The 72,089-nt window shown below is 34.3% G+C and overlaps 2 protein-coding genes and 1 pseudogene across 5 annotated transcripts; 2 read left to right on the top strand and 1 right to left on the bottom strand.

Annotated features, from left to right (window-relative positions):
• The first annotated feature begins 3,998 nt into the window (after positions 1-3,998).
• Positions 3,999-9,431, top strand: LOC139871548 (probable methyltransferase PMT5). Of its 2 annotated transcripts, XR_011766671.1 has the most exons (10): positions 3,999-4,149; positions 4,415-5,167; positions 5,478-5,613; positions 5,850-6,090; positions 6,400-6,604; positions 6,991-7,153; positions 7,241-7,545; positions 8,161-8,293; positions 9,032-9,237; positions 9,346-9,431. XR_011766671.1 is itself a non-coding variant. In XM_071859255.1 (9 exons), exons 2-9 carry the CDS (start codon positions 4,656-4,658, stop codon positions 9,179-9,181), a joined length of 1,845 nt encoding a protein of 614 aa, XP_071715356.1. In that variant the 5' UTR covers positions 3,999-4,149; positions 4,415-4,655; the 3' UTR covers positions 9,182-9,332. The 2 variants fall into 2 exon arrangements, 1 of the variants encoding a protein (XP_071715356.1); XM_071859255.1 differs by lacking the exon at positions 9,346-9,431 and having other exon boundaries at positions 9,032-9,332.
• Positions 9,432-16,810: 7,379 nt separating this feature from the next.
• Positions 16,811-27,116, top strand: LOC139871685 (14-3-3-like protein GF14 iota; annotated as a pseudogene).
• A 1,502-nt stretch (positions 27,117-28,618) lies between these two features.
• On the bottom strand, positions 28,619-35,254 carry LOC139872111 (pentatricopeptide repeat-containing protein At1g26460, mitochondrial). 3 transcript variants are annotated; one of them, XR_011766873.1, is made up of 8 exons: positions 34,531-35,254; positions 33,230-33,461; positions 31,161-31,643; positions 30,869-31,075; positions 30,645-30,782; positions 30,118-30,350; positions 29,005-29,347; positions 28,619-28,916 (listed from the first exon to the last, which is right to left on the bottom strand). XR_011766873.1 is itself a non-coding variant. In XM_071859925.1 (7 exons), exons 1-6 carry the CDS (start codon positions 35,148-35,150, stop codon positions 30,165-30,167), a joined length of 1,866 nt encoding a protein of 621 aa, XP_071716026.1. In that variant the 5' UTR covers positions 35,151-35,254; the 3' UTR covers positions 28,949-29,347; positions 30,137-30,164. The 3 variants fall into 3 exon arrangements, 2 of the variants coding, with proteins under 2 accessions (XP_071716026.1, XP_071716025.1); XM_071859925.1 differs by lacking the exon at positions 28,619-28,916 and having other exon boundaries at positions 28,949-29,347; positions 30,137-30,350; XM_071859924.1 differs by lacking the exon at positions 28,619-28,916 and having other exon boundaries at positions 28,951-29,347.
• Positions 35,255-72,089: the final 36,835 nt, after the last annotated feature.

The raw sequence follows: 72,089 nt of genomic DNA on the forward strand, positions 1-72,089 counted from the left end.
GAAACGTATGGGATACAAATGAATTTTTATCCGAAAAGAAATGTGCAAATGAAGTTACAAGGAAAACTAGACTTGTAACTCAATATTTCCCACAAAGACCATAAATGAATTAGGAGGAAAACTTATCCTCCTGTAATGGATACAATTACTTATTAGATACTTAATCAACCTGGTAGTTATTTAAATGCATCTCATGAATGTTGTTACTACTTATCTGTATGGATCACTTAATAATGATATATATGAATATACCTAAAGAGTTAAGGTATCATAAGCATCTAATGTAAAACCCAAGGGAATATATTCCATTAAATCACAAAGATTTCTAAATGGGTTTATACAAACGGGACGTATGTGGTATAACCGATTAGATGACTACTTGATAAAAAAAAGGGTATAAATATAAACTTATTTTGCACGTATGTTTTATAAAAACAATTTTCGGATATGAGATCGTAGTTGTTTATGTCAATGTTCTTAACATCATATGAACAAATAAAGAGATCTATGAAATCATTCAACTTCTAAAGAATTATTTTGAAATGAAAGATCTTGAAAAAACCAAGTATTACCTTGGATTGCAAATTGAGCATATGCCTAATGGTTTACTTGTACATCAAACAACTTATACCGAAAAGATTTTAAAACATTTTTTTTAAAAGACAAACTCATTGTTGTTAGATCACTCAATATTGACACTGATCTATTTCATCCCTACGAAGATCATGAAAATCTTAACAGATCGGAAGTTCCATATTTTAGTGCAATTGAGGTTCTTATGTATCTTATAGATTGTACAAGACCTGACATTTCTCTTGCAGTTAATTTGTTGGCAAGATTCAGCTCAAATGACAATGGAGCGGGATCAAACACATATTTTGATAGCCTTGAGAAACTGCTGATTTAAAATTATTTTATTCTAACGTTTCAAAACAAGATTTGGTTGATTATGTATATACAGGTCATTCATCAAATCCTCATAAAGATAAATCTCAAACTCGATATGTATTCCTAAATGGAGGTACCACAAAATCATGGCGTTCTTAAAACAAACACTTGTTGCAACATCATCAAATCATGACGAAGTGATTGCATTATATGAAACTACTCGAAAATGTGTTTGGTTGAGATCAATGACACAAATCATTATTGATTCTTGTGGACTAGAACGCTATAAAAGACTAACAACTATCTTCACCAACAACTATATATGAAGATAATGCAGCTTGCATAATACAAATGAAAGAAGAGTATCAAAAGTGACTGAACAAAATATAAATACTGACGAGGCGCCAAAGCCATAGACGGTCTTAACGGTCATAAGTTTGATGGAAAAGAATGGTATATTGGTAAGGCTCAGAAAAGACTACAAGGGAATAGGAATTGAAACAAGGGTTTGAGCAAACCATGAAGGAGACTGTAGACAAATCACAGGGGCTAAACTTGTACATAAAAAATTTAGATGATAAAGTTTCAGATGAAAACCTCAGATTCTTCTCATATACTCAAGATCTCGTAAAAGACAACCAGATTAAAATGAGATACGTTCAATCAACAACTCTGATGATCTTTATACCAAAGCACTGCCAACTGCTATTTTCAGAACACACGTTCATAATATTGGCATGAGGCATGTTCAAAAGATGTAACAACTCAGGCGTTGCCTACTTGAGGGGGAGTCAACTCTATACTGCACTCTTTTTCCCTTAGCTAAAGTTTTATCCCAATGGGTTTTCTTTAGCAAGGTTTTTAATGAGGCAGTACTAGTTATTCTCTAATAAAATTGTCATCCAAGAGGGAGTGTTATAAAATATCTAGATTGTGTTATAAAATATCTAGATTGGATGTTAATTTTATTATTATTATATTTCTTGCATAGTAATATTTTATACTATAAATAGACATGTATGGTAACCATTTAAGGTGTACCATTTCTCTTGAAATATCAATATCAATATTTCTTCTCTCTTTTTCTCTCCTTGTTCTTATAACCATTAAAGGTAGTTATAAGCTTACTGAATTATAACAATAAGTAATATATAGTTAATTAAAAAAGCAATGTGAACATACATCACTAAACTACAAAAGTTAACACTAAAACTACAATAATAATAATAATAATAATAATAATAATAATAATAATAATAATAATAATAATAATAATAATAATAATAATAATAATAATAATAATAGTAGTAGTTAATAAATTAAGGAAGTAATAACTAATATAGTATATAGTAATAAGTAATAAGTAATATATAGTTAATTTAAAAAGCAATGTGAACATACATCACTAAACTACAAAAGTTAACACTAAAACTACAACTCACCCTTTCACCAATATATCTATAGATAAATAATAATAATAATAATAATAATAATAATAATAATAATAATAATAATAGTAGTTAATAAATTAAGGAAGTAATAACTAATATAGTATATAGTAATAAGTAATAAGTAATATATAGTTAATTAAAAAAGCAATGTGAACATACATAACTAAACTACAAAAGTTAACACTAAAACTACAACTCACCCTTTCACCAATATATCTATAGATAATAACAAACTTTAAAGATAGATTTATAAATATGTAAGAGTCATAATCAGGAGAGAAGCACTTTTTCGGGGGAAATAATTTTTTTTTTAAATTTTGGCGTTTTTAAAAAAAATTTTCCAGACATCAAAATTAGGTAAAAATATGAACATTTAAAAAAGACACTTTGTGACGAATATTATTATTTTGATGGTAAAACGCACGAAGAAAAAATAAAAACATTCAATGCATTGAATGTTTTGATTCTGAGTTTATTTGCATCGTTTTGTTTTCATCTTGTGTGAAGTGTTTTTTTCGAAATTTAGCCTGATTTAGAGTTTAGGGTTTAGTGTTTTGAGTTTAGTCCCTAAACCCAAAACCATAAACTCTAAACCGTTCGTGTTAAAATATTCAATCTAAACCCTAATTTCTAAACCTAAAACCCTAATTTTTAAACCCTAATAGCTAAAGCCTAATTTTTAACCCACCTGATTTCTAAACTTTAATTTCTAACCCCTTAAAAAACTCAGAATCAAAACATTCAATGCATTGAATGTTTTCATTTTTTTTTCTTCGAGCGTTTTACCGCCAAAATAATAACATTCATCGCAAAGTGTCTTTTTTAAATGTTCATATTTTCATATGATATTGATGTCTGAAATTTTTTTTTTCTTCCAAAAAAGCGAAAAAAAATTACTTCCATTCACTTCCTCCCAAAAAGTGCTTCCCTCTTGATTAAATCGCAATTACATAAAAAGTTATTAATTGACAACTCTAATATCGATTGTAACAAAATTATACTCGTATTATTTAAATTTTTTTTACCATTAACCTTAAGAACTATCTTTAAAAAGTATCTTTAATTACTTTAACTTATATATAACCAACTCATCAACTAGTATCACTTACTACCTCCGTCTCATTCCAATAGGCTATTATTCTATTTTGGGCTGTCCCATTTTAATAGTTCACTTCTATAAATAGAAAGAAAAGAAGATATTTTATTGGTGGATTTGGAGAGAGAAGATATTTCATTGGTGGAGAAATGAAGTTAGTGGGATTTCCTAAAACTGCGTGTTTTTTGTCTGTGGACTATTGGAATGAGACGGAGGTAGTATCATTTATGCTTGATAAAAGTTTTTGAATAATAATTATTAGGACTATCATTAAACAATCTATTTGTTATAGATTTATTAATTAATAGATTAATCATTAGAGAAAGATAAAGATCAAATGTTAATGATTAATGATTAATGATTAATGATATTAATGATATTAATTATATTAATGGTATAAATGATAAATGATTAAAGATTAAAGTTAAAGACTAAAGATAAAGATAATAAGAAAAATTATATTATATAATTAATTAGATAATTAAATTTACAAGAAAATATCTTTGATTGAAAAAGTGAAAACGATTAACCGAAATTACTGACTCTTTCTTCTCCGAGAGAAACTGATTTCTTTTTCTCTCTCTAAAATTTGTCAATGGTGAATCAGAACTAATATTCAGCTTTATCCTCCGAATCTACTCAACTATATACATACATACATACATTCATCTGTATCTATCTATATCATTATCATTATTCACCACAACGTCTCTGGTAATTTCTTCAAAACCCTAACTATTGCGCGCTACTTATCATCATTATTTTAATTTGTTTTCTGTTCGCATTTATTTACATATATACTACATTCGTTACATTTATTGCGTTCCGTTTACGCTATTTTCAGTTGCATTTATTGATTTCCGTTGTATCTCATTGGTTCAGATCCGTCCTGATTTCATTAAATTATGTGAATTTTGTCGTCACTTGTACAATTGTGTATATTTTAGGTTATAAATTCGTCCTCTGATTGTAATTGTAGGTTGATCTGATCATATATCTGCTGGCATTTGGTTATCGAACTCAATTGCGCAATCTGAGGCTGATTCGTTGTTCGATTTAGTTCTGCTGATTTTTTGGTTTTGACTACACCACAATTTGCAATTTGATTTTATGATAGTAGATGACTTCATTTGCATATGATATGTCAACCTTATGTAATTTTTGGAAATAATAATAAGGTGAAACTGTAGTTTTAGGTAGTGCCTGTGAAAGCTAAGGATATGAGAAGGCACTTGGTGAAAAAACTTTGTTTCATTTTTGGTCCTAAACTGCCAAGGATATGGTTAATCTTGTGTGGAGTTAGTGTTTTTGTTCTTATTGTTTTGTCGAATTCATCTTCAAGTTCTCTCGATTCTGTCACGGTGACTGCGAAACCGGACATTTATGCTAACTACCGAAGAATAAAAGAACAAGCAGTGAATGACTATTTGGAATTAACTAGTTTATCATTAGGAGTTAGTGACTTGAAGGAACTTAGGCTTTGTGGAAAAGAAAGGGAACACTATGTGCCATGCTACAACGTGTCTGCAAATCTGTTAACTAGTTTTAATAATGGTGAGGAGTTTGATAGGCATTGCGAAGTATCACAAGGCGATTTTTCATATTGTTTGGTTCGCCCTCCAAAAGACTATAAAACACCCTTGAGTTGGCCTGTTGGTAGAGATGTTATATGGAATGAGAATGTGAAGATAACGAAAGACCAATTCCTTTCTTCCGGGAGCATGACGAAAAGGTAAGGTTTTTAATGTAAAGTTACATGTATAGATGAATCTCAGATATCTTAACTTTTTTTCTTCATTAACATATATTCACTTTCCTAACATCAACACTGTTAGCAACCAATGAGTTGGGAACCCTAAAGATCTAAAAGACAACACTTATCATTTAACTTTTGAACATATGAGTTGGGAACCCTAAAAATCTAAAAAGCAACACCAACCCAAACACAAAAACATACACAAACCTCTTAACTAACCGACACTTTACAAAATTTGAGATTTAATCACTTTCCTTTTAACATTTTCCCCTAAATCTTGTTTTAGGTTAATGCTAATGGAAGAGAACCAAATTTCTTTTCACTCAGATGATGGATTGATGTTTGATGGCGTCAAAGATTACTCCCACCAAGTTGCAGAGATGATAGGACTTGGGAGTGATATCGAGTTCCATCAAGCTGGTGTAAGTCTGACACATATACTTTACAGCTTTCCCCTTTTTTATTTATTTATTTTTTATTTTTAAATTATTGATTACTTTATTGGTAGAGGCTGATCTTATGATGCCCACTAGATTTCATCCATTAGATCAGTATTTTATGCTTATAGATTTCTTCAGTGAATGTTGTCACCTCTTAAAGGGGAAAAGAATTAACTAACTTATAATTTGGGTCTAATACATGTAAATGCTGTCAACAGGTGCGCACGGTACTTGATATTGGTTGTGGGTTTGGTAGCTTTGGGGCTCATTTGCTATCACTGAAACTAATGACTGTCTGTATGGCTGCGTATGAACAAACTGGTAGCCAAGTGCAGATATCACTCGAAAGAGGTCTTCCAGCAATAATTGGCAACTTCAATTCCAGGCAGCTTCCATTTCCATCATTGTCATATGGCATGGTTCACTGTGCCGAGTGTGGTATTTTGTGGGATGATAAAGGTACTTATATTCAATGGTTTATTAAACTTATTCTACTGACAAATGTTATTTGTCTTGAAAAAATAGAGCCTTTGATGGTTATTATGGTGTCTTGTAGACATGAAAGGTGTCTTGTATTGTAATCATTCACTTATTTTGGTGGTTATTATGGCTCTTCCATCTTGATGTTATTGTTTCTTTTTCTAGATCTTCCGGATTGTCGTGATAATTAGTTGTTAGAGTATAAAAATCTATTTCCGAGTGTACAAATCTCTATAATTAGTGTAACATTTTAGTTTCTTTCTTCCTTATTTTTGTTTCATGATTCAGATGGGTTATTACTTATTGAAGCGGATCGGATACTTAAGCCTGGAGGATACTTTGTTTTACATGGAAGTTCATTGAGTACAAAGAAGGGAAGCATGGCTAGCCCAATTGAAGAATTCGCCCGTAAAATCTGTTGGACATTCATAGCTCAGCAAGAAGAAACTTTCATCTGGCAGAAAACCATTGATGCACAATGTTACTCATCTAGGTGAGGCTAGTAGTTGCACATATACCAGTAAAATTGATAAATTTAGCTAATATGAAAGTGGGTTGAATGGGTCAAAATTCTCCCAAACTGTACTCACACTGCATAAAACCTCCGAAATTGTTTCCGTTCAAATATTAGATTATTGGTGTAAAAATATAGATTTTAATCCTACTTATAGCATAAATAAATTCTCTATATAAAATTCAAGATAAAAAGATAAAGCAGCGTTTATGAGCTGGCCTGACGTGACACGTTTTGCACTTTTACCACCTACAGTGACACGTATCTACCTTTTTAATTACATTCTCATAGAACGTACATCCCACCTTTTATATATCATTATCTTCTGATATCTTTGTTGAATTCTATTCTGTTCTCAATTTTAGTGTGCAGGGCGCAATTTCCCCTTGTAGAGAAGAAAGGGATGATTTTCAGTCTTATTATCAACCACTTGCACATTGTGTGGGAGGGACTACCAGCAAACGATGGGTACCCATTCAGAACATGTCTTCCAGTTCTCAAATAACTCCAGCTGAGCTCGAAATTTATGGAAAGTATTATCCTTTTTGTTAATACATATCTGTTTTATAAGCATAATGTTGATAATGTTGATGTTTACATACATTTGTCTCTGCAGGAATCCAACAGGATGAGTTATACGAGGACTTTGTATCTTCGTTATCAGCATTAAGGAATTACTGGTCGTTGCTTACACCCTTGATTTTTTCGGATCATCCTAAAAGGCCAGGTGATGAAGATCCATTACCTCCATATAATATGGTAAGAAATGTGATGGACATGAATGCACGTTACGGTGGTTTCAATGCTGCGTTTCTGGAAGAAGGAAAAGCAGTTTGGGTGATGAATGTTGTGCCTATCAGAGCTCGAAATACACTCCCAGTAATACTCGATCAAGGTTTTGCTGGTGTTATGCATGATTGGTAAGGAGTTGACAAAACTGATATTTTGTGTTCATGTTTTGTGGAATTTATACTCGAGATAACTTAGTTACAATCCTCTGCTAATTTAACTGATGGAGTTTTTCTTCCAGACTATTTAGAGTAAAAAAGTTTTTTTACATTATTCATTACAATGTACGAGTATCACAAGTCAATCTTACTTGAGTGACCTTCTGGTAATAACTCAAAACTCGCAATGTTTTACACACTCCTATCTGGGATGGGGAGTGTCTCTGAGCTGAAGTTCTTCATAAAAAAAAATAAAAAAATATCTGCATAGTATAACTAGGTTGTGTCAGCTTGTGATTCTCTCTTTAGGTTTACAAATGGTGCTTCGATCATCACTGTTGTGTATTTTTCTGACCAATAATTGTCCGTTGGAAGTTTTTTCCGTGCCTCTGTTCATGGTGCTATGAAAGCATTATTATCATAGATGTGTACCTGTTTGGGGATATTATAAATAATACGATACCATGCAACTTCTAGATGGCTTTCCAACATTTAATGATCTAAATATATATCGTAAGATGTTTTCTAAGTATTGGAAACAATCTGTTTGTATCCACTTGCTTATATATGCACTGTATTTAACTGTAGGTGTGAACCGTTTCCCACTTATCCACGGACATATGATATGCTTCACGGGAATGGGCTCCTTTCGTACCTTATGACAGAACGATGCAGCATCACAAAATTACTTTTGGAGATGGACCGTATACTACGCCCCGAGGTACCGATACCCATTTAAGCTATCTACATTCAATGTTCTTATGTGTCTTATATGGTGTGTGAAGATGACAAAAGAGACAGATGTGGGTCTGCATTTTCTTTTTAAAGATTGTTAGATGGACCGACGAAATAAATAAAACATGTCAAGTAGGCAGGATATATTCTGCCAAAGAGGTAAAATAAAAATTCAGCTATAAGAGAACATGTCAGAACAGTGTCCTGAGTCCCTGATGTTATTTTTAAGCATTGAACTTTCTTTAAATAATTTTAGAAATATCAGAATCTCACTACTCGGGGAGTACTCGGTCAGGATTTTTTACGGTTACTCGACAATTCTGGTAGTGCTAGGATGTTGACCAAGTTTCACCTTGACCAATTTTGATCGAGTTTTGACCGATTACGATTTAGCTTTGGCTAATTTTTTGTTTAATTCGGAGTTTTACCCGATTTTCTAAGTAATCTTGAGTTTTGACCGAGTTTGATCAAGTTAGACTGAGTTTAACCAAGTTTGACCGAGTTTAATTACTCGGCTCGGAGCTCTCAAAAAACCAAGTACTCGGCGAGTATATCCGAGTTCTGCAACCTTTGATTATTAGAAATACTAATGGAAGATAATAATTCTTTCATAATCGACACTTTTGTTTAGTATTTATGGAAAATCTAAAAACAATTTGGACAAAACTTGTTGTGGGTTAACATAAACCTTTTGGCTCATCTAAAAAGTTACTTTTTCGTTCAGGGATGGGTGGTTCTTTCTGATGATGTGGGGTCCATAGAGAAGGCACGTATGATTGCTACACAAATACGATGGGAGGCAAGAGTCATTGATCTTGAAAATGGTAGTGACCAAAGAATACTTGTCTGCCAAAAGCCGTTTTTAAGAAAATGAGCCTGCAGTTATTCAAGGCCTAGTGTTCCTTGGACCGTCTGATGTTAAAAACTCTGGTAATAGTCTCCATCCATCACATAGTTCTTCTATACATATATGCATTAATTCACAATAATTCAATTTTATTATCTGTATGAACAAAATTAAAATATTATTCTTTGTAGACGGCTGTACCTTTTGTAGATAAACAAAAGAAGCTTGAGACCTTAACCAAAGCACTTGCAAGCTGTAGATGAGAGAGAGAGAGAGTTTTGCTGCCACGTTTTCTCAAGTGATTTTTTCATTATCTTATCTAAAACTTACTCAGATGATAAACTGTATTTATTCGTTGATATTAAATTACTGTCGTCTTCCCTTTTATGATCATTCTTGTAACCTGAATCACGTACATTTTGTATTGAACAGTATCACTTGAGAGAATAGTTAAACCGGACCGGTCACTTTGTTCCGTGTTATGACAATTTGCCTGACGCACCCACCCCAGCGGAAGCGAGGATATAATTTGTTTGAGACAAACTTGCGAAAAATAATAGAAAGCAAATAAAGTAACTGATAACACGACGATTTAACGTGGTTCGGCAAACCCTGCTTACGTTCACCCCAAGAGTCTTCTTTATTCTTATAATATAAAAGAACCCGGTACAAGAAAAAGTACACTATGAATTAACCCAAACCCAAGCCCCTTAGATTTTAGTATAAAATCTAAGTTTCCCGTACACTCTTTTACACTCCTTACAAGAATAAAATTCTCGACCTCGCAAAGAAACACACTCCGTTGATATTATCGATCAACTATATTTACTACATTTGTGATACTTTGATCCTCCCTTGGATCACTTGATCCCTTTCTCTGGATACATATAAATCTCTCCATGGACACCTATTTATAATCTTGCATACATGTGTGTTAAGTACATGTAAACTAGAAACATATAAATGGCTACTATCCATTTTTGACTTGTAAATACTTGCACATGTAAAAGCTCCATGTGAAACCAAATACCATTCTAACACACATGTATTTCATGCATTCCATATTCAACATAATGTGAGTCACCTATTGACTACCGTCCAACAATCTCCACCTTGACGAACATTTATCTTCTCCGTCACCGAAAATACTAACACCTAGTACTTTCACCATTGACCTACTTACCACCACTGCACACACCTTGAATCACCTTGGTCCTGAACCTCGATTCAAATAAAACCTGCCAATAACCATGTGCAGCTGACCCCGTCAACTTACCCGGTTGACTCCGGAGAGGAGTCTCGAATCACCTCTCCTACCACAGTAGGATTTTCCTTCTCACCATCGTCTACCTTAGTCAAACATGTCCCAACATGTTCCCAACCTGTTCCCGCGTGCACGCTTTCAAAACCTTCGAGACACGAGTATATTTTGTACTCACCACCAGACGATATAAACCCTCATACTTCTCTCGCTTCATCAAAACCTTCACACCACGTGTGATTTTCATAACTCCACCTACGACCAAATAACCGTATCCTTGAGAATCCAACACGCATAAGGAAATTAGATTCTTGCACATCCTTGGTGTGTACGCCACACCACCAAGAGCGTAAGCAACTCCGTGAAACAGTTTTATTTTCACCATGCAAACACCCTTAACATCACATGTTGAACCATCACCTAAAGTCAGCACCCCGCTTTCTTTAACATAAGCTTATCAAAATAAGCTTCCTTGGAACACACATGCATCGTACAACCAGAATCTAAAATCCATTCATCTTGAGCAGAAGTAGAACTTTTGGAGATTGTGAGAACATCTCCCAAATTAACCGGTTCACTGCAGCCGATGAACCCCCAGATTTACCTTCACCATTCTTCTAGAGTGGACAGTCCTTCCTTAATGACCCCACTCATGACATTTGAAGCACTGGATACCCTTCACGCCGTCTCCTGACCTAGACCTACTGTTATCACTAGATCTCTTCTTGGCAAACCTTCCCCTTCCATGACCAACCATAGCAAACCCATGCTTAAAAATGGTCACTGGATCTTCGTCTCTTATCCTGTGATAAGATTACCGGTACTACATCCTCCATCTTTACAGTAGCCTTTCCGTAAAGAATAGTAGTGACCAAAATATCATACGAACTGGGAAGAGTGGCAAGAAGAATAAGGGTCTTATCTTCTTCCTCAACATAAACCTCAACTTTTGCAAGTTGATACACCAGACCATTAAACACGTTCAAGTGTTCAACGATTCCAATCGTCGTCCGTCATCTGAAATGGCTCCTCCACCTTAAATTGCATACCGCCGTTTCTCGCCATCTCCAAATAAAAACTATTCGATAAACCTGGATACGCTCTGATACCACTTGTTATGACAATTTACCTGACGCACCCACCCCAGCGGAAGCGAGGATATAATTTGTTTGAGACAAACTTGTGAGAAATAATAGAAAACAAATAAAGTAACTGATAACACGACAATTTAACGTGGTTCGGCAAACCCTGCCTACGTCCACCCCAAGAGTCTCCTTTATTCTTATAATATAAAAGAACCCGGTACAAGAAAAAGTACACTCTGAGTTAAACCCAAACCCAAGCCCCTTAGATTTTAGTATAAAATCTAAGTTTGCCGTACACTCTTTTACACTCCTTACAAGAATAAAACTCTCGACCTCACAAAGAAACACACTCCATTGATATTATCGATCAACTATATTTACTACATTTGTGATACTTTGATCCTCCCTTGGATCACTTGATCCCTTCCTCTGGGTACATGTAAATCTCTCCATGGACACCTATTTATAATCTTGCATACATGTGTGTTAGGTACATGTAAACTAGAAACATATAAATAGCTACCATCCATTTTTGACTTGTAAATACTTGCACATGTAAAAGCTCCATGTGAAACCAAATATCATTCTAACACACGTGTATTTCATGCATTCCATATTCAACATAATGTGAGTCACCTATGTTGACTACCGTCCAACATTCCGTTATCATTTTAGTTGGACCTTTTGTTTCAAGATATGTTATAATTAGATTGTTAATCCTCAATGCACATTATTTTCGGCGAACAACTCTTAACACAATCAAAGTTTGTGAGTTATAGTAACACACTAACACGTAACTCGTATAATCTGACGTGATTACAAATGTCATAACTAGTGGTAATGTAGATTACTAAATTAAATAGATTACACTTGTTTGCACAGTATTTTGGAGATCCGGATTTCTGTCCAATATGAGAAACCATGTTATAAACATTGAAAAATTGAGGTCCATACTATGAAACAAATATTAAATCTTGATTGTGTTTTAACATTTTGATAGGAGGAAAAATAACCGACGAGTTTGAGTTTTGATGCAAGGAAAAATGGATTCATATTTTAGAATGGGCTATTGCAGTAAAAAGAAAACGTTTAGATTCATTAATTTGGGAGACTTGTATTCATTTCATTATATCTTCGACTTTCTCAATATACAAAACCATTTCTACTCTGTGTTACTATTGCAAGCGAGGTAAAGGCAAGTATTTGGAATCACTTTGTGTTATTCCTCCCTGGTGATTCCAAATACTGTGTTACTATTTATATCGTAAACTATAAATAAATAAATATCAATATATTAATATTTTTTTTTTTGAAAGGCAAATATTTGGAATCAGTGACGGGGGAATAACCCATCCACCCAATCATGAAGGGTAGACGGAAACCCTAACCGCATTACAGGGACTTGATCCTTAAACCATCCCGAAGGGTAGACGGAGCAGGCCGAAATCATGAAATACGGGTGAGTAAAACCTCCCGGGGGTCACATCAAAATTTTGGTAAATACCCTGGAACGATTTTAGGAGGACTCGAACTTGAGGTTTTGGTTGTAACGCTAGGCCACAAGGGTGGGTACGTTATTATAATAATATATTAATATTAATTAATTAATATATGAAGGAAAAAGTAAAGTGTTATATAACTATATAAGTAGTGTAAATGAAGCAAAATGCATGTAAATGGAAAGTAGAAATTAACATTTTCCCATAGAGCCGGATCTAATGATATATTACGAGGTTGTTTGGGATTGCGATTTGATTGAGATTTTTTGATTATTGCGATTTGAAAACTTAAAAGATCAAATAATTGTGTTTGGCAAATACTTATATAAAATTGATTGTTTGCGTTAGTAAGCCACCAAAACGCAGTTTTGAATAAGTAACCTCACCTATACTGCAAGAAAAGGGAATTTTGAATTATCACACTTGTACCATATATGCCCTTTATACCTTAATGGATAAAATTGGATAAATGGTCTAGAATCGTTTATGATTACAGTTCATTTATCTACGATTTTCTTTTAAATTCATTGTTATATATTTAGTTGTTTATTGTTTACTAATGTTTATTAATACGGAGTAATTTGATATTTTAACATACTACGTATATGATAACAGTTTGTACAGTTAATAAAATTTTGTTTTTTTATATAAAATTGAATTGATATACTTTATTATTTTAAAGTATGTCCCATTTGGTAATTTTACATGTTAGGTTATCAAATAATCGGATTTTTCCAAACACTAAAAAATTGATTATTATTTTTTTTAACAGAAAAAAAATTGATTAAATCCAACAGTATAATTAAATCCAAACACCATTCAACATAATCACGTTTTAATACAGCTGATTATTTGATTCTGATTATGTAAAACGCATAATCTATACTTTCTATTAAATTGCTAAAAGGATGATGTCATCATAACTCTATTTTAACTCATCATTTGACACATGTCATCTTCACAATAATCATGGTGATGTCATTAATATTTTAATAACTTAAATAAGTAAATAAAATAATTTAGGAAGTGATTATTACCATAATTAAAAAACTAAATTTCTAAATCTATCATTTTTTTTCTTGAGATATTAAAATTTAATTTTAAAATGAGACTTACACTCCCTAAACTTAAAAAAATCTACTAATTTCGTTTTGAAATATTAAAATAAGCATAACGTTGTGTAGTATAATTTTGTTTTTTTAGTGCAAGTGCTATTAAAGCCATTGATTTTTCGCTTTGTTTGACATTTGTCTTTTAAATTTTCATATGAGAATATTTATCGAAAGTTTGATAGGTCATGTGTTGTACATTTAATTTATATCTCTAAAATGATGATGTCATAAATAAATCTTATTTAAACTTAGAAAAATTCATAAATAAAAGAGAAAAATTTAAACCCCTATGATGATGTCATTAAAATAATTACTTGTATTTAATAAAAAAAATTAACATGTTAATTGTATAATATATGAAGCATAATGTACAACTTTATGATAATACCATATGTACAATATTTGAGACATTATTTAGAACCTTATGATAAAACACATGCATGACTATATGTATAAACTTTAAAACAAATAATACAATCTTTTACAAAATACCCCATAATAATTATAATGATAATTATTATTATTCAAACGTGAGTTCTCTTTACGGGATTAATTACGTTATATATGTATACGAAATACATGTTTAATAAAAGATGTAGTGTATGCTTTTATGACAAGAAAAATAGTAATTGTGATGAAAATTACTCTATTTTAACTCATCATTTGACACATGTCATCTTCACAATAATCATGGTGATGTCATTAATATTTTAATAACTTAAATAAATAAATAAAATAATTTAGGAAGTGATTATTACCATACTTAAAATACCAAATTTCTAAATCTATCATTTTTTTCTTGAGATATTAAAATTTAATTTTAAAATGAGACTTACACTCCCTAAACTTAAAAAAATCTACAAATTTTGTTTTGAAATATTAAAATAAGCATAACGTTGTGTAGTATGATTTTGTTTTTTTAGTGCAAGTGCTATTAAAGCCATTGATTTTTCGCTTTGTTTGACATTTGTCTTTTAAATTTTCATATGAGAATATTTATCAAAAGTTTGATAGGTCATGTGTTGTACATTTAATTTATATCTCTAAAATGATGATGTCATAAATAAATCTTATTTAAACTTAGAAAAATTCATAAATAAAAGAGAAAAATTTAAACCCCTATGATGATGTCATTAAAATAATTACTTGTATTTAATAAAAAAAATTAACATGTTAATTGTATAATATATGAAGCATAATGTACAACTTTATGATAATACCATATGTATTTGAGACATTATTTAGAACCTTATGATAAAACACATGCATGATTATATGTATAAACTTTAAAACAAATAATACAATCTTTTACAAAATACCCCATAATAATTATAATGATAATTATTATTATTCAAAGGTGAGTTCTCTTTACGGGATTAATTACGTTATATATGTATACGAAATACATGTTTAATGAAAGATGTAGTGTATGCTTTTATGACAAGGAAAATAGTAATTGTGATGAAAATTACTATATTTTAACTCATCATTTGACACATGTCATCTTCACAATAATCATGGTGATGTCATTAATATTTTAATAACTTAAATAAATAAATAAAATAATTTAGGAAGTGATTATTACCATAATTAAAAAACCAAATTTCTAAATCTATCATTTTTTTCTTGAGATATTAAAATTTAATTTTAAAATGAGACTTACACTCCCTAAACTTAAAAAAATCTACAAATTTCGTTTTGAAATATTAAAATAAGCATAACGTTGTGTAGTATGATTTTGTTTTTTTAGTGCAAGTGCTATTAAAGCCATTGATTTTTCGCTTTGTTTGACATTTATCTTTTAAATTTTCATATGAGAATATTTATCAAAAGTTTGATAGGTCATGTGTTGTACATTTAATTTATATCTCTAAAATGATGATGTCATAAATAAATCTTATTTAAACTTAGAAAAATTCATAAATAAAAGAGAAAAATTTAAACCCCTATGATGATGTCATTAAAATAATTACTCGCATTTAATAAAAAAATTAACATGTTAATTGTATAATATATGAAACATAATGTACAACTTTATGATAATACTATATGTACAATATTTGAGACATTATTTAGAACCTTATGATAAAACACATGCATGACTATATGTATAAACTTTAAAACAAATAATACAATCTTTTACAAAATACCCCATAATAATTATAATGATAATTATTATTATTCAAACGTGAGTTCTCTTTACGGGATTAATTACGTTATATATGTATACGAAATATATGTTTAATAAAAGATGTAGTGTATGCTTTTATGACAAGGAAAATAGTAATTGTGATGAAAATTGGAAGATTGTGGTGAAAGAATAAATGTAGTTCATTTATTCTGATCAAGTTAAGTATGTCAATATGTTTGTAAAACTAACGACAAGTTTCTTATAGGAATCCGTGATTTCACGGGTCATTAAACTAAATGACTTTAACATTTAAATTCACTTAATACTTAAAACATATCATATTAATATTAAACTGTTTCGTTTCACTAGTTAATTTTTAAAACGCAAATCCAAACACCCCTGTAAAAGCCACACGATTTGCGCGCTATCTCACACCTTTTTCTTCTTCAAACCAAACCAATTAATTCCTAATAACGTTAACCTACATCATCATATCTTCACTTTGTAATCTATTATTTATTAATCGATACATTTTTAGTTGGTTGCAGATCAGTCAATCAACACAAAAATGTCCAACGAAAAGGAAAGAGAAAATCATGTTTACATAGCTAAGCTCACGGTCCACGGAACAAGCCGAGCGTTATGAAGGAGTACATCATACATACATACATACATACATACATCTTATTAGTGTTTTGAGATAATAATTGATGTGTGATTAGGAGGCAACACTGTATATACTGTATTGATTTTGTTTTGTATATGTTTGTTTTATACTGTACGTTAAGGATCATCTTTGATGGGGATATGATCACATATGAAATCACTTGTTTATTTTAAAGAATTCAATCGAAGTATTGTGTAAAGTTTAGCAAGTTATTAGGAATATCGTACCCAAACAGTAGTAAGCAAACGTGTTAGTGTTCGACTAATTAAAAAAATTAGAGTATGATTAAACAGACAGATATGTGAAAAATTAACCAACTATTTTCCTAGCAACTATTATGGAAAGAAGTAGATTATCCGATGATTGTGTCATTATCAATCACGTTCCTTAAATCTTATAGATGGGCTTATTTCGAGGGTCTCAATTTAGTAAACGGATAATGTTCAGGGTAGTGGAGCATTTTTGCTCAGATGTATGTGGCATGTACGCAGCCTACTAATCGGGTTATTTAAGATGAATTTGTATGATATTCATACACTTCAATAAGTTATACATTGTAATAAAGCTCGATTTGTTATATATGTTTCAGAAATGGTTGAAAGTATGAAGAGTGTAGCAAAACTGGATGTTGAACTGACTGTCGAAGAGCGAAACCTTCTTTCAGTTGGATACAAGAATGTGATTGGTGCAAGGAGGGCCTCGTGGCGTATTATGTCGTCAATCGAACAAAAAGAAGAATCAAAAGGAAACGAAAGTAACGTTAACCTGATTAAGGACTATCGCAAAAAAGTTGAGGACGAGCTTGCCAAAATTTGCAGCGATATTCTAGACGACGACAACAACAACAACAACAACAACAACAACAACAACAACAACAACAACAACAAAACCCAATACCACATGAGTGGTGTATGGGGGAGGTGATATGTAGACAATCCTTCCCCTATCCGAGAATAAAGACAAGTCATTTCTCCACCCAGAGTGTAACACTCTAAAGAGTAGAGAGAGTCATCCCTCTCTTTATTCGACGGATAAAGAGATTGCTTCCGAGAGGACCTCCGGCCTTTAAGTAGGAAAAGTTTTTTTAAAGAAAAAAAATTAAAAAACTAAAATAAAAATAATAATAGACGCCATGAAAATGGTAGAATCAAATTTCCATGGGTTTTAAATCCTGCCTGGAATTTAATTTAGGCTCTAAAAGTAAGTCAAGTCGCCAATAAATCGACGATTGATGTCGACTCAATAGAGCCGTCAGCGATATTCTAGACATCATAGATAAACATCTCATACCTTCTTCAGGCTCAGGAGAAGCTACTGTTTTCTACCACAAGATGTGAGTGACTATACCCGGCAATTGAGATACATAGCTTATTAAATGGGTCCTTTGTGTTAGGTATTTAACCAATTCGGTCCTTAAAAAAGTTAAAGAATGAATCCAATTTAGACCCATATGAAGCCTAACGAATATATATAAGTTCTAACGGGTCTTTAATGGGTCTTAACGGGTCTTTACGAGATTATAAATATATTATTATCTATAGGTTTTACGGGTTTAAGAATCAACCTGCCCAGACCCATTTAGACCCGAGCCATTTGACCCATCTAAAATCTAACCCATTCGACCCATGACCTGTTTCGACCCAACCCGACCCATTTGCTTGAGGAAAGTTTGATACTTTTTTGAGTGTCTTTACCCTTAAGTTTTTTCCTTTTTCTAAATTCCTTCTGTCGTGTTGTAATTCATTTGAATTCAGGAAAGGTGACTACTTTCGGTACCTTGCTGAGTTCAAGACAGACCAGGAAAGGAAGGATGCTGCTGAACAGTCATTAAGAGGCTACGAGGTATGTTTTTCCAACCATACACGTATATAGATGCAGTGTAAACTTATACTGAACATACTCCTTATATTACTTTATGTCTAAACCCCAAAGGGGTGGTTGGGTGCTTAGGAAACTCCAAGGAGACCAAGGTTCAATCCCCACCAACCTCACTTTGGGGCCTTGCCTTTCAAAAAAAAAAAAAAAAAAAAAAAAAAAAAAAAAAACTCTGTCTAACTGCATAATAAGGTGACTAATATGATCCAAATTTCACTTTCGAGAGTCGCTTTTTCCTGGAATGAAATCATCAAGTTTCCAAATTTTTGCTAAAATCCCTAGGAGTTTAAAAAATATTAGAGACTTAAAGATCAAGATGTTAACATGTATGGCACTAGACGTCATTAACTTTGACCGTGTTGACTTTTTCTAATGTTGTGCTGACCTTATTAGTCAGTAGAAACTGGTTTTTTTGGAAAAAGGGGACGGTACCCCGGAGAATTTTATACCATCAAAAAACGAAAAGTACATGGGGGGATGATTTTTAGTGAACCATCCGAAACACTATTACACTTTCTACCAAACTAGAAAGCATAGAAAATAAAACATTCACCATAATTCATCCCTATACCAATAAAAGACAAAGTCTATACAATCACCAATACCATTTCTATAAGACCTATGACTCATAACCAATTGAAGAACCACCTGCAAGAAATGACATTTTAAATTCAAAACACAATGCATACCTTTATACTTCAAAGTGATCCATATCCTTGGGCATGACTCTAAAGAATCCTGCTCTTGATCTTTCAAATCTTTTATCTCTTTAATCTTAGACTCCCTTTGACTTTGCTCCAAAAGACACACCAACATTTCCAGAATGGGATACCTACAAAATTTAACAAACAAAAAAACCAAGTAACAATATAATGTTCTAATTTTATACATATTCCTTAATATTCCTAACCAATGACCACGAACATTTTGACTAATATAAGTCAAACCTGCATATAACCAAAATACCCTATACCACAAGATCCACCTACATATCCAGCAGTAAATTGACTCAACCATTTAAACTAGTATTTATTTGAACCATGACACTCTCCATACCAAAATTCCAAATACCAGCTGCATTTCTGACCTGATCTGAGTTGTTTATCTTAAGACCCTCTAGCCTTAACCTAATCACTTCTTGAATAACACTACAAACAACATCAACAGTTCTTCGATCACCTTTAAAAATTCTGAAATTTCTTTCCTGCCAAATGAAGTATATAATTGCAGCAACCACCAATCTTCCAATAATACTCCATATGGATTTGTTACATGGGATTTTAACAAAATGATCAATAAGATCATCCCGTGTCAGTTGGCCTTCAATAATTATGTCTATCATATCATCAGCCCTAGCTTTACCTTTAAAATATTTTCACACATCTTTGGCATATATATTTCCACACATCTTTGGCATATATGCAATCAATAAACAAATGTACGTGTGAATCTTTAACAGAGTTGCATAAGGGGCAAACCTGGCAGTTAATCATATCCCATTTCTCCATTCTATCTTGGGTAGTAAGCCTCGACTGGACCGCCAACCATAGAATAAATCCATGCTTTGGTATATTTTGAGAGAACCAAATAAGTTTATGCCATTTAACTACATCCCTGTCTTCTCTAATATCTTTTCAAGCATTATTAACACTAAAATTAACCAATTTCCCCTTATTATCACGCCACATAACAGAATCAGTGGTGCCAGCTTTATAAATAGGATTGTAGGCATTTAAATTAGTATAAAAATTTTCAGTAAGCTCCTCCGGCCAAACCCATACTCCATTTTTAAAACAGCTGCTAACGGTACATCTCCTGTTTAGCCTAGTAGCATATATTTGTCTATTTGAAAACAGGTTACACAAAGGCCCTTCTGGATGCCAATTGTCAAACCAAAAGGAAGTTTTTTGACCATCCCCAATCTCGTGAACAAATTTTAGTCTAAATTTACTTCTTAGACTTAGGATACTCCTCCAACTATAAGAGTCATCATCAAACATTTTAACATCCCATATACTTTTTCCCTGAAGTTTATATGTGTTAATCCATTTAACCCATAAAGAACTCTTACCACAAATAACACTCCACATATGTTTTGCTATAAAAACAGTGTTCCACTCATATAAAGATTTAAGGCCAAGACCACCCTGAAGTTTAGGTAAGCAAACAGTTTTCCAGGCAACTTTTGCCATCCCTCTGCTTTGATCATATGATCCCCATAAAAACTTCCTAAGCATCTTTTCTATGTCATATATCACCGTTTTTGGGAGTAAAAACATGGACATCCAATATACTTGCATAGATTGCAAAACTGAGGCAACAAGCTGCAATCTACCGGCATAAGACAAAAACTTATTCCTCCAATCTTTAATTCTTTTCCTGACATTATCCACCAAAACACTACAATCATTGCAATAAAGCTTAGAGGATATAAGAGGAACACCTAAGTACTTAACAGGGAGATTACCAACCACAAAGGACATAATCTGACAAATATCTAGCTTATTACCCTCATCAACATTGCCCAAGAATATAGTACTCTTGGATACATTGGGAATTAATCCAGAATATGACCCAAACTCATCTAGAGCCTCTTTTAAAACCCTAACAGAATTGGGAGTACTTCTACAAAACATCAAAAGGTCGTCAGCAAAACATATATGAGTCAGTTTAAGCTCACAACACTTAGGGTGATATTGAAATTCACCATTTTCCTCAATTTTTCTCTTAATGCACAAATTCAGAACTTCCATTACAAGTGTAAATAGATAAGGAGACAAAGGATCACCCTGCCTGATACCTCTTTTACCCTTAAAGTATCCATGTTGACCACCATTGACCGAAATTGCATAGGAAGGAGTAGACACACAATTCATAAGCCACCTTATCATAATATCATGAAAACCAAACATCTTCAAACACTGCTCAAGAAATGACCAATCAACAGTGTCATAAGCTTTCTGAATATCAACCTTAAAAGCACATCTAGCCTTACCCTTTTTCCTTTTATACCCCTTCATCAATTCCTGAGCTAATAAGATATTGTCACTAATATGCCTACCAGGGATAAAGGCAGATTGGTTTTCATCAACTACATCATCAAGACAACCCTTAATCCTATTAGTAAGTATTTTACTAATGATCTTGTAAATAACATTACAGCATGCAATTGGTCTAAATTCAGAGGCAAACCTTGGGCATTCAATTTTAGGAACAAGAGCAATAAGAGTAGCATTAACCTCACCAAGAAGATTACCATTTAGGAAAAACTCGCTAACAGCTTGAAACACTTCATTTCCAATCACAGGCCATGCAGCTTTAAAAAATTTAGCTCCAAAACCATCTGGTCCAGGAGATTTTATATCATCTATATCCCATAAAGCTTCTTTAACTTCTTTCATTTCAACCATTCTAACCATATCCCAAGCCTTCTGAGCATCAATCTTTCTATGAAATAAATCATTAGGCCTATCTATGGTCCTAACAGGTTGGCTCTTCCCCAATAGACCTTCATAATACTTAACAATTTGATTGGGGACATCATTACCCTCAAATCTGTTGCCCTGCAAATCATGAATAACCTCAATTCTACTTCTGTTGACCCTACTTTTTACAAGTTTGTGAAAGTATGCAGTATTAAAATCCCCTTCCTTTAACCACTGAACTTTGCATTTTTGAATCAATTGTTTTTCTTCATCAACAGTAGCTTGTTTATAATGTTTATAGCATTTACATTCCTCATTTCTGATCAATTGGTTGTCAGGATCTAGCAGGACCTTACCTTGAATATCAGATAACTCCTGCCTAAGGTTTATCACATTAACCGAAACATCACCTTTAACCCTACTAAGAATCCTCAACTTCTTCTTAGCTTCTTTCATCTTAGTGACCACAGAATACATTGCATAGCCAGGAACTAAATTACTCCAAATATCAGAGACTAGTGGTAGAAACTCTTCTTTGGTTGCAAGATGATTACTAAATCTAAAAGATTTAGCTCTTTTTCTATCCATATTAGGAATGGTCACCACCATAGGGCAATGATCAGAGGTAACAAATGGTTGAATTTCAACAAAAGCTTTAGGAAAGCTAGATAGGAATGGAGAATTGCACATCACCCTATCCAGTTTGCTTAAAATCCCCTTATTAGGACCAGTAGCATGTGGCTTTTGTATCCAGGTAAAATGAAATCCAGAATGGTTAAGATCTTCAACCTCAATCTGCTCCACACACTCCCTAAACTCCAGCATTTTCCTTGATATCCTGGAACTGCCAGTTGACCTATCTTCTGGGTTTAACCATGCATTAAAGTCACCCATCACGATCCACTTATCTTTACCAATTACAGACTTCAAAATACCCAGATCTTTCCACAAGTTTCTCCTTTCTATATCACAACTAGAACCATAGACAAAGGAACAGAAGAATTCTTTACCACTACTCAGTTGATTAACTTTGCAATGGATCAGTTGGTTAGTAGTATGTAATATATTACACACTACCTCATTTTGATCCCAGCCAATTAAAATTCTGGTCCTCTCATTACAAACCGCACTATTAGAACCCCAATTCCAATTACTAAAAATTTTAGTAACTACTTTAGGTAAATTTTTAGTTAACACCTTAGTCTCTACAATACCACATACACTACTACCACAATCCAAAATGTGCTTCTTAACCTCCTTATGTTTAGAGGAATGATTTAGACCTCTAATATTCTAACATGAGAGCTTAAACATTGGAAACAGTAGGTATAACCTCCACAACATTATGACTGTGTTGTGGGCCACTACTTCCAATATCATCCATATTAACGGTTTGAGATGTTTCATCATCATCAGATTCAACATCAACAACCATCCCATTCCTTGTAAAGTCCCCAAAGCCATAAGCAACCCATTGAGTCCTAAAGTATTTGAACTCATGAGGCTGCCAACTATCAATAATATCTTTATTAGGAGGATTATCCTTGTCTAAATAGGCCTTCAATTTCTTCTTCTCCGATTCCCATAATTTCCACCAAGAGTCAAACTTATCATTAATAGTCTCCTCAATAATAATTTCATTCTCACCCAACACATCATATGGATTCTTATTATGATCTGAAACAGATGTATTCTTTTCACTATAAACTTTCTTCTTATGCTTCTGATTATTCCCATTCTCAATCCCACCATATCCTGAACTTAAATTACCACCTTCAATACCCTTACCTTTATCATTATCCCCTTCAATACCCTTACCTTTATCATTTACTTCAACATATGTGCCCTTATTATTCTGGTATTGATTATTTCCAGGTTTAAAAGCATTTCCAGATCCACCGGTTCTAAATGGCACCCTATTTTGATTCCTTTTACCATTCCAGTTCTGATTAACAAACTGTCTTTGACCTCCAAAAGCAGGCCTAACCATAGGGTCACCACCAATATCCTTAATGATTCTATTACCCTTTACCACAGTCTTCCAACCCTCATCAACTTCCATTTGTTTCTTTAACTCCTTTTGCTTTAATTCTTCTTCTTTTTTGTTCTTTGCTTGTATTTCCTCATCATTTAATGTTCTTTTACTGCATTTCTCATATATATGTCCAAATACTTTACAATATGAGCATCTTGGTGGTTTCCATTGATAGCCAATTTTCAAATTAACTAATCTGCCCAAGTGTCCATCAACTGGCGGATAAACAGCATTAACAACATCAGGTAAGACATTAGAAGCATCAGCTTCCACAAGTATCCTTGCATATCCTGCTCTACCCACCTGATTAGTACACCTTTCTTTTGTAATCTTATCCATAACCAATGGTTTACCAATACAACTCACAATCTGACTAATATTGCCCCCATTCCAAAGTTCAACAGGAAGATCTATAATAGAAACCTACAGTGGAATAACAGATGGTTCAGGCTTTTCCAAACACAACCCAGGTTCCCATTTTTTCAGAAAAAGAGGCACATTATCAACAAGCCAAGGCCCACTGTTAAAAACCTTCTGCATACCCTCTTCATCATTGAATCTAAAGAAAAAATAACCTGAGGTATTCACAGAAATATCCCGTATGCCATATACACGCCACATCCTTCTAAGATTAAAATTAACAGCAGCAAAATTCATGTTTATACCCACAAAATACCCATACAGAGACTTAGCATAAGCATTACATGTTTTAGCAATAAACTCACCCTTCAAATGTACTACCTTCTCCCCATTAGGCATAACCAAAGGGGGACAATATTCCAGCTTTGAAAGATCATCTATACCTCCATTTTTACCAACAGTTTCAGCAAATGTAGCAGAATCCTTTTGATTTTCAGTGTTTTGATCATCATCTTTACCAAATTCAAAATTGAGTGGAACATTCTCCACTCCAGGTAATACTTCCCTCACTTTATCATTTGTACTATCAACATTCATTGGAGCCTTGGATCCCATACTAAACTTCAAACCAACAGATTCCATATTCTTACTAAAACCAGGATCAACATGACTATGATAACCCATTTGATCACCCATAGTAGCTGCATCAAGCTTAGAAGCCAGCCTACGCTTGAAAGTCAGGAACAATTTTCTAGTTTCAGAAGTCATAGGTTTATTAATACCTTTAACCATAACCTTTCTAGTCGGCTTATCAGCTTCTTGAGCCTTCATTTTCCTTCTGGTTCTTCTTGTAGGTTTCTTGGGAACACTCTGATCAACATAAATTGGGTCAGCATCAGACAACAAAGTAGGAGCTGTTCCAGCAGATAGCATATCAGGTGTCTTCATAGCTTTGATCAATTGCATAGAGAAAAGCCCCTTTCTCTTCCTTCTCAACCTTTTATAAGTCAAAATACCAGGGTTTGTGTTTAAATGAACATCTCTAGACCCATCATTGTTCTCATCATTCATGCTCATGTCAGTATCATGTGTAACAGCATAATAAGGCCTAGTAGTGCCATCATGAGTTTGCGAATCACTAACAACAAAATCAGAGTGAGAAACAGTAATACCTTGTTTGAGTACATTATTATTGATGCCAATTGTATTTTTCAACAGCTCACTCCTCTCAGGAACACCAGCAGTCCGCTCATCTTTGGCATCAGTATTGTCAGAAACCAGGGATGAACAGTGACCTTCCAGATCTGACCGATTCCTTACCAAATCAGTGTTAGGAGCTCTAAATGTAGGTACAGGAGGAAAGATCGACGTACCAGGGCCTCTAGAATCAACCAACACATCCGATTCAGCATCATGAAAATTTTCTTCAGGAAGTTTGACAAAGTGATTGTAATTAGATCCAGCAATATTATCACAATTTGATACATCAGGAGGGTCAGGAGGTACATTACGTTTGGATTTCATTATCCTACAGTGGAGTTTAGTGGAAGAATACAACAAATTTCACTGGATTACAAAGAAAAAATCGATTACTGTAGCAAAGAAACCCTGTAGCAAAATCGCCACTGTAGCAGAGAGCGTGTGTGTTACTGTAGCAGTAGAAACTGGTTACCTGCTATAAAAGTTGAAAATTTTGAATTAAGATTCTTTAATTCTGAAATTTTTTGGGGTTGTAAACAAATTCCTGTTGCCCCAAAAGAAATATGGTTTATTCGATAATCTATCATTTGGTGTCATGGGTGTAGGCGGCTGCTGCTGCTGCTGCTGCTGCAAATACATAACTTCCTTCAACTCACCCAGTTCGTCTTGGGCTGGCTCTCAATTTCTCGGTGTTCTACTACGAGATTATGAATTCTCCCGAGAGGTAATGTTTATGTAACGTAACCTGTTGGTTTCTTGTTGAAAAAAAGTATATAAAACATGACCGTAAACTGTGTATCATACAGGGCCTGTCATTTGGCTAAACAAGCTTTTGATGAGGCGATTGCTGAGTTGGACTCGTTAAGCGAAGAATCATACAAAGACAGCACCTTGATCATGCAGCTTTTGAGAGATAACCTCACTCTCTGGACATCCGATTTGCCCGAGGATGCAGGTACTTAAATATTCTGTTTGGTTCATTTATCGGTTGACTGACTGGGTAAGTTGTGGGCTGAAGTGGGTCGATTTTGGTTGACCTGCAATTTACCCAGATAATCGATAAACCCACATAAACAGAAGTGATATGCGAGTCACGATTTTGTCTACTGGTGATGAAAACCACCCGAAGGGTGAATAATCCAAATCAGCTGAACCACAGGTTATTAGTACTCCTAAAGTTATCAACATTCTTTTCCAACCAATAAACTATTTATTTATTTATTTATTTATTTATATTCAAATCGGACTTTTTACAGCAAGAGTAGCAATAGAAGATAATCGAGAAACCCACATTGTGGAGTAGGCATTAGGCATTAAAGTATTGAGCTGTTACCAACTTCTCGTATCATCGATAGAAAACAGAAGGGAACCAAGGTTTAATGTTTGGTTCATTAATGGGCTACTACTATTGTCAACATTTTTTATTCAAACTGCTGCCTGGTTTTTAGATCTTGTTTTAGTTTCTTTATGTTCATCTCATAAAGACCTATAGTTACTTCTAATTGTCCTTTCCATAGATGTAAGATTATTGACGGATCCATAGATATGGCTTTTAAGTCGTTTAAGGTCAATTATGATGTTTATCCATGTTGATCGACAATGTAATAACATTTTGATGCTGATGATGATGATGATGATGTTTTACGCCAGATTTGTGACTCGTTATTTTAAATTAACTCTCAGTCTTATCAATTAAAAATCCTGAATTTGCTGCCAGCGACGGAGCTTATGTAGGGCAGAGGGGTGTCATGGTCCCCCCAAAAAAATATGTCTTTAATAGCAAATTCTATAGTTTTAGGGACTAGACGTGGTAAATTTAAGTATTGGCTCCACCAACCTCGCTAGCATACTGCATACGATTTTGATTAAATTATTATGGCCCCCTCATTGTTGACGTTCAAGCTCCGTCGCTGTTTGCTGCTAATTCACGTTATATTTTCTTTTTGATATCGAAACATACACGAATTCTCCAGAAAGGGTAAACTATAATGGAACAAGATAGATAATTTAAACTATAATGGAACAAGATAGATAATTTGTTTAGATTAATGCAGCTAAAACTCAAATGTTTTCACAAATAATGTCTTCTCATTTGATCCTTCTTCATAATCATACTTGACACATCAACTTAAAGAACTATATATGATTATATATGATTAAATCATATATATTTTATGTTTAAACACTTTATAAACCTCAATTAGACTTCAAAAAAACTTGTTGACTACTTATACAATTGGAAATGGCATATTTTATGTGATCATGTTATGTGTGTCGGATAAGTCTTAAGAAAAAACTTTTGTTCCAAAAAAATATATTCAAAACTAGAATTTTTTTTAATGAAAGCCAGTCATAAAAAGTTAAATTTATACATAAAGTTATGATGTTTTTAAGTGAGACCGTAATTATTTCATTCTCAAAAGTGAATGACTACCGTTAATATACAAAAATATTATGTACGTCTGGATTTTTTTTATTAACAACCTTTAGGGTTGTAATGAGAATAATTCTCAAAACTATCTAAATGATGCCTTCTCATGGCAAAACATTTTACCTACTAAAAAAACTTTAGGTAAAAATACAAAAAATTATACAACTTTTTTCTAATCTTTATAATGCATAATTTACATGGCAACATTTTTTATCCCATAATTATATTATGATAAATGATATAATAATATAGTATAAATATAAATATAATATATATATATATATATAATGATTATTATATAGAGTACGTACAAACTACAAAAGGACTCGCATATGTATATTATTTTTACCAACTGTTTAAAGATCAATAGGTCAAGTCTCGATAAAAGATTTCACTGGTGTGAATTTCACCATCAAAAAATTGTCTTCAATAGAATTAGGAACAGGAGATTATTACTTAATGCCATTTAAATATGAAACATATAATCATGTTTATGAAGTGACCCAGGGGAAGTTTTACCGACTTTTATTTCAGGATTTCACCCCGATCCGCCTGCCTCTCGGGATGGTTTAACGATCGGGTCCCTGTAATGCGGTTCGTGTTTTCGCCCAAAAGCACGTGTGTGCGTGAAAAATGATCGTGTGAGTGAGTTATTCCCCATCATTGATTCCAAATATTTGCCTTTCATAAAAAAGTAAAAATAAATATGAGACATATAATAGCACTGACACAAGAGTGCTTATTAAATTAGCCATTAAAATTAAAATACCTATCAAACTGAATAGAAATTAGTATGATGCTACAAGCAACATGAATATCAGATTTGTATCGCCCTACGCTTATTTAGCAAAACTTAATCAACCTCACTGCGCCTCTTGATAAGCACAAAGATAATACGAAAAAACAGAAAAATCAACAAACTTCATCTTGATTAGTCATTACTACAAAATCATATAAAAGTAGAGCAAAAAACCAAGTAATTCAAACTGGTGCAAGGATCTCACCAGCTGACCAACACAAGAGCAGATTAGGGAACTCTGCAAATTGTAAAAATATACTTGGCACGTGCCACGCTGTCAAATTGCAAGAGCCGCCAAGCCATTAGACGATACCTGCAACACATTTTTCACAAGCCCCTTGAAATCAAATAGTCAAATTTTAAAATACTGCAATTTAAACCAAACTCTAAGAAATAAGAGTAGCCAAATAACAAGGACGGAGCTTTTCAGGGGCAAGGAGGGATCGTGCCCCCGGCAATAAAAATGAAACTTGTAGTCCTGAGTTATGAACATTTGAGTTTTTGGATCAATTAAATCAGAGTCTATATGAAGGACATAAGATCATAATGGTGAACGCTAGCAAAATTTGTAAGATGTCGCGGTTTCGGTCATATCTCTTACATACGGATTCAGATTCATTTGATTCAAAAGTTCAAACGCTCGTAACTCAAAAAGGTTACGGTCCTTACGGATATCTATTTTGTCTCCCGTCTGGGAGAGGTCCTATCTTGTCCGTGATATCACCAACGTACTAAAAATTTATATTGTACGCTAAAACCATTTGATCTTCGCCGGCCCCTTCATATGATTCTTCAAGCTCCGTCATTGACAAATGACCCATACTTAAATGTTATTGATGGGTGTCATTGATTTGTCATACACAAAAAAAAAAAAAAATAAATAAATAAAAATAAATAAATAAATAAAATAAAATAAAAAATAAATGCCCCAAAAAGATTTACGAAATAGATTAAAAAGACATGATCTTTGGTACGCACACGTCAAAGCATAATTAAAGAATAAAAAATATAGTCTCCTTGATGAAAAACTATATGCTATCAGCACGTACTAGTAACATATATCATGCTAAGCTACAAAGGTACCTGAAATGAGGGTCCTTACTTTTCAGAGCGTCGCGTGCTACTACCTCTTATGCATACTGCATACTGAATTCAAGGTTAAATAATATGTCTCGTCGGTTCTCTGTACCCATGCGAATTTTAAAATCTTTTGCTAATGACTCCACTTTGTCATTACTTTCATAATCCATCTCTCGCACACAACGTCTCCGAACCTTTTTCAGAATCTCCTTCGTTGGTTTAAATCCGGCAACCACCTGCATCATAACATTATATCATAATTTGATTTAATTTGCACATAATTAACAGTATCAGTTTTTGATCCTTCACGAATGATTGGTTCATTTTGGGTTGTGTTTAATCTCTAATAGGTCAAATGGTTTAAAATTAAATATTGACATAAATATGCCAACAGAACACAAGCCCACCACAGTCCACTTATAATGCATACAACCTCACTCTTTTTAACGATATAATTAGATTATTATCGTACTAATGCTTCTTTTTTCCGAACATAAAATATAATAAAATATTTTTTGGCATGTCATTACCATTTCGTCAATTGTGGAAAGTGCGGCTTTTATATCTCGCTTGATGAGATGAGCATCAACTAGAAGAGCATATGACTTTGCATTAGGCTTAACACCCAAACTTACACAGTGCTCAAGCACTTTCACGGCTTCATCTCTCTGCAAAAATACAAATAAATTATAAATTATTACTTTTATAATAAACCATACAAGACAATTTATACATAAATAACACTTGAATCAACCTTCTGAAGTTTCCCAAAAGCACACAAGAGAGCATTGAATGAATGAATATCAGGAGTCAACCCAAAACTTGACTCCATGGCGCTGAAAGTTTGATATGCTCGATCAACATCCCATATATTTGCACACCCTAAAATAACACAGTTTAATGCAGCAACAGACTTGTATGGAGGATCTGCACGGCTCAAATTCTCCAATTGATAGTAAACCTAGATCAAACAATAAAATTTAAGTCATGTATATAAAATGTAAATAAAAAAAAGTCAATTAAAAGTGAAAATCTGTTATACATACTGTATCTAAAGTTGCAAATCCATTCTTCGAGCAAGCAACAACCAATGGGTATAAAGTAGTGAACGGAGAAAACAAATCTTCTTCCATTTCTTTAGGAGAATCTTTATAAGCCGTTTCAAATTCATGCAGTGTACTGAAAGCTTTTCGCAAATTCCCAAATGAAGAGTATGCAAATATCTTTGCAAGGTAAGATTCGGGACTCGGGACTTTTTTTTGGCGTAAAGATCGTTTAAGAATTGCCCATGTGCCATCTAACAGTTTAGTGTTATAATTTCTGCCAGCCGTCGTTAGTGCGTTTACTATTAAGCCCTCATCTACAGAAAGTAATACAGGTGGCCTTGCAATTTCTCCACGAGCAATCCATCTTGCCATGAACTCGAGACCGTAAAATGCCAACTCGCTGTTATCGGATTGTGTCGCAACGTCGATAATATTATTGCATACGTTCCAGGGTGGACACAAGGCTTTGTTTTGATCCATTTTCTGATAGTACGAGCAATAAAAAAAGTTGTATTAAGTGAAATTAAAAAAGTCAACATCATGGAATATATCAGAGGTAACAATATGGGTGGTCATCTGGGTTGGGTAACAGATTAAAAAAGGGCAACTTTAATATGGGTTGGATTGACCAAGAAGACTTCAAGTTGCAGTCAAATATACAACACATGGATGGTGTTCTGGAAAAAGATTCACAGAGTTTTTTTAGGGAAGTAGGAAAGCAATGTTTTTTTGCCAATAATTCATTAATGAATATTAAATTAAATGCTCGTTTAACTATATATTTACGGGATGATATTTTTGTTTAAGATTCATCGATCGATGATATTACAGATAAAAATGCTTGATTCCCCATAGATCCTTCCCCTTAGTGTTTTAAATAGAATTACCCAAGTTATTTTCTATCAATATAGTCTTATAATTTTAGTAGAACGGCTTCAAAGATTTTAAGCATATAATATATAGTTTAGGGGCCTTTTAACAGTTTAAAGTTAGCTCCCTTTAGGAAAGTTATCAAACTTATAGTACATTTTTTATACATAATGGTGTGTTACTGTTTGGAATTGCTTATATTCCAGCGTATGCTTATTTTTTAACAGCACTTTCAATGTTTTTTTTATATAAAAGTGCTTATGTCAGCACAAAGCAAGCCGAAAAGCACAAGCTCTTCCTACCAGTGGCGATTCTAGCATTACAATTCAATGGGGTCCCGAAATTTTTTCCAGTTTAATTATATTTAAATGCTATTTTAGTGATAGTCTACCTTTAAAAAAACTATATATTCGAAAAATATATGGAGTCCGAGTAGTTAAATTTAGTGGTGTCATATACAATTTAAAAGAAAAACTTCAGATTTGAAAACTATATGGGGTCACCAATTTAAATTTAGTGGTGTCCTATAAAATTTGAAGGGTAATTCTACTAAAAAATTTTAAACTAGTGGTGTCCCGTGACCCACGGGTTAATATGTAGATTCGCCTCTGCTTCCTACATACACTAAAAGAAGTGATCAATAGCCTTATTGTGTTTTTTAAGATTCATCGATTATATTACAGATAAAAATGCTCGCTTCCCCATATATCCTTCCCTTTAATGTTTTAAGAAGAATTTTTATCAATATAATCTTATATTTTGAGCAGAATGGCTTCGAAGATTTTATGCATATAGTATACACTTTGGGGGCCTTCTAACCCAGTAAAGTTAGCTCCTACTAAGCATTTTTCTTATCTATAAAACTATTTTTTTAATAGATTAGGGGGTTTTGGGGAATGCTTATATTCCAGTGTATGCTTATTTTTAACAGTACCTTCAATATTATTAAAAAAGTGCTTATTTCATCACAAAGCAAGCCGGCAAGCATAAGCTCTTACTACATACACTGATATAAGTGATCAATAGTCTTATTATGTTTGAAAAATGCAATAAGCTAATAAGCAGAGAAAAGGTAGCAATCTTAAATATTTTATTCAAAATAACACATAACATAATTGACAAATTTAGTAGTTAATCAGTTGAAACTGCCAAATTTAGAATATATTACAACTACAATTCCAAGAGGGCAAAAAACATACCTTGCATCTCTCGATAATTAATACTAACGTATCGAGCCTTCCCGCAATAAGACAGCTCCTCACACATGCAGTGAATGCATCAAGTGACAACATATAGCCTGATTTTAAGGTTAAGTCGATGTACTTTAATGCATCATCAATCTGATTTTGAGATAGCAGCAACCGAACAACCAGGTGATAAGATTCATCATCAGGCATAGCACCCTTTAATTCCTTTCCCGTCACGAGCATCCTAATACACGCAATAAGATCCAATTATAACACGGTAAATCGTATTGTAAAACATAGAATAGTCTCCCTTTATTATAAAATAGCAAGTAACTCACTTCAATAAACACGTCACAGAATCTCACTGATCAATCATAAGTCAAAAGTGGTATATGTTATGTCTTTTACCTCCAAGAGTTTAAATAAAATATCAAATAATAAAGTAAAGATCATTACCATTATACAATACACTTTTTTACAGAAACAGAGTACTTGCAAAACTTTAAAAAGAGGTTATACACCAATTGGAAGAACTTAGTGAAAGAAACATTCAGTTGGTAACCAAAGTATTTCTTTATTTTGTTGTTAAAAACATTCATGTAGTAAGACAAAGAAAAATGTAGATAACAATTCGTCTACTGAATAGCAAGCAATTGCGTTGATTAATAAGTGGGACACTTGTTATCTCCTTCAACGGCATTCGTTTGTTGTATCCTAGTTGGAAAGTATTCTTTTATATTTTCACATGTATGTAGAGGAATATTGGACTAATACAATACTTGATGCCACTTCAACAAATCACAAGTTTATAATTAAGGGTGCAATTGGTGTCAGGATTGCGTCAGCGGGTTAGAATCACCCAACTCTAACAGGGCCTGTTATTCTTGATGATGGGTTGAAGCCACTTGACCTGGACATGACCCATTTAGCTCTTTTATCTAAATCGGTCAAACAAGTTGGTCACGTAAACGTGTTGTAAACGGGTCATAATGGGTGGCCTACATTTAACATTTGTATTAAGCTTAAGATTTATCAAAGCTGTAACGATTGACTGTTTATGGTTATAGGTTGTTTGCATGAAAATCTCTTTTCAACTGCAAACACATTATACTTCGAATGTATGTACGTATCATTCCTAAAAACCTGAACCTATTATTCATTTAACATCTTTTCAATTTGTAGTAGCTTCCCTATATACATATATATACACACACACTAATTTACACTACATAACTAAAGCTTTCATGAATACATGATCAAAACACTAAACAACAATGTAAGGAAAAGGTAAATAATCATCAACAACAACTAACCGATCGATTAATTTAACAGCAGCTTCAGACTCTTTAGCCTCATACATGGCCTTAAGTACCAAATTAAACGAAGCTGTATTCGGCACAATGTTATAATCATCCATTTGTGAAACAAAATCCAATAGTTCACCAGCAGAAGCACCCATCATTAAATTAGCCCTTAAATAATGATTATATAAACTCACATCAGGTTTATTAGGTTTCCCATTACCATCTAATGACCTGATCCAATACTCAAACAATTTCTTCATATCAGACCAATTTTGTGACGTCATCCAATCAGCAAACAAATTCATGATTGCGTCACCATCTAGGGTTTGTGAAAGTGCTTCTATTCCTGCTGAAGGCTGCTGTTGTGCAAATCCTAGGGGAATTAGAGATGGTGACGTGGATGATGAGAAATTAGGGTTAGGGTTTCGCCAGTTCTCGTTGTAGAGTGGGCTGCCGGTTGCCGGATTTGGTGGTAGCGGGACGGCGGAAGACGACGGCGGTGGTGGTGGTGGTTGTGGTTCAGCTAATTGTGGTTCTTGTGAGAGAAAGGTGTAGGTTGTAATGAATTTAGGGCTTAGGGTTTTACAAAAAGGTGTTAATTTACGAGTTAAGATCGCCATTGATACCATTTCTTTGAGGTTTTGGTTTTGTCTGTGATCAGAGAGTGTAGGGGTGTGGCTGGTGTTTTTAGGGTTGTTTTGATGGGGTAAATGAGAGGGTGAAATGGTTAGATCGGGATAAATATGAGTGTGTTTCTTCTTGTTTAAAAATGTAACGATGTTTTTAGTAAATATATCATGTTTTATGAATTTCCTGTTTCTTGTATTATTAATATTATAATTAATAATTACTAATAATTAATTATTATTATTATTATTATATTGATATTGATATTGATTGATATTGATATTGATTAAATTAAAATTAAGAGTTGTAATCCCTTAAATCCAACCATTTGCTTGAAATTCAAAGGACTAATCAGAGCTCAACATGTGACGCGACAATCACATGTGATTAAAAGAAAAATTCAAAAAATTAAAAAAAAAATTGAAATTTTTTTTTGAAATATATATTTTTTAAATTTAGCATGTCAAATCCAATCACATGTGATTGAAAAAAGTTTTCTAATTTTTCTTTTTTCTCAACTTTTTTTTCAATCACATGTGATTTGATTTGACATGTCCCTCACCTAAACTACCAAGTTTAATATGAAAGTATAATCAATAACGCTGGTTTCGCTCACACAATTGAAGAACACAATCAATTAATTTTAATCGCTCAAGATTATAATTCAATTACAGGTTAATTCGGTGTCTCTACTTAACCTCACAATTACTTTATCTAATTAATAAATTGAATTACTATTGTCTAATTACACTGGTGTCTCGCATGCAACTTAACAATATCCAAATTATCTTTCAATAACCTAGAAAAGCTTATCAATTTCACTAACTTGGGCTGTTTACTTTTTTTTCCATTAAGTCATATATGGATATAGATGGCAGTATGGATATAAACTGACTATATCAGTTAATCACTGAAAGTATAATGTTGTTTACTTTTTGTGCTGAATAAACAAACTGAATGATAAAAAAGACTATTTTATCCTTAATTATATAACTATATAATTTTAATTAGTTAGAAACTATATTTGATCGCTCATCAAATTATATAAGTATTGTTCTAAATTATTAACAGCATCTTATGAACACTTTTAACACAAATTTTATTTAATAACCAAACACAAAATGCAATCAAGCCTATATTCATCGAAATATGGCTAATAAAATAAAATAAAATTAATATTGAAAGAAACAAATATATTCAAAATAATAAATATAATAAATAAATATATCAATATAATGAGGATAAAACCCAATAAAAAATTTCTGAAAGCTCAATTTGACGACATCCACAATTTTATTTCACTTTGATATTAAACAAAAACTCCAATCTCCTTTACTTTCTTCTTCACAACATCCAGAAATTAAGAAATAAAATAAACCCTAAAACACAATCAAATTGTATTTTTCAAGAAAACAATAATTACATCAATTTCTTCAACCAAACCACCAAAAACACCACTGGTACCGATCACAAGCAGGTGACGATGGTAGATACGTGAGTACGGCGGTGGAAAATTATTCAAAGATTTGTGGATATTTTTCTTGATGATTAACGTAAAAGGGGTTTTTTATTTTGATGAATAAATATAAATTAACTTTTGTCATGCCATCTTCCAAGATCTGTGGATAAATAAAGAAGATGAAAAAAGAAGAAAATGATGAAGAAAGAAGATGAGAGAAATAAAGAAAAGAAGATCCGAGGGTAACGAAGGAAATAGGATTGCTATATGGGGAGGACATGGCTTTTGAAGGTGAGCCAGACATCCACTCACTCAGGTGGAATTAGTGAATGAGCAGAAAGTAAACACCCTTTGTAACAACCCGTCCTAATCCTCCTGGACGAAGTCATCAACATTTGGTTCCATTGCAATGATCGATTCCAAGATATGTCCTTAACATGAGCAAATGCACAGCGGAAGACTTAATTCGTACCTGAGAATAACATGCTTTAAAACGTCAACATAAAGTTGGTGAGATATATAGGTTTGATGCTAGCAGCGTTATAACAATGGAACACAAGATTTTATATATAAACATTTTAATAAAAATATTCTAAGTGGTTGAGCACTTGGTAACCATACTTAACATTTAATCACGTCGCATATTCCCTTTATTATGAAATCTTACTACACCGTACCAAGTGTAGTCACGAAACGAAGTACTGTGCAACCGTTGAATACTGGTCGTCCAGTCCGGTTGGGGTTGTCAGGCCCGATAGATCTATCAACAGGATTCGCGTTTACAATACCGCTGTAAATAATAGTTACCAAGCTACAGGGAAGTATGCCAGTGGTACAACTCAACGTAGAATATATTTTTCAGTTACTTGTGTCCATATCGTAAAACATAAAATACATGTATTCTCATCCCGAAATATTTAGAGTTTAAAAGTGGGACTATATACTCACCTAATGTATTTTGTAGTAAAAATACATATATCGTCATTGAACAAATATAGGGTGGGTCTCGGATTCACGAACCTATATCAAGTATATATATTAACACATATAATTGAAATAGAATAATTTATATATTTTTATTTTCTTTGTGTTAATAACTCATATGTTTCATAAATATTAAATTTATGTATGTTAAATAGAAATATAGTTCAGTTTTATGTATTAAGTGTAGTTATTTGATAAAATAATATTATTAAATAATAAATGAGAAGTTGTATCTTTTATGATAATAATAATAATACTACTAATAATAGTAATTATAATAATAATGACAATAATAATAATAAGGTTAAAAATAATAATAATATTGAAATAATATTTTTAATGATAATATTTATAAAAGTGATAATTTTAATAACAATATTTTTTTTAATAATAATAATTAAAAAAAATGATAATTTTTATAAAGAATGATAATTTTATGATAATACTAGTAATAATAATAATAATAGTAGTAATAAAAATAATGAGTATTCTACCTTTAGCAGCTTTTCCAAAAAGAATTTGACAAACAGGGACTCGAACCCACGACGTCCCATTAACCCCGATAATACTCCGAAACTAAAGCCTCGTTACTTATTTTCTGTTTCAATTCATACCATTTATTCTTTTAACCCGTTATTATCATATCACAACCTCCTCATCACCATCATCTTAACTATCATCATCTTGCTTATCATGTATCATGATTATCACTATAACCCATCATCATCACATTAATATAATGCCATCAACAACAATTTAATGTGGCGTGTTTGTTGTCGTTGCCAAGAAGGAACCAGAAAACGATTTTTGGCTTGTATGTTATGGCCCATGTTTTAACAGTTTAGGAAACCCAATTCGGTAAACCAATTAACATCCAAATTAAGTCTCGTGGGCTGTTTGGTTTCCTCAGGTTGCTCGACAAAAATAAAACAGAAGCCCGAAAGTGACCCAAGTTAAATTATTTAAAGTTGTATTTGAAGAAGTCAGAAATAATTGATTGTGTATGTGGGGTTCGTTTGAAGATATACACAACAAACACATCATGTTCTACTTTACAGCTCACTATCATATCATTTAATATCATTGTTTCTTATCACCTTTACTTTACCAACATCTTTGCATTTTCACAAGCCTTATTAATTATGCTCGAGAAAAAAAATATAAACATAGTAGCGATGTGCAGCAAAACAGAAACAATTAACAAGGTTCGATGGTGGTTTGCAGGCTGTTTAAATCAGCTATTAACAGTAACAACTGCAATAGCAGTTAACGAGTAGTGGTACCAAGGAAACGAGTAATAGAAACAAGGATGGTTTGGTGGTATTTTGAACTGAAACAGTAACGAAACTGCAGGTGTTAAGGTGACGGTTCATGGTTGAAGAAGGGGTGATTTCATGGAGAAGATGATGGTTTAGTGGTTCGAGCAACGAAAAAAAAATGGTGGTTTATGGTTCACGATGGTGATGGGTTTACACGGTGAAGATGGTCTAGAGTAGTAGCACTCTCGATAGTCTCTATGGTCAAGGTGGTGGTTTGTGGTGATCACGAGTGGTGAGGTGGGAAGTGTGGTGGTGATCGATTGAAGTGGGTGTTGATCATAGGTGGTGATGAAAGTGGTGTAGGGTTATGGTGATTTATGGTGGCGGTGGTAGGGTGATGAAATGGTGGTGTTTAAATGGGTTTTGCATAACAGTACCATAACTAGAAGTTCATGTTACTGTTGGAGTAGAATGGTTCGGCTTGGTTGTGAGGGGTTTTGATGAGTTATGGGTGTTTGCCGATGGGTTGTGGGTTGTCGAAGCAAGAGGGATAAAGAGATGTGGTGATCGTTTATAGTTGTGGGTGATTGGTGGTGTTCCGGTTTTCAAACAGGAATATGAAGGAACAAAATAATGATAATAGATGGCGGTGTTTAAAACGGGTTTGATGTTAATCAGGAAAAGAAACCGGTGTTGTAGCTTGCTAGGGTTATTGTGGTGATGATGATGAAGTGAAATCTTTAGATAAAGGTTCTGTAAATATGGTATTCGAATGCAAGTAGAAAGAGATAGAAGAAAATGATCCTTAAGTTTTGGTTTGGTTAATAGGTAAAGAGGAATGAAAAGAACGGTTATTATAACGTAATTAAATGGCAATTTGATCTTTGACAACTTCGAATAGGAAATAAGCACTAAGATAGTAGTAGTTATATGCATACTTATGAAATTCATTTGTGGATATAAATGAAACAAGGAATAAATAGAAAAGAAATCTGAAAAGTGACTACGACCCTAGTTCACGAGCTGAACAGCAAACAAAATGAAAACAGAATCCAAAGCTATAAATCAGTTTTATATCCGTATTATTTATCTATTATTTACATAAATATCTGAATTTTATCTTATATTAGTTTAGATTTTTATATATAACTATATTTTATATAATTGTATGTATATAAATATATATGTTTATTTTAACAACACAAATTTTAATTAATTAAAGTATATTTTATCAATTCAAAATATTATATATGTTCTTATAATTATACTCATATAATATATATATATATATAAATATTTATTTACAAATCAATGTTCGTGAATCGTCGAAAATAGCCAAAGGGTATTTGATTACCTAAATATAGATTTCAAACTTTCTAGACTCAACATTATAGACTTTGCTTATCGTGACGGAAACATATAAAGATTAAGGTTTAAATTTGGTCGAAATTTTCTGGGTCGTTACACCCTTCAAAAATGACAGAATAATTTATTTGGACACCTCAGCCCAATAATTCAAAAGTAAACAGGCCCTTGTCGTTAATTCAACTAACAAACTTGCAATTAAATTAATCAATAAGCATAAGTAACGATGGATCTTTAATTAAACATAATCAAGAGCAATTAACAATTATATAAAATCATACGGAATCCTCCGGTGGCGTTACAAGATGCTGATACCAACTCTAACGACCCGTCCTAATCCATCTGGACGAATACATTACAATTGATTACATCGCGAGGTACTTGACCTCTATATGATACATTTTACAATATTGCATTCGTTTTTAAAAGACAAACTTTCTTTACATCGAAAGTTGACGGCATGCATACCATTTCATAATATATCCAACTATAATTGACTTAATAATAATCTTGATGAACTCAATGACTCGAATGTAACGTCTTTTGAAATATGCCATGAATGACTCCAAGTAATATCTCTAAAATGAGCAAATGCACAGCGGAAGATTTCTTTCATACCTGAGAATAGCTTTCAAGTGTCAACCAAAAGGTTGGTGAGTTCATAGGTTTATCGTAAACAATAAAATTCATCATTTTAATAGACCACAAGATTTAATATTCCCATTTCCCATAAACGTCATGCATAAAATTCATTCATATGGATTGAACACCTGGTAATCGACCTTAACAAGTTGCATATTGAATATTCTCATCATTCCGGGACAACTTCGGACATGATAAATTCGCCATCATTCCGGGAAAATTTCGGACATGATAAATTCGCCATCATTCCGGGAAAACATCGGACATGATAAATTCGCCATCATTCCGGGAAAACTTCGGACATGATAAATTCGCCATCATTCCGGAAAAACATCGTACATGATAAATTCGCCATCATTCCGGGAAAACATCGGACATGATAAATTCGCCATCATTCCGGGAAAACATCGGACATGATAAAAAGGGCACATTCGATTTCGATAATTCAACCATAGAATGTAGTTTTGATTACTTGTGTCTATTTCGTAAAACAGTTATAAAAGTATTTCATGTATTCGCAGTTCAACATATATTTCAAAAGCATTTAACAAAACAGTTATAAAAACAGCATATGTATTCTCAGTCCCAAAAATGTAAAGAGTAAAACAGAATCAAATGAACTCACCTATTGTATTTTGTAGTAAAATACATATGACGATATTGAACAAGTGTAGGGTTGTCCTCGGATTCACGAACCTATATTATTCATATATATTAACACCTATCACATTTAATCGACTAAGTTTATTTATATTATAAAATGTATTAAGATTAATATCTTTATATTATAAAATGTATTAAGTTTTTATATATATATATATATATATATATATATATATATGATAATATTAAGATATGTTTTTATATAACTATTACTTTATTAGGTAAAATAATATTTATAATAAAAAGTTGTAATATTTTTATAAAAATAAGGATACTAATAATAATAATAAATAATAGTAATGTCAGTAAAAATGATGATAATAATATATAAAATCTTGATAATGATAATAATAATAATAATAATAATAATAATAATAATAATACTTTTACTAATAATGGTAATCTTAATAAGATGACAATTTTAATTAATAATAATGATAATAATAATAATAATAATAATAATAATAATAATAATAATAATAATAATAATAATGATAATGATAGTAATAATAAAAAAATAATAAAAGTGCTACCTTAATAAAACAAGTTCCAAAAAAAAAATAACTGCCCATGCCCGGGCTCGAACCCACGACCTCTCGCTCACCCGCAACACCCCAAACCATTTGATCCGTCTAGTTTATCTGTTTTAATACCGAATTCCAAGCTTATAGCCCATATCATCGTCATTTATCTATTTCCTAGTCCAAAATACATCGGCCCAACTGAAATCTTATAAGCCCAACATTTAATTGTATTGAAACCCAATTAGCAAAACAATTTCGTGGCCCAACAAACCTGGCAGCCCATACGTTTCTTTACATTAGCTCGATGGATTATATAGTGTGAGGTTTGACTGGAAATAAAACAATATCACCTCAATCCTCGTATCATTATCACCTTTATTCATTCTTATTCTTACTGCATCCCATCATCATCATTAAAATATTATTATCATCATCGACTTATTACCATAGCATCAATATAAATGCTTATCATCATCACTTCACCATTTATCAATTATTATAACCATCGTTGCTATAACAGTAGGTATAAACGAATAGCAGAAATTTAGTGGGTTTCGTTTTGGTGGCTTACAATCAACCAAATATCCACATAAACCGAACGATTCATATAAATGAGGCAATGATCCGATCTATAGTAGGTTTCGATGATGATGATTCTCGAATAAAAACTGAATGAATAGCAATAGTTTGAGTAATATGTAATGATCTGGTAGTTGTAGCAGATGGAAATTTAAAAAAAAAATAACATAGATATAGGTGAGTACGATAGTAATACCCATTCAATTAGAGTAGTAAGTTCAATGTGGGTTTTGGTGGTGGGTCATGATTGAAAAGATAAACGTATTAGTTCGATGGTTTGGTGATGTTCTTTAGACGTAAACATGAGAGAGAGAGAGAACGAGAGAGAGAGAGAGAGAGAGAGAGAGAGAGTTGTGGTGGTACATGGTAGAAGGTGGTGACACTGGCCGAAGGTGTACGGTTGAGGAGGTGAGCGTGGTGTGTGGTAGTCGATCAAAACCGAAGGAAGGAAGGTGTTCTACCGTGGTGGATTGTGAGTGATTTTGAATACATGAGAACAACAATAATGACGGTTTAATGAAGATTTACATGTGATCTGAGTCTGATCAAAATAGCAGCTCGACAACTTTAATTCGTAAACGGTTAACAATAAATAGAAGCCTACGGTAGTGGTGAGCGTTTGGTGATGGTGACCGGAGGTTGTAATGGATGGTGATGAAGTTGTGGTCGACGGTGGTGTATGGTGGTGTATGGTGATGGTTTAAAACAACAACAAAATAATAACAGTTAGTTGTAATTGATGCCGGTTTTTGGGTGTGTTTATAGTTTAAACAAAGACTAATTAAATTAGTTGTAGAAGAAGATAGTCATAGTGTGGTTTTGTCTATGAATAGGTTGATGGTTTGGGTGATTTTCGAATAAGAATAACAATAAGAGGGTTTGGTTGGTGTTGTAGGTGGTGTTTGAATTGATCAATATGGAATGGTTGAAGATGGTTGCCATATATAAATGTGAACTCCATTAATATATATATATATATGTAAAAGTAGAAGATATATAATATGATTTAAAATATATATAATAATTATAATAATAATAATATACTGATCATGTGGGTAATCAGAGAAAAATGTGTCACCACTTAGCCGCCTCAATCATAGTTTGATATTTTCTTTCACGGACCGGATTTCGTACTCCGTTGTTAAATCAGGGGCGGATAAAAGTCTTCAGAAAAATCCCATATTTTTAAATTAACTATATTTATTTATTTTGGTCATTATGGTATAAAATTAGAGCATTAACTATTAAATAAAAATTACATCAATTATTCACTCCCAACCCTAAGTAAAATATGGAAAGTTTTAAAATTCAACAAATGGTTCCTAAATATATCTTTAATAAGCCTAAAATTTATAGAACTCATTTTCGGATCACCGTTTATTTTAAAATAATATCAGTTTGAATTTAACTTGCTTAATATCAATCGGAACATCAATAAATATTACAATTATTTAATATTTATTATTATTATTTTATATATAATTTATTTGTATACAGATATGTTTTAAATAAAATTATTATTTTTACATAATTAATTTCTAACAATTACATCATAAATTTTATTTCAAATCATATATATATATTTATTTAAATATATACATACCTATTTACAAATAGTTGTTCGTGAATCGTCGGAGATAGTCAAAGGGTAATTTGAATATATGAACATAGTTTTCCAAAATTTTCGAGACTCAACATTACAGACTTTGCTTATCGTGTCGGAATTATATAAAGATTAAGTTTAAATTTGATTGGAAATTTCCGGGACATCACAGTACCTACCCGTTAAAGAAATTTTGTCCCGAAATTTGATTGAGGTCATCATGGTTAACGATAAGAATGTTTTCATGACGAATATGAGTTGATAAAATAGAGGTTTATCATTACTGAGTAGTACAAATGAAATGATTCGATTATGTAAAGTGTACGAGTGAAGCTGTCACAAAATAGTGAAATGAGAAAGACAAGTTTCATCATAACTTTTGACTAGTCATGGTTGAATTCCGGAATTCAGGGGATTTAAAGAAAATCTTCGAAATCTAAAAGATTTGATTCTTCGGCGAGTAAGGAAATTATGATCTCTATAATTAAATACGGTGATCTGCCTCGATTACTCCGTCTGATATTTCCATTATAATTTAAACTTTTTCAGTTCCATTATTTTCCACCACTTCCATTTTCTATACTTTAATTCATATTTCCAAATCATCAGTCAATATGCTTCATCCAGTTTTAATTCTGGATATATTCCTGACTTTCATATCAATCCTTCTCTTTTTTCATCTACCACCGGAGGAATTCATCTTCTTCTATTATTATCTTGGGGTTATAGTATTTTTAATTCTCCCGTGTCTTTACGTTGCAATACGTATTGATATACACGATTTGTAATTTAAGTGTTATTGTCGAGCTTTATACTTTCCCTTAAATTTCAGAGCTCCATGCTTATGTTTTTCTTTCCGACTTTAAGTCAAGCGAATAATAGTCCAGAATTCGTAGATATGAATTTCGGAATGAACATAGTTAATGTTCTATGAAAGAAATTGTAATAGCACGATCTTGATTGGTTAAATTGCCAGAGTTCAAGAGAAAAGATAGAATTGTTAAGAAACTATGTTCTTGATATGTTTGGAGATTAAGTAAAATGTAAGAGTCGTGTAACATGACACATGATGATGTTATGATATGTGAATCATCACGTTTCATTAGAAACTCAGCATGACTTACTGTAATATAATCACGTTGATCAAGTGTCATTATATTATACTAACTCATGCATCAATTTCCAACACTACTTCAAAATCACTCATAATTCAAATTCGAATTTTAAAGAATTTAGAAACTAAAGTAGTTTCCTTTATGATGTAATATAGATAGCACGAAGAGATAAATAATTTCGGACGAGGATATTTATGAAAATATCTTCAGAAATATCGAAGATATTTATGATGATATTTTGGAATTTCTAAGTTCGATGGTTGATGAAGAAAGATTTTTCGCAAGATTTTAACATGAGTACGGAGAAAGATATTCATTGAAGATTTCATCGGATCCAGAATTACCTGGTTTCTTTGAATATATGGTATGGTCTTTGTATTTGGCCTTGGTCCCCTTCATGGTTTGCTTAATCTGTTTTTCTGTACCAAATTTTCTATCGAGCGTTCCTAACACTCCCTTCTTTATCATCAAACTTTTGGCCGTTTAGACCATCTACTATTTTTCTGTTTCCTCTACATTTAATGCTACGATATTTGAATCATCGATTATCAATCCGAGGTGGTTTCAGGAGAATTGTGTTTTTTTTATGATTAAACGCTGATGGTACTATAGTGGAATATAAAAGGTTCCCCGGTAACAATAAAAGAGCACACATATATATCAAGGTTATAATAAGGTTGTTTCGAATAAAAAGTTGAAGTTGACTTGCTGGATCTGTGACAAAATTGACTAATTTGGAAAGAGATTGCAAAGTTATTTTCGGTAATAATAATGCTAAAGGAATTAGCATAGCTACGCGTTAAACGTTTACTCAGTTTCCGAGAGTTTTCAGGTGCATAACTATACGCATCAATCTTTCTTTCTGTAGATGAAGTGCGGTTGGTTCATCCTCTCGATTGAGGTGTTTTCAAGAATCATGAAAGATTTGAACGCAGATTGTAATTGTCAAGATACAAATGAGATTTAAGATAAAATCAAGTGGCAAACTTGAAGAATTGTTTAGTTTCATATGTTATAATCAATATTTTAATTCATTTTAATTGTCCAATGCTATTAGTCCACAGTCGATAGTCCACAATTAACAGTCCAATAATTCATATATAGTTTAATATATAATATTCGAATTAATTAATACGTATTGTGACCCGTGTACATGTCTCAGACTCGATCACAACTCAAATTATATATATTATTTGAGAATCAACCTCAACCATGTATAGCTAACTCTATCATTACTGCATATAGAGTGTCTATGGTTATTCCAAATAATATATATAGATGCGTCGATATGATATGTCAAAACCTTGTATACGTGTCCCGATATTTAAAATGCGTAAATAACAGTATTTAAATGACGATAAATAAAGTGCGTAAAATAAATAACAGAATGTAAATGACAATAAATAAAATTGCGAGAATTAAATGCGATAAAATAAATTGCGATAATTAAATGTACAATAAGGAATTAACAGTTAGCTAGGAACAGTTAGCTAGGATTTTGTTAGCGTGGATTCTTAACAAAATTTCTCATAGTTAATTTGTTTGTTTCTAACAAATTTTATTTTGTCAAATTTTTCTTCATTATGCCACTTGTCGGATTCTGATAGGTCAAAATCCAAACATGAAATTGAATGAAAATGGTTATTCTGTGGTGAACGGATATGTATATCGATGGATGTAAGTAGGATCGTAAATGACTGTTGAATCAGATTCGAAGAATGTACAGTGTAACTTATTAATATGAAATCTAAATATTCCTCGGGTATTACCTATGAAATGTCCCGTTCTTATTGATTAAAAATGTTCCATATTAATTGATTTCGTTGCGAGGTTTTGACCTCTATATGAGACGTTTTTCAAAGACTGCATTCATTTTTAAAACAAACCATAACCTTTATTTCATAAATAAAGGTTTAAAAAGCTTTACGTAGATTATCAAATAATGATAATCTAAAATATCCTGTTTACACACGACCATTACATAATGGTTTACAATACAAATATGTTACATCGAAATCAGTTTCTTGAATGCAGTTTTTACACAATATCATACAAACATGGACTCCAAATCTTGTCCTTATTTTAGTATGCAACAGCGGAAGCTCTTAATATTCACCTGAGAATAAACATGCTTTAAACGTCAACAAAAATGTTGGTGAGTTATATGTTTAACCTATATATATCAAATCGTAACAATAGACCACAAGATTTCATATTTCAATACACATCCCATACATAGAGATAAAAATCATTCATATGGTGAACACCTGGTAACCGACATTAACAAGATGCATATTTAAGAATATCCCCATCATTCCGGGACACCCTTCGGATATGATATAAATTTCGAAGTACTAAAGCATCCGGTACTTTGGATGGGGTTTGTTAGGCCCAATAGATCTATCTTTAGGATTCGCGTCAATTAGGGTATCTGTTCCCTAATTCTTAGATTACCAGACTTAATAAAAAGGGGCATATTCGATTTCGATAATTCAACCATAGAATGTAGTTTCACGTACTTGTGTCTATTTTGTAAATCATTTATAAAACCTGCATGTATTCTCATCCCAAAAATATTAGATTTTAAAAGTGGGACTATAACTCAATTTCACAGATTTTTACTTCGTCGGGAAGTAAGACTTGGCCACTGGTTGATTCACGAACCTATAACAATATATACATATATATCAAAGTATGTTCAAAATATATTTACAACAGTTTTAATATATTTTGATGTTTTAAGTTTATTAAGTCAGCTGTCCTCGTTAGTAACCTACAACTAGTTGTCCACAGTTAGATGTACAGAAATAAATCGATAAATATTATCTTGAATCAATCCACGACCCAGTGTATACGTATCTCAGTATTGATCACAACTCAAACTATATATATTTTGGAATCAACCTCAACCCTGTATAGCTAACTCCAACATTCACATATAGAGTGTCTATGGTTGTTCCGAAATATATATAGATGTGTCGACATGATAGGTCGAAACATTGTATACGTGTCTATGGTATCTCAAGATTACATAATATACAATACAAGTTGATTAAGTTATGGTTGGAATAGATTTGTTACCAATTTTCACGTAGCTAAAATGAGAAAAATTATCCAATCTTGTTTTACCCATAACCTCTTCATTTTAAATCCGTTTTGAGTGAATCAAATTGCTATGGTTTCATATTGAACTCTATTTTATGAATATAAACAGAAAAGTATAGGTTTATAGTCGGAAAAATAAGTTACAAGTCGTTTTTGTAAAGGTAGTCATTTCAGTCGAAAGAACGACGTCTAGATGACCATCTTAGAAAACATACTTCCACTTTGAGTTTAATCATAATTTTTGGATATAGTTTCATGTTCATAATAAAAATCATTTTCTCAGAATAACAACTTTAAAATCAAAGTTTATCATAGTTTTTAATTAACTAACCAAAACAGCCCGCGGTGTTACTACGACGGCGTAAATCCGGTTTTACGGTGTTTTTCGTGTTTCCAGGTTTTAAATCATTAAGTTAGCATATCATATAGATATAGAACATGTGTTTAGTTGATTTTAAAAGTCAAGTTAGAAGGATTAACTTTTGTTTGCGAACAAGTTTAGAATTAACTAAACTATGTTCTAGTGATTACAAGTTTAAACCTTCGAATAAGATAGCTTTATATGTATGAATCGAATGATGTTATGAACATCATTACTACCTTAAGTTCCTTGGATAAACCTACTAGAAAAGATAAAAATGGATCTAGCTTCAATGGATCCTTGGATGGCTCGAAGTTCTTGAAGCAGAATCATGACACGAAAACAAGTTCAAGTAAGATCATCACTTGAAATAAGATTGTTATAGTTATAGAAATTGAACCAAAGTTTGAATATGATTATTACCTTGTATTAGAATGATAACCTACTGTAAGAAATAAAGATTTCTTGAGGTTGGATGATCACCTTACAAGATTGGAAGTGAGCTAGCAAACTTGAAAGTATTCTTGATTTTATGAAACTAGAACTTTTGGAATTTATGAAGAACACTTAGAACTTGAAGATAGAACTTGAGAGAGATCAATTAGATGAATAAAATTGAAGAATGAAAGTGTTTGTAGGTGTTTTTGGTCGTTGGTGTATGGATTAGATATAAAGGATATGTAATTTTGTTTTCATGTAAATAAGTCATGAATGATTACTCATATTTTTGTAATTTTATGAGATATTTCATGCTAGTTGCCAAATGATGGTTCCCACATGTGTTAGGTGACTAACATGGGCTGCTAAGAGCTGATCATTGGAGTGTATATACCAATAGTACATACATCTAAAAGCTGTGTATTGTACGAGTACGAATACGGGTGCATACGAGTAGAATTGTTGATGAAACTGAACGAGGATGTAATTGTAAGCATTTTTGTTAAGTAGAAGTATTTTGATAAGTGTATTAAAGTCTTTCAAAAGTGTATAAATACATATTAAAACACTACATGTATATACATTTTAACTGAGTCGTTAAGTCATCGTTAGTCGTTACATGTAAGTGTTGTTTTGAAACCTTTAGGTTAACGATCTTGTTAAATGTTGTTAACCCAATGTTTATAATATCAAATGAGATTTTAAATTATTATATTATCATGATATTATCATGTATGAATATCTCTTAATATGATATATATACATTAAATGTCTTTACAACGATAATCGTTACATATATGTCTCGTTTAAAAATCATTAAGTTAGTAGTCTTGTTTTTACATATGTAGTTCATTGTTAATATACTTAATGATATGTTTACTTATCATAGTATCATGTTAACTATATATATATCCATATATATGTCATCATATAGTTTTTACAAGTTTTAACGTTCGTGAATCACCGGTCAACTTGGGTGGTTAATTGTCTATATGAAACATATTTCAATTAATCAAGTCTTAACAAGTTTGATTGCTTAACATGTTGGAAACATTTAATCATGTAAATATCAATCTCAATTAATATATATAAACATGGAAAAGTTCGGGTCACTACAGTACCTACCCGTTAAATAAATTTCGTCCCGAAATTTTAAGCTGTTAAAGGTGTTGACGAATCTTCTGGAAATAGATGCGGGTATTTCTTCTTCATTTGATCTTCACGCTCCCAGGTGAACTCGGGTCCTCTACGAGCATTCCATCGAACCTTAACAATTGGTATCTTGTTTTGCTTAAGTCTTTTAACCTCACGATCCATTATTTCGACGGGTTCTTCGATGAATTGAAGTTTTTCGTTGATTTGGATTTCATCTAACGGAATAGTGAGATCTTCTTTAGCAAAACATTTCTTTAAATTCGAGACGTGGAAAGTGTTATGTACAGCCGCGAGTTGTTGAGGTAACTCTAGTCGGTAAGCTACTGGTCCGATACGATCAATAATCTTGAATGGTCCAATATACCTTGGATTTAATTTCCCTCGTTTACCAAATCGAACAACGCCTTTCCAAGGTGCAACTTTAAGCATGACCATCTCTCCAATTTCAAATTCTATATCTTTTCTTTTAATGTCAGCGTAGCTCTTTTGTCGACTTTGGGCGGTTTTCAACCGTTGTTGAATTTGGATGATCTTCTCGGTAGTTTCTTGTATAATCTCCGGACCCGTAATCTGTCTATCCCCCACTTCACTCCAACAAATCGGAGACCTGCACTTTCTACCATAAAGTGCTTCAAACGGCGCCATCTCAATGCTTGAATGGTAGCTGTTGTTGTAGGAAAATTCTGCTAACGGTAGATGTGACGCCCCGTACTAAATCATCATGTACGGACCATCAACAACAGGATCATTACAAGGTTAAGTACTATATGCGTTATCAAAACAGAGTTTACATTTATAAATAAAAGTGACGTCATAACATACGTCAATTGTTTTACAAATCAAAAGTATGCTTCGCTAAGTAGAAGCATTAAATAAGTGTACGTGACCATAATGGTCGTTACATAACATAAGTTCATAAGAAAAAGTTTGAATGCAACATAAGTAGTCATGCGATACAACTCTAGGCAGCGGGTTCTACAGCACGACTAGTAAGATAGCGGAAACGACTTCAAGCACCTGAGAAAATACATGCTTAAAAAGGTCAACACAAAGGTTGGTGAGCTATAGTTTAAGTATAACAGTAATGTAAGTAGGCCACGAGATTTCAGTGCTCAACGAGCGTTTCAAACGTATGTAAAAGTATATGCTTAACCGTGGGCACCCGGTAACTAACTTAACGTTTAATGTACCCCCTTAAAGTGCACTTGGCAAGTGCGTATAACCTCGAAGTATTAAACACTCGTTAAATGCTAGCGCTACTAGCCCGAGTGGGGATGTCAAACCCTATGGATCCATATCTAAGATTCGCGTTCACGGTTCAAAAACCAATGATTAAACGTTACCGAGCTAAAGGGAATGTTTCTGCCGTTATATAACCCACACATATATAAAGTTTAAGTACTCGTGCCTAGTATGTAAAACATAAAATCCGCATGCATTCTCAGTTCCCAAAATAAGTTAAAGTAAAAAGGGAATGCTATAACTCACAATGATTAGTAGTAATGGTAAGGTAGTAGTCGGAAAGTGGTGTGCAAGTAACGGTCCAAACGTCCTCAACCTAAGTCAAATAGCACTAAGTCAATAAGTCGTCTCAAAAGGTTTACAAGTACGTAATTAAGGTCATAAGGGTCATCATCAATCATCATTAAACAAAAGGTAACAAGTAAGACTCGTTTATGAAAGTCGTTTAAAACAAAGGCTGACTTCGGTCAGTCACCACGGCCTCTACCCTTACTGAATTAAGGTGAGACCAGTGGTCATGGCTCCGTCTATGAGTCCCTTGAGTGTGGTAAAATTTACAGAAGCAAACTCGTCTTGGTTTGACCGTGGCGACGGTCTAAGTGCGAGTAGGTCAGAAATTTCTGCACAACGTTAAAGGACATGGTAACGATCGGAGGGCCATAAATCCTAAACCGTAACTCGGATTAAGACGAGTCCTATATGAAAAGTTATCTACTCGAAAAGTTCTATCTAAAAATCAAGGTTAGAACAGCCCAGGTCTACTGGTATGTTCCAGAAGCATCAGGTCAGTAGGTTTTAGACAGAACAGTGGGTTTTGGAGAGTTCCGGTTGTCTCGGTGCTTGATGTTCATCACGGTTCTCATCCTTGATGCGTATAGCTTCAAGTGTACAACTCGTTGATGTGTTAACATCATTTTGACCAAGGTTTGTCCATCATAACTCAAGTGCAAGTGTTGTAAGTGTTTGATGAACCAAGGTTACATGTAAGTTTATGAACAAGTTCATGAACACTAAGAAAGATCACAACCAAGTGTTGGATCCATGATACTTGCACCAAAGTGTAAGCTCTTGTTGGTTTCATGTCCTTGTTCAAATGTTTAGTAAGCAACTTAACAATAAGAAATAAAGAAAATGAATGATAAGCCTAAACCAACCATGAAGGTGGTATTCTAGTAATATACAACAAACAAGAACACAAGTAACAAAAATTAAAGATTATAAACTTTAAATCTTTGAAATAAATAAAGTAGAAAGCTAACTAAACAAGAAGATGATTCATAGTTGCTCTTACTTTTAAAGATTCAACCCAAGTTGATCTTTAAGTGAAGTAACTTCAAAGTTACTTCAAGAACTACAAGTAAAGAGTTTATACAACTATGAACTTTAATTCTTTGAAACAAATATGTAGAACATAACTAGAGAGATTATGTTCTTGATGTTCTTGTTATAACAAGATAAAGATGAAGAATCAAAACTAGAAAGTTTGATCTTATAGCTTAGTAAAGAAAGACAAGTAAGTAAGTAAATAACAACTAGTAACTTACAAGTAATCAACCTTAAACAAGAACAAGTAATAACAACAATTGATGATGATGATTCAAGAGTCTTAGAATCCGGTTTATACAAGAGGAAAAAGAAGAAGAAAAACTTCAAGTTAACTTACAAGAATTAGAGAGAATTTGAGAGAAAATGGAAGTAAGTTTGTGTGTGTGAATTTGAGAGAGAAATGCAAATGAGTTGTAATGAAAATGTGAAGTCAAAAGCCTCCCTAAACAGCCCCAAGGCCGACGGCCTGCTGTCCTCAAGGGTGGATGGTTTTGTTTGTTGGTTAATTGCAAGTAAAGAGGTGTAAAGTTGGTTAAAGAATGGGTTTACATGGGGATAATGAGCCAACTATATTCCTTAAGAAAGTAACTAACTAGTTTGAGTTCTAAGTGATACTTACACTTGTAAGAGTTGGGCTAAAGGTCCACTAATATAAGTAGGGTGGGCTTGGAAACCCAAGTCAAGAGTCCACTTCATTAATTAAAGCCAAGTTCAAGTATTCAACAAGTTGAACCAATTAAAGCCCAAGTAATTAATCTATCACCTTAGTTAATTAAAATGATTAATAAAATTAATCATGAATGTAAATAATATCTTAAAATATTATTCGTGCAAGTTCCGGGTGTCACCAAGACGTTTCGGGCATTTAAAGTTCAAGTACGGGCAATTAAAGCAACATGTAAATGTAATAACATACATTCGATTAATCACACGTATTAATAATAATAATTATTAATAAATAACGTTGGTAAAACCAGGGTCGTTACATTACCCACCTGTTAAAGAAAATTTCGTCCCGAAATTTTAAGCTGAAGTAGATGGAGGAGTCGGGAAAAGATGAGGATATTTCCGCATCATTTGATCCTCTCGTTCCCAAGTAAACTCAGGTCCTCGTTTGGCATTCCATCGTACTCGTACAATCGGAATCTTGTTGCGTTTCAAAGTTTTGATCTCACGATCCATAATCTCAACAGGTTCCTCCACAAAGTGGAGTTTGTCATCAATAGTAAGTTCTTCCAATGGTATGATGAGTTCGGGTGCAGCAAGACACTTCTTCAAGTTTGACACATGGAAGGTAGGATGAACTGAGCTCAATTGTGCTGGTAGATCCAAACGGTATGCAACTGGTCCAACACGTTCCAAGATCTCGAAAGGACCAATGTATCGTGGGTTCAACTTTCCACGTTTTCCAAAACGGATCACACCTTTCCAAGGTGCAACCTTCAACATTACACGATCACCAACATTAAATTCAAAGTCTTTCCGTTTAAGATCGGCATAGCTCTTTTGGCGATCACGGGCAGTCTTAAGTCTAGCTTGGATCTGAGCAATCTTCTCCGTGGTTTCGTGAACTACCTCGGGTCCGGTGATTTGCTTTTCGCCTACTTCGGCCCAACAAATAGGAGATCGGCACTTACGACCATACAATGCTTCAAAAGGTGCAGCATTAATGCTTGAGTGATAACTGTTATTGTACGAGAATTCGGCGAGTGGCAAATGCCTTTCCCAGGCCTTTCCAAAATCAATGACACATGCACGCAGCATGTCCTCCAAGGTCTGAATCGTTCGTTCACTTTGCCCGTCAGTCTGAGGATGATAAGCAGTACTCATGTCAAGACGAGTTCCCATGGCTTCTTGCAAAGAACGCCAAAATCTGGAAGCAAAACGGGGATCGCGATCGGAGATGATTGATAAAGGTACACCATGACGAGATACAACCTCTTTGATGTACAGCTGAGCAAGTCTTTCCATTGTATCAGTTTCCTTCATCGCTAGAAAGTGTGCAGATTTGGTGAGGCGGTCAACAATCACCCAAATAGTATCGCATCCGCCCACCGTCTTCGGCAGCTTAGTAATGAAATCCATTGTGATCCTTTCCCACTTCCATTGTGGGATTTCCAGCTGTTGAAGTAACCCAGAAGGTCTCTGATGTTCGGCTTTAACCTTCGAGCAAGTCAAACACTTACCAACATAAGTCGCAACGTCCTTCTTAAGATTCGGCCACCAATACTGTTCTTTAAGGTCGTGGTACATCTTACCTGCACCGGGGTGAATCGAATATCTCGATTTGTGTGCTTCATCAAGTATCAGGCTTCGTAGATCTCCATAGTAAGGTACCCAAATTCTTCCGGCATAACATCGGAGTCCAGACTCTCTAACCTCGAATCGAGAGACAAGTATGTTCAAATGCTCGTGAGATATGTTCTCCTCCTTGAGAGCCTCAACTTGGGCTACTCTGATATGGTTGTTGAGGTTCGAATGGATGGTGATGTTCAGAGCCCTAACACGGAGAGGTGCCGTCCTCTCCTTTCGGCTTAAAGCGTCAGCTACAACATTGGCCTTGCCAGGGTGATAACGGAGTTCACAATCGTAGTCGTTGAGCGTATCGATCCATCGACGCTGTCTCATATTTAGTTGCTTCTGATCGAAGATGTGCTGGAGACTCTTGTGATCGGTGAAGATAGTGCTCTTAGTTCCATACAAATAATGTCTCCACAATTTGAGTGCAAAGACAACGGCTCCAAGTTCAAGATCATGTGTAGTGTAGTTCCGCTCGTGAATCTTCAATTGGCGGGAGGCATAGGCAATAACCTTTGATCGTTGCATCAGTACACAACCAAAACCACTCTTCGATGCATCGCAATAAACAACAAAGTCGTCACTGCCTTCAGGGAGTGATAGGATAGGTGCGGAGGTTAACTTCTTCTTCAAAGTTTGGAATGCTGATTCGTGTGTGGGTTCCCAAATGAACTTCTTGCCCTTGTGAGTCAGTGCGGTCAAAGGACGCGCAATCAGAGAAAATCCTTCGATAAACCTTCGATAATAACCGGCGAGACCTAGAAATTGGCGGATATGCGTTGGAGTAGTGGGGGTCTCCCACTTGCTGATGGCTTCAATCTTGGCGGGATCAACTTTGATACCCTGGTCGCTCACAACATGACCCAAAAACTGTACTTCCTTCAACCAAAATTCGCACTTGGAGAATTTGGCATAAAGTTGCTCTTGTCTTAAGAGTTCAAGCACTAGCCGAAGGTGTTGCTCATGTTCTTCTTCGCTCTTAGAGTAGATGAGGATATCATCTATGAAGACGATAACAAACTTATCCAAGTAAGGCTTGCAGACACGATTCATGAGATCCATGAACACGGCAGGTGCATTTGTCAAACCGAATGGCATCACGAGGAACTCATAATGACCATAACGGGTCCTGAATGCAGTTTTCATCACGTCACTTTCCTTCACCCTCAGCTGGTGATATCCGGATCGCAAATCGATCTTTGAATAAACGCTCGATCCTTGTAGTTGATCAAAAAGATCATCAATTCGTGGAAGAGGATATCGATTCTTGATAGTCAATTTGTTGAGTTCACGGTAGTCGATACACATACGGAAGGATCCATCCTTCTTCTTTACAAACAACACAGGTGCGCCCCAAGGCGAGAAGCTTGGTTGGATAAACCCTCGATCTAATAGTTCTTGTAGTTGACTCTGTAATTCTTGCATCTCGGAAGGTGCGAGTCTATAAGGTGCTCGAGCTACAGGTGCAGCTCCTGGCACTAAATCAATCTGAAATTCTACGGCTCTCGGCGGTGGTAATCCAGGCAATTCCTCTGGGAAGACATCGGAAAATTCGTTCACAATTCGAACGTCGTTCACGCTCTTCACCTCAGTTTCTACCGCTTTCACATGTGCTAGGACAGCAAAGCGTCCCTTCTTCATAATCTTTTGCGCTTTCACGCAACTAATGAGGTTCAACTTCGAGGTACATCTCTCTCCATAGATAACCAGTGGTTCGCCATCTCCTTGTGGTATGCGAAGTGCTTTATCTCCACAGATAACATCGGCCTTTATCTTGCTCAACCAATCCATACCGACGATCACGTCAAAACTTCCCAGTTTGATAGGTATCAAATCAATTTTGAAATCTGCACCAGCTATGTTGATAATAGCTCCACGACTAATATGGTCAACCTTTTCAAGTTTTCCATTGGCGACCTCGACAAGCATACTTTCCTTCAAAGGAACTAACGACCAATCTAACTTATCACAAAAATGTCTACACACATAGCTCCTATCGGCACCAGTATCAAATAGGACAGAAGCTAAAAGATTGTTGATCTTGAATATACCTGTCACCAAGTCGGGGTTGTCGCGAGCGTCCCTTGCATTAACATTGAAGGCTCTAGCACGCGGTGGTCCGCCATCCTTACGCTTGTTAGGACACTCGTTTCTGAAATGGCCCGTCTTTCCACATTCATAACACTTCTTAGGCCCATTATTGTTGTGGTTTGGCTTTACATTCAAAGTGGTAACCTTGCAATCCTTGCCAACATGTCCAGATCGTTGGCACTTCTCACAGATAACATTGCAATACCCAGTGTGGTGCTTGTAGCACCTATTGCATTGTGGTAGGGTTCCTTTGTAGTTCGGATTGGTGCGGTTGTTGTTGTTGGGGTTGGTGTTGTTGTTGTGCATGTTGTTGTTTTGCCTGAACCCTTCATGTCGTTTTGCCTGGTTTTGATCATAGTTCCTACCCCTGTTGTTGTTGTGGTTGTTGTCCCATTTCCTCTTTTCACCACTAACAGTTTCGAACTTAGCCTTCTCCGGCTCGTCAAGGATGATTTGATTCAAGAGAGTATGCGCCATGCGCATTGCTTCGGGAACACTTGGTGGCTTGGATGAGGTAACATTACCCTTGATGGACTTAGGAAGTCCCGAGAAGTATTTCTCCAAACGCTTAAATTCGGGGGTGACCATGGTTGGACACATAAGAGCCAATTCCAAAAACCTACGGTTGTAGCTGTTAAGGTCGTTCCCTACGGTTTTCAATTGCATAAATTCGATTTCCATCTTTTGAATCTCGGTTCTCGGACAGTATTCCTCGATCATAGCACATTTAAATTCTTCCCAAGGCGTAGCATACGCCTCATCAATTCCTTTCGCTTGGGCCATGGTATTCCACCATGTGAGCGCGCCATCAGAAAGTGTGCAAGATGCAAATTTCGTTTTGTTAGCCTCAGAACAATTGCTAACCCTGAATACCGATTCCAACTTTTCGAACCATCTGGTGAGACCGACGGGTCCCTCAGTGCCACTGAAGTAGTGTGGCTTGCAGTTTTGAAATTCCTTGTAAGTACACCCATCTCGGACGACAGGTGGATTGACAGGCGGTGGTGGTGGAACTTGGGGTTGTCTTTCAGCTAGTGCAGCAGCGACTCGCTCGTTAATCATTTCCTCAATTTGTGCCGCGGTGGGGATAGATCTCCCGTTGGCCATGATGTTCTATACAAACATTTTGACTCAAGTCAAAATCCATTATGCAAATAATAATAATATAGTATATAACAACCAACATGAAAACAGCACAACACATGTTGATTAAGTAATGCAAGCATATATAAGTACCACAAAACCATGATATGATAACGTAAATAGAACACTTGCGCAAGAAGTAAGCAACACAAATTTCATTCATTAATGATAATAAGTTCATACATTACAATAAGTTCGTACATTACATAAGTGAAATATGAAATTACAAAAGAAATTACAATACAGAATCTAGTACAAAGTCCTACGGCGATGGTGGGTACAAGATGTCCAAAACATGAGTCAACTGCTCCTCGAGCTCAGTAACTCGAGTCTGGAGAATCTCAATCTCCCGCCTCATTTCCTCATTAGAGGAAGATGGTGGGGCAGGTGGTGCTGGCGGTGCAGGTGGAGCCGGTGGTGCTGAAGTGGATGGTCCGGCTCTGGGCGGAGACGGTAATATCAGTGGGTCGGCGGGGTACGGCACCAGCCGTTTACGAGCAGTGATCCTACGACGCCGACCATAAGCGTCAGTGACAGTACGACCAGGAATTATGCCAGCGAAGCGATACCGCTTCTTCGGCGGGGTAGAAGGTGCCTGAATCGGTCGGTCAGCGGGATCCTCCTCATCACTGGAGTCGTCAGATGAGGTGTCGTCTGAAGAAGCATCGGTGGAAGAACCGTCGTCTGAATCATGCGGTGGTGGCGCGGGTGGCTCAACATATCCGAAAGCGGCCAACATCTGTCGGTGTCGGCCTGGCGTGATCACGGCTAAGCGGCCGTCGGCAGTGCGTCGGCAAGGTGTGCGCCAGTGATTACGGAAGGGTCCTTCCCCGAACTCCGCGGGGATCTCCATGCCACCAATGCGAGCCAGTTGTCTCAGGGGTCTGGAAGAAGAAGCCGGGATAAGCACACTAGAGCTAGCTCCAGAACTAGAGGCGCCGGGGTTGCCAGTGGGTGTCGGGGCCGGGATGTCAGCAGCAGTAGCAGCAGCAACAGGTGCAGCAGTGGGAGGAACAACGGGGCCTGAGCCGCTCGGGATGTCAGTAGGTGGAACGTCCGACATCTGAACAAGGAAAAATAAATTTTCCATGTCAGTATGTCATAAAGCAAGCAAATAATAGGCCAACAGTTTAATTCATGTATAACAATAAGTAGCATGGCAATATCAGTAATCGTACGAAACTAGCATGCAATCGAAAGTAAGTAATAGCATGCAGTAGTGAAATCACGTAGTAGCATACGGCATATAGCAGTAACAGTAAGCAGCAGCATGCAGTAAGTTCAGCGGAAACAAGTAAACTAACAAGTTGTAGATTAGCCCTATTAGTGAATCCTACTCGGGTCGGTCTTAGACTCACTAATGCATCCTAATTCCCTACAACCAATGCTCTGATACCAAATGTGACGCCCCGTACTAAATCATCATGTACGGACCATCAACAACAGGATCATTACAAGGTTAAGTACTATATGCGTTATCAAAACAGAGTTTACATTTATAAATAAAAGTGACGTCATAACATACGTCAATTGTTTTACAAATCAAAAGTATGCTTCGCTAAGTAGAAGCATTAAATAAGTGTACGTGACCATAATGGTCGTTACATAACATAAGTTCATAAGAAAAAGTTTGAATGCAACATAAGTAGTCATGCGATACAACTCTAGGCAGCGGGTTCTACAGCACGACTAGTAAGATAGCGGAAACGACTTCAAGCACCTGAGAAAATACATGCTTAAAAAGGTCAACACAAAGGTTGGTGAGCTATAGTTTAAGTATAACAGTAATGTAAGTAGGCCACGAGATTTCAGTGCTCAACGAGCGTTTCAAACGTATGTAAAAGTATATGCTTAACCGTGGGCACCCGGTAACTAACTTAACGTTTAATGTACCCCCTTAAAGTGCACTTGGCAAGTGCGTATAACCTCGAAGTATTAAACACTCGTTAAATGCTAGCGCTACTAGCCCGAGTGGGGATGTCAAACCCTATGGATCCATATCTAAGATTCGCGTTCACGGTTCAAAAACCAATGATTAAACGTTACCGAGCTAAAGGGAATGTTTCTGCCGTTATATAACCCACACATATATAAAGTTTAAGTACTCGTGCCTAGTATGTAAAACATAAAATCCGCATGCATTCTCAGTTCCCAAAATAAGTTAAAGTAAAAAGGGAATGCTATAACTCACAATGATTAGTAGTAATGGTAAGGTAGTAGTCGGAAAGTGGTGTGCAAGTAACGGTCCAAACGTCCTCAACCTAAGTCAAATAGCACTAAGTCAATAAGTCGTCTCAAAAGGTTTACAAGTACGTAATTAAGGTCATAAGGGTCATCATCAATCATCATTAAACAAAAGGTAACAAGTAAGACTCGTTTATGAAAGTCGTTTAAAACAAAGGCTGACTTCGGTCAGTCACCACGGCCTCTACCCTTACTGAATTAAGGTGAGACCAGTGGTCATGGCTCCGTCTATGAGTCCCTTGAGTGTGGTAAAATTTACAGAAGCAAACTCGTCTTGGTTTGACCGTGGCGACGGTCTAAGTGCGAGTAGGTCAGAAATTTCTGCACAACGTTAAAGGACATGGTAACGATCGGAGGGCCATAAATCCTAAACCGTAACTTGGATTAAGACGAGTCCTATATGAAAAGTTATCTACTCGAAAAGTTCTATCTAAAAATCAAGGTTAGAACAGCCCAGGTCTACTGGTCTGTTCCAGAAGCATCAGGTCAGTAGGTTTTAGACAGAACAGTGGGTTTTGGAGAGTTCCGGTTGTCTCGGTGCTTGATGTTCATCACGGTTCTCATCCTTGATGCGTATAGCTTCAAGTGTACAACTCGTTGATGTGTTAACATCATTTTGACCAAGGTTTGTCCATCATAACTCAAGTGCAAGTGTTGTAAGTGTTTGATGAACCAAGGTTACATGTAAGTTTATGAACAAGTTCATGAACACTAAGAAAGATCACAACCAAGTGTTGGATCCATGATACTTGCACCAAAGTGTAAGCTCTTGTTGGTTTCATGTCCTTGTTCAAATGTTTAGTAAGCAACTTAACAATAAGAAATAAAGAAAATGAATGATAAGCCTAAACCAACCATGAAGGTGGTATTCTAGTAATATACAACAAACAAGAACACAAGTAACAAAAATTAAAGATTATAAACTTTAAATCTTTGAAATAAATAAAGTAGAAAGCTAACTAAACAAGAAGATGATTCATAGTTGCTCTTGCTTTTAAAGATTCAACCCAAGTTGATCTTTAAGTGAAGTAACTTCAAAGTTACTTCAAGAACTACAAGTAAAGAGTTTATACAACTATGAACTTTAATTCTTTGAAACAAATATGTAGAACATAACTAGAGAGATTATGTTCTTGATGTTCTTGTTATAACAAGATAAAGATGAAGAATCAAAACTAGAAAGTTTGATCTTATAGCTTAGTAAAGAAAGACAAGTAAGTAAGTAAATAACAACTAGTAACTTACAAGTAATCAACCTTAAACAAGAACAAGTAATAACAACAATTGATGATGATGATTCAAGAGTCTTAGAATCCGGTTTATACAAGAGGAAAAAGAAGAAGAAAAACTTCAAGTTAACTTACAAGAATTAGAGAGAATTTGAGAGAAAATGGAAGTAAGTTTGTGTGTGTGAATTTGAGAGAGAAATGCAAATGAGTTGTAATGAAAATGTGAAGTCAAAAGCCTCCCTAAACAGCCCCAAGGCCGACGGCCTGCTGTCCTCAAGGGTGGATGGTTTTGTTTGTTGGTTAATTGCAAGTAAAGAGGTGTAAAGTTGGTTAAAGAATGGGTTTACATGGGGATAATGAGCCAACTATATTCCTTAAGAAAGTAACTAACTAGTTTGAGTTCTAAGTGATACTTACACTTGTAAGAGTTGGGCTAAAGGTCCACTAATATAAGTAGGGTGGGCTTGGAAACCCAAGTCAAGAGTCCACTTCATTAATTAAAGCCCAAGTTCAAGTATTCAACAAGTTGAACCAATTAAAGCCCAAGTAATTAATCTATCACCTTAGTTAATTAAAATGATTAATAAAATTAATCATGAATGTAAATAATATCTTAAAATATTATTCGTGCAAGTTCCGGGTGTCACCAAGACGTTTCGGGCATTTAAAGTTCAAGTACGGGCAATTAAAGCAACATGTAAATGTAATAACATACATTCGATTAATCACACGTATTAATAATAATAATTATTAATAAATAACGTTGGTAAAACCAGGGTCGTTACAGTAGATGTCGATCCCAACTGTTTCCGAAATCAATAACACATGATCGTAGCATGTCTTCAAGCATTTGTATCGTCCTTTCACTCTGCCCATCAGTTTGTGGATGATAGGCAGTACTCATGTCTAGACGAGTTCCTAATGCTTGCTGTAATGTCTGCCAGAATCTTGAAATAAATCTGCCATCCCTATCAGAGATAATAGAGATTGGTATTCCATGTCTGGAGATGACTTCCTTCAAATACAGTCGTGCTAACTTCTCCATCTTGTCATCTTCTCTTATTGGCAAGAAGTGTGCTGATTTGGTGAGACGGTCAACTATTACCCAAATAGTATCAAAACCACTTGCAGTCCTTGGCAATTTAGTGATGAAATCCATGGTAATGTTTTCCCATTTCCATTCCGGGATTTCGGGTTGTTGAAGTAGACCTGATGGTTTCTGATGCTCAGCTTTGACCTTAGAACACGTCAAACATTCTCCTACGTATTTAGCAACATCGGCTTTCATACCCGGCCACCAAAAATGTTTCTTGAGATCCTTGTACATCTTCCCCGTTCCAGGATATATTGAGTATCTGGTTTTATGAGCTTCTGTAAGTACCATTTCTCTCATATATCCGAATTTTGGTACCCAAATCCTTTCAGCCCTATACCGGGTTTCGTCTTCCCGAATATTAAGATGCTTCTCCGATCCTTTGGGTATTTCATCCTTTAAATTTCCCTCTTTTAAAACTCCTTGTTGCGCATCCTTTATTTGAGTAGTAATGTTATTATGAATCATTATATTCATAGATTTTACTCGAATGGGTTCTCTGTCCTTCCTGCTCAAGGCATCGGCTACCACATTTGCCTTCCCCGGGTGGTAACGAATCTCAAAGTCGTAATCATTCAATAATTCAATCCACCTACGCTGCCTCATATTCAGTTGTTTCTGATTAAATATGTGTTGAAGACTTTTGTGGTCGGTATATATAATACTTTTAACCCCATATAAGTAGTGCCTCCAAGTCTTTAATGCAAAAACAATCGCGCCTAATTCCAAATCATGTGTCGTATAATTTTGTTCGTGAATCTTCAATTGTCTAGACGCATAAGCAATCACCTTCGTTCGTTGCATTAATACACAACCGAGACCTTGCTTTGATGCATCACAATAAATCACAAAATCATCATTCCCTTCAGGCAATGACAATATAGGTGTCGTAGTTAGCTTTTTCTTTAATAACTGAAACGCTTTCTCTTGTTCATCATTCCATTCAAATTTCTTCCCTTTATGCGTTAATGCAGTCAAGGGTTTTGCTATTCTCGAAAAGTCTTGGATGAACCTTCTGTAGTAACCAGCTAGTCCTAAAAACTGGCGTATGTGTTTCGGAGTTTTCGGGGTTTCTCACTTTTCAACAGTTTCTATCTTTGCCGGATCCACCTTAATACCTTCTTTGTTCACTATGTGACCGAGGAATTGAACTTCTTCCAACCAAAATGCACACTTTGAAAACTTAGCGTACAATTCTTCCTTCCTCAATACTTCTAACACCTTTCTCAAATGTTCACCGTGTTCTTGGTCATTCTTTGAGTAAATAAGTATGTCATCAATGAAAACAATGACAAACTTGTCAAGGTATGGTCCACACACTCGGTTCATAAGGTCCATGAACACAGCTGGTGCATTAGTTAAACCAAACGGCATGACCATAAACTCTTAATGACCGTAACGTGTTCTGAAAGCAGTCTTTGGAATATCATCTTCTTTCACCCGCATTTGATGATACCCGGAACGTAAGTCAATCTTTGAATAAACAGACGAGCCTTGTAGTTGATCAAATAAGTCATCGATTCTCGGTAGTGGGTAGCGGTTCTTGATGGTAAGTTTGTTCAACTCTCGGTAGTCGATACACAACCTGAATGTACCATCTTTCTTCTTGACAAACAAAACAGGAGCTCCCCACGGTGATGTGCTTGGTCGAATGAAACCACGCTCTAAAAGTTCTTGTAATTGGCTTTTTAGTTCTTTCATCTCGCTGGGTGCGAGTCTGTAAGGAGCACGAGCTATTGGTGCAGCTCCTGGTACAAGATCTATTTGAAATTCAACGGATCGATGTGGGGGTAATCCCGGTAATTCTTTCGGAAATACATCAGGAAATTCTTTTGCGACGGGAACATCATTGATGCTCTTTTCTTCAGTTTGTACTTTCTCGACGTGTGCTAGAACAGCATAGCAACCTTTTCTTATTAGTTTTTGTGCCTTCAAATTACTAATAAGATGTAGCTTCGTGTTGCCCTTTTCTCCGTACACCATTAAGGGTTTTCCTTTTTCTCGTATAATGCGAATTGCATTTTTGTAACAAACGATCTCTGCTTTCACTTCTTTCAACCAGTCCATACCGATTATCACATCAAAACTCCCTAACTCTACTGGTATCAAATCAATCTTAAATGTTTCGCTAACCAGTTTAATTTCTCGATTCCGACATATATTATCTGCTGAAATTAATTTACCATTTGCTAATTCGAGTAAAAATTTAGTATCCAAAGGCGTCAATGGACAACTTAATTTAGCACAAAAATCTCTACTCATATAGCTTCTATCCGCACCCGAATCAAATAAAACGTAAGCAGATTTATTGTCAATAAGAAACGTACCCGTAACAAGCTCCGGGTCTTCCTGTGCCTCTGTCGCATTAATATTGAAAACTCTTCCACGGCCTTGTCCATTCGTGTTCTCCTGGTTCGGGCAATTTCTAATAATGTGGCCCGGTTTTCCACATTTATAACAAACTACATTGGCATAACTTGCTCCGACACTACTTGCTCCGCCATTACTCGTTCCGACACCATTTGTTCCTTTCGTTCTATTAACCCCTGGTCCGTAGACCTCACACTTCGCCGCGCTATGACCATTTCTTTTACACTTGTTGCAAAATTTGGTGCAGAACCCCGAGTGATTCTTTTCACACCTTTGGCATAGCTGCTTCTGATTGTTGTTGTTGTTGCGGTTATTATTGTTGTTGGGATGATTGTTGTAGTTGCTGTTGTTGTTGTTGTTGGGCCGTTTGTTGTAGTTGCGATTGATGTTGCGATTGTTGGGATAATTGTTGCGATTATTGTTGTAATTGCTGTTGTTGTTGTATTGGTGATTCTTATCACCGTTTTCCTCCTACTTTCTTTTGACTTGCTTCACATTGGCCTCTTCAGCAGTCTGTTCTTTAATTCTTTCTTCAATTTGGTTCACGAGTTTGTGAGCCATTCTACATGCCTGTTGTATGGAGGCGGGCTCGTGTGAACTTATATCTTCTTGGATTCTTTCCGGTAATCCTTTCACAAACGTGTCGATCTTCTCTTCCTCATCTTCGAATGCTCCCGGACACAATAGGCACAATTCTGTGAATCGTCTTTCGTACGTGGTAATATCAAATCCTTGGGTTCGTAACCCTCTAAGTTCTGTCTTGAGCTTATTGACCTCGGTTCTGGGACGGTACTTCTCGTTCATCAAGTGCTTGAATGCTGACCACGGTAGTGCGTACGCATCGTCTTGTCCCACTTGCTCTAGATAGGTATTCCACCATGTTAACGCAGAACCTGTGAAGGTATGCGTAGCGTACTTTACTTTGTCCTCTTCAGTACACTTACTTATGGCAAACACCGATTCGACCTTCTTGGTCCACCGTTTCAATCCGATCGGTCCTTCGGTTCCATCAAATTCCAAAGGTTTGCAGGCAGTGAATTCTTTGTAGGTGCATCCTACACGATTTCCTGTACTGCTAGATCCAAGGTTATTGTTGGTATGTAGCGCAGCCTGTACTGCGGCTATGTTTGAAGCTAGAAAAGTACGGAATTCCTCTTCATTCATATTCACGGTGTGTCGAGTAGTCGGTGCCATTTCCTTCAAAATAGTTAAATGGAACAAGTTAATCATACAGAATATTAAGAGTAGTTAATAGTATTTCGTAGCATAATATGAACTCATTTATAAAAGCTTTTTCTTCATATTAGCGTTTTATAAGTTTAAATTCGGGTAGTACCTACCCGTTAAGTTCATACTTAGTAGCTAATATACAATTCAACTACTACAATTCTATATGAAAAACTGATTATAATAATATTTCGCGTTCAAACTTTTATACAATATTTTACAAACTTACAATACCGCTTATTTTACATAAAGCATGAAATATAGCACACAATAACTTTGATACAAGATAGTTGTGAAGATAATTCTAGCTAGTACACAAGTCGTTCAGCAAAGGCAATAAAGACACGTAATTCATACGTCCAGAAACAAGTCATGCATTCTGGCTTTACTAGGACTACTTCCCATCCTTGGTCTTGTGCAACATAAGCGTTATGGCCGTTGATAAGACAGCGTGTTGTAACGTCGTCAAAGGGACGAGGGTTACGTAATGTCCAACAGTCCCGTAATAATCTAAAAACCTCATTTCTTACCCCAATTACCGACTCCGTCACTTGTGGAAACGTTTTGTTTAATAGTTGTAGCCCGATGTTCTTGTTCTCACTTTGGTGAGAAGCGAACATTACTAATCCGTAAGCATAACATGCTTCTTTATGTTGCATGTTAGCCGCTTTTTCTAAATCACGAAGTCCAATATTCGGATATATTGAGTCAAAATAATTTCTTAACCCGTTGCGTAAAATAGCATTTGGGTTCCCCGCAATATATGCGTCAAAGTAAACACATCGTAACTTATGGGTTTCCCAATGTGATATCCCCCATCTTTCAAATGAAAGTCTCTTATAAACCAAGACATTCTTGGAACGTTCTTCGAATGTCTTACAAACTGATCTCGCCTTAAATAGTTGTGCCGAGGAATTCTGGCCGACTCTAGACAAGATTTCATCAATCATGTCTCCGGGTAGGTCTCTTAAAATATTGGGTTGTCTATCCATTTTGTGTTTTTAAACTGTAAAATAGACAAGAGTTAGATTCATAAAAAAATACTTATTAATACAAGCAATTTTTACATATATCATAAAGCATAAGAACACTATATTACATATATTACACCACACGAATACAACTATCTTATTCCGACTCGCTCGTTTATTCTTCTTCGGTTTTGGTTCGTTTTGCCAAGTTTCTAGGGATATATGATGTTCCCCTAATACGAGCCGTCGTTGTCCACATTGGTTTAGAAAAACCTGGTGGTTTAGAGGTTCCCGGGTCATTGTTACAACTTAAGGACTTCGGGTGTTGACGATACATATAAAGTTCATCGGGGTTGGAATTAGATTTCTCTATTTTTATGCCCTTTCCCTTATTATTTTCTTTTGCCTTTTTAAATTCAGTTGGGGTAATTTCTATAACATCATCGGAATTCTCGTCGGAATCCGATTCATCGGAGAATTGGTAATCCTCCCAATATTTTGCTTCCTTGGCGGAAACACCATTGACCATAATTAACCTTGGTCGGTTGGTTGAGGATTTTCTTTTACTTAACCGTTTTATTATTTCCCCCACCGGTTCTATTTCTTCATCCGGTTCCGATTCTTCTTCCGGTTCCTCTTCGGGAACTTGTGAATCAGTCCACGAATCATTCCAATTTACATTTGACTCTTCATTATTATTAGGTGAGTCAATGGGACTTGTTCTAGAGGTAGACATCTATCACATAATATCAAACGCGTTAAGAGATTAATATATCACATAATATTCACATGTTAAAAATATATAGTTTCCAACAAAATTTGTTAAGCAATCATTTTTCAAGTAAACACGGTCGAAGTCCAGACTCACTAATGCATCCTAACAAACTCGATAAGACACACTAATGAAAAATTCTGGTTCTCTAAGACCAACGCTCTGATACCAACTGAAATGTCCCGTTCTTATTGATTAAAAACGTTCCATATTAATTGATTTCGTTGCGAGGTTTTGACCTCTATATGAGACGTTTTTCAAAGACTGCATTCATTTTTAAAACAAACCATAACCTTTATTTCATAAATAAAGGTTTAAAAAGCTTTACGTAGATTATCAAATAATGATAATCTAAAATATCCTGTTTACACACGACCATTACATAATGGTTTACAATACAAATATGTTACATCGAAATCAGTTTCTTGAATGCAGTTTTTACACAATATCATACAAACATGGACTCCAAATCTTGTCCTTATTTTAGTATGCAACAGCGGAAGCTCTTAATATTCACCTGAGAATAAACATGCTTTAAACGTCAACAAAAATGTTGGTGAGTTATAGGTTTAACCTATATATATCAAATCGTAACAATAGACCACAAGATTTCATATTTCAATACACATCCCATACATAGAGATAAAAATCATTCATATGGTGAACACCTGGTAACCGACATTAACAAGATGCATATTTAAGAATATCCCCATCATTCCGGGACACCCTTCGGATATGATATAAATTTCGAAGTACTAAAGCATCCGGTACTTTGGATGGGGTTTGTTAGGCCCAATAGATCTATCTTTAGGATTCACGTCAATTAGGGTGTCTGTTCCCTAATTCTTAGATTACCAGACTTAATAAAAAGGGGCATATTCGATTTCGATAATTCAACCATAGAATGTAGTTTCACGTACTTGTGTCTATTTTGTAAATCATTTATAAAACCTGCATGTATTCTCATCCCAAAAATATTAGATTTTAAAAGTGGGACTATAACTCACTTTCACAGATTTTTACTTCGTCGGGAAGTAAGACTTGGCCACTGGTTGATTCACGAACCTATAACAATATATACATATATATCAAAGTATGTTCAAAATATATTTACAACACTTTTAATATATTTTGATGTTTTAAGTTTATTAAGTCAGCTGTCCTCGTTAGTAACTTACAACTAGTTGTCCACATTTAGATGTACAGAAATAAATCGATAAATATTATCTTGAATCAATCCACGACCCAGTGTATACGTATCTCAGTATTGATCACAACTCAAACTATATATATTTTGGAATCAACCTCAACCCTGTATAGCTAACTCCAACATTCACATATAGAGTGTCTATGGTTGTTCCGAAATATATATAGATGTGTCGACATGATAGGTCGAAACATTGTATACGTGTCTATGGTATCTCAAGATTACATAATATACAATACAAGTTGATTAAGTTATGGTTGGAATAGATTTGTTACCAATTTTCACGTAGCTAAAATGAGAAAAATTATCCAATCTTGTTTTACCCATAACTTCTTCATTTTAAATCCGTTTTGAGTGAATCAAATTACTATGGTTTCATATTGAACTCTATTTTATGAATCTAAACAGAAAAGTATAGGTTTATAGTCGGAAAAATAAGTTACAAGTCGTTTTTGTAAAGGTAGTCATTTCAGTCGAAAGAACGACGTCTAGATGACCATTTTAGAAAACATACTTCCACTTTGAGTTTAATCATAATTTTTGGATATAGTTTCATGTTCATAATAAAAATCATTTTCTCAGAATAACAACTTTAAAATCAAAGTTTATCATAGTTTTTAATTAACTAACCAAAACAGCCCGCGGTGTTACTACGACGGCGTAAATCCGGTTTTACGGTATTTTTCGTGTTTCCAGGTTTTAAATCATTAAGTTAGCATATCATATAGATATAGAACATGTGTTTAGTTGATTTTAAAAGTCAAGTTAGAAGGATTAACTTTTGTTTGCGAACAAGTTTAGAATTAACTAAACTATGTTCTAGTGATTACAAGTTTAAACCTTCGAATAAGATAGCTTTATATGTATGAATCGAATGATCTTATGAACATCATTACTACCTTAAGTTCCTTGGATAAACCTACTAGAAAAGAGAAAAATGGATCTAGCTTCAATGGATCCTTGGATGGCTCGAAGTTCTTGAAGCAGAATCATGACACGAAAACAAGTTCAAGTAAGATCATCACTTGAAATAAGATTGTTATAGTTATAGAAATTGAACCAAAGTTTGAATATGATTATTACCTTGTATTAGAATGATAACCTACTGTAAGAAACAAAGATTTCTTGAGGTTGGATGATCACCTTACAAGATTGGAAGTGAGCTAGCAAACTTGAAAGTATTCTTGATTTTATGAAACTAGAACTTTTGGAATTTATGAAGAACACTTAGAACTTGAAGATAGAACTTGAGAGAGATCAATTAGATGAAGAAAATTGAAGAATGAAAGTGTTTGTAGGTGTTTTTGGTCGTTGGTGTATGGATTAGATATAAAGGATATGTAATTTTGTTTTCATGTAAATAAGTCATGAATGATTACTCATATTTTTGTAATTTTATGAGATATTTCATGCTAGTTGCCAAATGATGGTTCCCACATGTGTTAGGTGACTCACATGGGCTGCTAAGAGCTGATCATTGGAGTGTATATACCAATAGTACATACATCTAAAAGCTGTGTATTGTACGAGTACGAATACGGGTGCATACGAGTAGAATTGTTGATGAAACTGAACGAGGATGTAATTGTAAGCATTTTTGTTAAGTAGAAGTATTTTGATAAGTGTATTGAAGTCTTTCAAAAGTGTATAAATACATATTAAAACACTACATGTATATACATTTTAACTGAGTCGTTAAGTCATCGTTAGTCGTTACATGTAAGTGTTGTTTTGAAACCTTTAGGTTAACGATCTTGTTAAATGTTGTTAACCCAATGTTTATAATATCAAATGAGATTTTAAATTATTATATTATCATGATATTATCATGTATGAATATCTCTTAATATGATATATATACATTAAATGTCTTTACAACGATAATCGTTACATATATGTCTCGTTTAAAAATCATTAAGTTAGTAGTCTTGTTTTTACATATGTAGTTCATTGTTAATATACTTAATGATATGTTTACTTATCATAGTATCATGTTAACTATATATATATCCATATATATGTCATCATATAGTTTTTACAAGTTTTAACGTTCGTGAATCACCGGTCAACTTGGGTGGTTAATTGTCTATATGAAACATATTTCAATTAATCAAGTCTTAACAAGTTTGATTGCTTAACATGTTGGAAACATTTAATCATGTAAATATCAATCTCAATTAATATATATAAACATGGAAAAGTTCGGGTCACTACAACCTACCCGTTAAAATATTTTCATCATTAACAGTTTGTACGAAAGAATTTTCAATTACAATCTTTATGAAAATATATATACATATATATTTTCTTCAGATGTAATTATGGATTTAATGAGTCAATATGATATTAAACTCATTTGATTTTCGGTTTGACAGATTGGGAAATTGAGGTTTGCGATGCGATGCGGTTGTTGTTGGTGGTAGTAATGGTACTGGTTATGCTGCTGGTGCTGCTGCTGGTGTTTGTAACCTTTGCA

Source organism: Rutidosis leptorrhynchoides, chromosome 10 (genome assembly GCF_046630445.1).
Source record: "Rutidosis leptorrhynchoides isolate AG116_Rl617_1_P2 chromosome 10, CSIRO_AGI_Rlap_v1, whole genome shotgun sequence".
Taxonomy (NCBI): domain Eukaryota; kingdom Viridiplantae; phylum Streptophyta; class Magnoliopsida; order Asterales; family Asteraceae; genus Rutidosis; species Rutidosis leptorrhynchoides.

What these genes read in the sequence shown, in the direction of transcription:
- LOC139872111 (XM_071859925.1), bottom strand. Translation starts at nt 35,150, where the DNA reads ATGGTATCAATGGCGATCTTAACTCGTAAATTAACACCTTTTTGTAAA. An exon ending in GCTGTTAAATTAATCGATCG is followed by an intron (nt 33,462 to 34,530) that starts GTTAGTTGTTGT and finishes TGCGTGTATTAG; the next exon opens with GATGCTCGTGACGGGAAAGG. An exon ending in GATTTGCAACTTTAGATACA is followed by an intron (nt 31,076 to 31,160) that starts GTATGTATAACA and finishes TGTTTGATCTAG; the next exon opens with GTTTACTATCAATTGGAGAA.
- LOC139871548 (XM_071859255.1), top strand. Translation starts at nt 4,656, where the DNA reads ATGAGAAGGCACTTGGTGAAAAAACTTTGTTTCATTTTTGGTCCTAAA. An exon ending in TCCGGGAGCATGACGAAAAG is followed by an intron (nt 5,168 to 5,477) that starts GTAAGGTTTTTA and finishes ATCTTGTTTTAG; the next exon opens with GTTAATGCTAATGGAAGAGA. An exon ending in GCACAATGTTACTCATCTAG is followed by an intron (nt 6,605 to 6,990) that starts GTGAGGCTAGTA and finishes TCTCAATTTTAG; the next exon opens with TGTGCAGGGCGCAATTTCCC.